The 72,089-nt window shown below is 38.2% G+C and overlaps 4 protein-coding genes across 5 annotated transcripts in view; all 4 read right to left on the minus strand.

Moving 5' to 3' along the window:
- Positions 1–14,174, minus strand: part of LOC118810889 (von Willebrand factor A domain-containing protein 7-like) — a 25,544-nt gene extending 11,370 nt beyond the window's left edge. The window contains 9 exon segments of the mRNA XM_036575025.1: positions 2,834–2,946; positions 3,887–4,056; positions 7,898–8,084; positions 8,235–8,357; positions 11,665–11,758; positions 11,903–12,181; positions 12,274–12,482; positions 12,985–13,013; positions 14,086–14,174. Of these exon segments, the coding sequence (XP_036430918.1) occupies positions 2,834–2,946; positions 3,887–4,056; positions 7,898–8,084; positions 8,235–8,357; positions 11,665–11,758; positions 11,903–12,181; positions 12,274–12,477 (1,170 nt within the window). The 5' untranslated portion in view covers positions 12,478–12,482; positions 12,985–13,013; positions 14,086–14,174.
- Positions 14,175–27,380: 13,206 nt separating this feature from the next.
- On the minus strand, positions 27,381–30,631 carry LOC118809990 (caspase-6-like). 2 transcript variants are annotated; one of them, XM_036573507.1, is made up of 6 exons: positions 30,539–30,631; positions 30,246–30,401; positions 28,961–29,037; positions 28,677–28,852; positions 28,314–28,458; positions 27,381–27,696 (listed from the first exon to the last, which is right to left on the minus strand). In XM_036573507.1, exons 1-6 carry the CDS (start codon positions 30,562–30,564, stop codon positions 27,407–27,409), a joined length of 870 nt encoding a protein of 289 aa, XP_036429400.1. In that variant the 5' UTR covers positions 30,565–30,631; the 3' UTR covers positions 27,381–27,406. The 2 variants fall into 2 exon arrangements, with proteins under 2 accessions (XP_036429400.1, XP_036429401.1); XM_036573508.1 differs by having other exon boundaries at positions 30,246–30,381; positions 30,540–30,575.
- A 4,227-nt stretch (positions 30,632–34,858) lies between these two features.
- Positions 34,859–41,214, minus strand: LOC118810890 (caspase-6-like). Its single transcript, XM_036575027.1, has 6 exons — positions 41,096–41,214; positions 39,093–39,228; positions 37,927–38,003; positions 37,615–37,790; positions 36,355–36,496; positions 34,859–35,256 (listed from the first exon to the last, which is right to left on the minus strand). Exons 1-6 carry the CDS (start codon positions 41,118–41,120, stop codon positions 35,042–35,044), a joined length of 771 nt encoding a protein of 256 aa, XP_036430920.1. The 5' UTR covers positions 41,121–41,214; the 3' UTR covers positions 34,859–35,041.
- Positions 41,215–43,106: 1,892 nt separating this feature from the next.
- On the minus strand, positions 43,107–52,560 carry LOC118811089 (serine/threonine-protein kinase pim-2-like). The gene is made up of 5 exons (XM_036575297.1): positions 52,516–52,560; positions 45,595–45,819; positions 44,974–45,163; positions 44,144–44,320; positions 43,107–43,198 (listed from the first exon to the last, which is right to left on the minus strand). The coding sequence occupies exons 1-5, from the start codon at positions 52,558–52,560 to the stop codon at positions 43,107–43,109; spliced, it is 729 nt and encodes a 242-aa protein (XP_036431190.1).
- Positions 52,561–72,089: the final 19,529 nt, after the last annotated feature.

Raw genomic sequence — 72,089 nt, forward strand, 5'->3', positions numbered from 1 at the left:
AATGCTATATGTCAAGCAGCCATAGAGACTTGAGTGAATATCTCTTGTACAACAAATAATATAAAGAAAATCTATATTTCTCTTTTCGCCTTTTTTGCAATATTTCGCATTTTTCTTACTTTTAAAGGTGAGTTATGCATATGCATACTGTATTATATACGTAATTTACATCGCAGATATAATATTTACACGTGGTATTGTTGTCTGAGTGTTGTGAGTGCTAGTATGTATGTTCGTGCCTCACCTCTTTTTAGACTAAGGTGTAAAACATGCAGCTGTTATCTGTGGTGAAACAGAACGGATTTGCAGGAACTATTATTTGTAAATTTGTTGTAAAGAAGCTTAAATAATTGGTTTGGTGCTTAGTTATTTGCAATAAACCTTTTGGATTTAATAGTAAGGTTTTTGTGTTTCTCACGAGCGTCGTGTGATTGTAGTAGTAATATGTGGCGTCAGGCGCGTCTATTCTGTCCGGTTAAAATCACATGTTAATTTCATGCTGCTTGGTTCATTTGTTATTCCTCCTTTGACAGGGACTCTTATTGTGAAGGGCTATGTGTGCGGTGGCAGTGCTTCACAGGGCCTAGTAGTAAATAGACTGAGTCGGGACAGCGAGAGGGCGCGCTAACTGCGCTTAGCCAAGCGCTGACCTAGCGCCGTGTTCTCCCCTTTCTTTTCTACTCCGGGAGTTTTTCAGTAAAGCTGAGTCACAGACTCGATCTTCAGCTTGTGTGAGTTATTAAGGATTCTTATGACCCCAGAAGAAAGACACTCCAATAATGAACTCATTTCTGAGTTCAGGGGTAACTGTAGGCTAAACTATTCCCTCATGAGGGACTGTGTATCAATACAGGAGTTAAAACATGTAATATTATTAACATGAAAGATACATTAAAACTATGGTAACTGTCACAAATGAGGACTAGTTGCAAAACAATGTCAGTGTAAGCTTTTCATTTTACTAAACAGTCACTAGGTGGGTAGAAACAGACGAGGTAACATAAGAAATCAAAAACAATAAACTCGAGACCTGACAGATAGAAACAGGCAAATACAAGGGCTGCTTACACAACATGATGAAGAAGAAGGACAAGATGATGAGAGGATGGAGCTATAAAAAAAACAGTTGACTTTGATAGGCATAATATTCCTGAGCACTGTGTCTCAGGGGGTTTTGTGACAACATTAATTAACACATGAATTCCTAATTAATTCAGGCACTGAATAAAGCCTTCATTACCTTCATCTTCATTCATTAGTATATGCATTAGTAATTTAGTCTTGTGGTTGTTAATATATGACTTATTCATTTGTTCCTGATTAATGACTCATTACTTTCTGATTAGTTATTCATTAGTAAATGCTTTAATTGCTGCCAGTTCATGTACCCATATTATATAATGTTACCAAAAAAACTGTTTAAGATAAGATGTTTCAGCTTTCATTTGCTGCTAGTTGAGTTGTACTAATGCATGGTGTGCCTGGGATATACGGCAGAAAGTAAGAACTGTGCAAATCAACCTGCTCTCCCTACTCCTCATTATTTCATGAACTTCTCTTGTGAATTAGCTATGGCCATTAACAACATGACTGGCAACCAATCAAATGCTGTCCAGTTAAAGTGTCATATTAGATGATATGAGTACCAGAATTTGGACTTGTGAGGTTGTTATATGTATTATGTTTGTAGTGTTTCTAAACTGGTACCTTCCTTCACTATCTGCCCTCTCATTCTGAGCATGGTCTTTAGCTATGATTTTTTTTTTCATCATAAACCTCAAGATAAGATCAAATATTCCAGGATAATTATTTTGGGATAATTATTCTGAGAAATGCAGATAAACTTAAAAGTATTCCCTACTCTGCCCTGTAGGCTGGAAGTTGTGTATCTGTGATTGGAACTATTCTAATGGAAACTGACCACTATATGGCATTTTATTTTGAATGTGGTCTTAAATACAAAGATGTTATTTCAGTGCTCACTAAGGCCTCGTTCAGACTGCCAGCCCAAATCTGATTTCTGGCAAATACAGAATGTATCCAGATGTATTTTTGATAGTCTGGACAGCAAAAAAACGGCATGGAATTTAGATTTTTCTAATCAAATCCAAAGCACATTTGGAGATGCGATTCCAATTGGATAGTTTCATGTGTGTCTCACTCTGGACACTCTGGCTGCTTAATTTGGGTTTCAAAGTGTCTTTTGCAACACGACGAACAGCGGCAATGTCAAACTTGCATCATCAGCATAGCTAAATTCTTACTGATGCCTACATTGTTACCACAGCACCCCATGCAGATAGGATGGTGAGTCTGGACACGCAAATCTAGTCTGATCAAATGCAAGTAACAATGCGGACATCAGAGCGCTATTTCAAATGTGTTTTAAAAACACAACAGACTGTTTTGTTTGCTGAACCACAAACTTTAAGCCCAGTTTTAACCAGAATGCACTCCAAAATGCAACAAGTGTGCATGAAGTGAACAGTGCTCCTTCAACTGTCTGGAGTGGGTGTAACTTTAAATACATAAATAACCTGAGACATTTGTATTGAGGAAATTATATTGAGAAAATATGTTGAAAATATCTTAAGATAATTTAAGAAACAAAAATGCTTGTCATGAGGCTGTTTTTTATCCATTATAGAAAACCTTCTCCTTTAAACCTAATCCTTTATCCCTTATGTCCTTTCGTGGCCTCTGTATTAATGCCTTTATATTTAGAAAAGGATAATATTTTGTAAATAATATAAAAGAATGTATCATCAAAGGAATGAGAAGGCATTATCCAAAAACATGGCACTGAAACACCACTGGACCCTGCTGTGAATACCTGGAGACCTGAGAGGCACATTTCTGGAATATCTCCTCCACCATCAGCTGTAAGTGCATTAATTTTACTCTTAAACACATCAGGATCAGTTGTTCTTGTCAGAGGCCCATAGTCTGAAGGAATGTAAAATGAGATGGAACATATGAACATACATTTTGTAAAGTGTTAGACATGGTACTATATAAATAAATAATAATTATTATTATTAGTAGTAGTAGTAATATTTTACACTGCATGTGGATTCATTTTTATCATGAACTCAATTTGTAAATCAGGCATGTTATTTTATTTCATTTCATAATTTTAATGAGTCCAAAAGCCAGCTTTAAATAAATAGGGGGTCTATGTAGTTTCAACAGTTTGCATCTGCAATACACTTGTATGCAAAAGTTTGGGCACCCTGGTGAAATGACACATTTTGTCAATTTTCTAAGTGAAATAAGTTAATACATCACTCATGCAACAAACTTAACTAGTGACAAATTTCTACAAATGCAAATAACATAACTTCTTTGCTGAATTGAATAAAATTTAAAACTAAATTAAAATGGGGCTTGTGCAGAAGTTTGGACACCCTTTCCGTCAGGCCTCTCTGATCTTATGTGACTAGGCCTCAATCCAAGTCAGGTGAAAGCAGAGAAAGACTGTTGGCTGGGTACAAGAAATGTTGAAGGCTATAATTTCAGGGGGTCTTACTAAGTGCTGACTGAAAGGGTACCAAAACTTGTGCAGATACCACCTTTTTATTTTTTTCCAGGGTGTTAAGTTCATCAATAAATATTAATTGTGCAAAACAATTTGCAGAAGTGTGTCATATTCAAATTGGTAACATGCAGAAGTAGAGAAAACCTATTTTCACTTACAAAATCAACAGAATGTGTAAACTGACAAGGGTGTCAAACATGTTCCATACAACTGTATGCTTTTGATATTTTGCTTTAAGTCTTATCAGCCTGTAAGGAAGTAACATGGCACATATTGTAGCTATATACATGTGACAAGACATACATTTTTAATGCACAAATGCCATTCAAGGCATCAGAAGTGTCTTACCAGGGTCATTAAATGGCACCAGGATGTATTCTGAGGGTTGATTTGCACTGCCTGTCTTACTGTTGATGATGGATGAAGTAACTCTCCTGACCTCAGCAATGTCATCAGACATGCTGCCGGTTGTGTCGATAACGAAACACAGAACTGAAGTCTGGGTCAATCCCATCAATCTGAGGGACAAAACAAGCAATATAACATAAAGAGAAAATTCAAAGCACAGTTCAGAGGTAGTAACTAGATGAACAGACACTTTCTGCATTTGTACACATACCTGCATATGTGCGTTTGTGTCTATGTTTCAAGCATGACACACTTTCATTTTTTCACTTTGTTACAGTTCCAGCCTGATTCCAGCACAAAACCTTGATTGCAGGCTAAACTAAGTCAAAATTATACATTCAGAAGTTCATAAATAGGCCACTTTAACATCCAGTAGTTGAAAATTACACTGTACAGTTTACACCCTTAAAAGCAGCATTCTGGACTGTTTTGATGGAAATAAACCTGAACACAAAACAGTAACATTCCTAACAGTGATGCTTTAGATTAAGACAGTCTTTGGGAGGTACAGTCATTCTGAGGTTGTGCCACCCTTGGCAGTAATGACTGCACTCAATTGTTTGTGATAACTTGTGATGAGTCTTTTGTATCGAGGTGGAAGAATTTTGACCCACTCTTCTTTGCAGAATTGTTCTAATTCGGCTATGGTGGAGGGTTTTTTAAGCATGAACTGCCTGTTTAAGGTCTTGCCACAGCATCACAATGGAATTCAAGTCAGGACTTTAACTTGGCCACTCCAAAACCTTAATTTTATTTCTGTTGATCCATTCAGAGATGGACTTGCTTGTGTGCTTTGGATCATTCAGTGTGTCCCATTTCAGGGGCTGCGGCCTTCGGAGGCTGCATTTGAAGGCTGATTGCGTCACAGGGCCTTACGAGACTGTCCCATTTCGAAGACTTCTTCATATGCTGCCGAGAAATATGTCCTTCTTTTCCATGGCAACGAAGGATCCATCGCGTGCATCCTTCGTCAGGCAACATATCCAGAGATTCATTGCATGTTGGCAAGGATTCGAGAACATGGCGGCATCAACAGAGAAGCGAACGGCGGCTGAAGACTTCAATACCAAATGTAAGTATTCGGGTTTAAACTGAGGTGAATGGCTAACGATACAAATGTGAAAAAAATAAATAAAATACAATCTCATCACTAGCCAGCGGAAAAGGATCTCCAGCTCTAATAAATGAAAAAATAAACAACTAAAATCAAAGTTTCTGGCTCCATCTTTAAAGAACTTGAAAATAACATGAGCGGTGTTTCGTGATACACCGGTAAGAGTGGGAACAGCGGACGCAAACAGAAAATCAGACCATCTAATTTTGGTTCAGCCTTTGCGGTTCTAAACAGCCTTCGAAGGACTCGCCTTCGTAGACCACATCCTTTGAAGGATCCAACCCCTGAATTGGGACACACTCATAGTCTTGCTGCATAACACAACTACACTTGAGCTTTAGGTTGCGAAGAGATGGGCGGACATTCTCCTTTAGGATTTTTTAAAAGAGGGCAAAATTCATGGTTTCGCCAATTATGACAAGTCGTCCAGGTCCTGCAAAGCAAAGCAGCCCCACAGCATCACACTACCACCATGTTTAACTGCTGGTATGATCTTCTTATGATGGAATGCAGTGTTAGCTTTACGCCAGATGTAATGGGATACATGTCTTCCAAAAAATTCCACCTTTGACTCATCAGTCCACAGAATATTATCCCTGAAGTCTTGGGGGTCATTTAAATTTTTTTGGCAGAAGCGAGATGAGACTTCGTGTTGTTTTTGGTTAGCAGTGGTTTGCACCTTTTGCAACATTCCCATGCATGACATGTTTGTGGAATCATTTACACTGACCATAACAGAGGCAAGTGAGGCCTGCAGTTCTTTCGATGTTCATCCTAATCCTTTTGTGACCTCCTAGATGAGTCGTCAGTGCGTTCTTGGTGAAATTTTGGTAGGCCAGCCACTCCTGGGAAGTTTCACCATTGTTATGATTTGTTGTCCATTTGTGGCTCTCACCATGGTTTGCTGGAATCCCAGAGCCTTAACAATGGCTTTGTAACCCTTTTCAGACTTTTATTTCACATCTGTATTTGAATCTCTTTAAAGTGTGGCATTTTGTTGGTTTTTTAGACCTCCTAGAGACCTCCTGCTTCACATCACAGGCAGGTTCTATTAAAGTGATACTTGGATTCAACAGGTCTGGCAGTAATCACGCCAGGGTGTCAACTGAATTTGGTTAACTGGTTTAGTAGCTAAGGGGGCAGTTACATTTTCACATATGGCCAGGTGGGGCTGAACGGCATTTTCCCTTCAATAAATGTAATCCTCATTAAAAAACAGCATTTTGTGTTTACTTGGGTTATCTTTGTCTAACCTTAAAAGCAATTTGATGATCTAAAATATTAAAGTGTAACAAATATGCAAAAATAAGAGAAATTGGGAAGGGGCAAATACTTTTTCACAGCACTGTTACTGTCCCATAGTAGAGCAACATCTACATGTTGGTAAAACATCTGACATTAGTGAAAGACTTTAGATCCATGTCCACTTTAGATCCATGTGAAAAGCAGAATATGAGTCTCCTCACATTCCACAACACTAATGGAGGTAGAGATCCTCAGAGAAGTAACATCATATCACTGCAAGACTGTAATATGCAGACCCAATGTCAGGGGGTCATTTGTGGGGCAACACCCCACCAACCAATCGTAATTCCCTAATAAACATTACTCATTCAATTAATTTTTCTTCTTTTTTTCCTTTTTGCTTCTTATTATTATTATTGTTATTCTTGGTAGAACTTAATTTAATATAAACATGTGTAGTCAGCAAAATATCAGCTGTAAACATTTTTGGATGTGGTGTAGGAAGTAGTTTGTTGTTGACACCACCAGTTTCCCTTCACCCTGGGTTGTTCTGCTTCAGTGCAGGCAGATTCAGTCTCTCTGTCCCTTTCGGCTCTCTCTTCTTCAAGCTACTGCAGCTCCTTTGTGTATTCTGGTTCAAATTGATATGGCTCTATGACATTGTGGAAACAGACCTCCTCGAGGTCCTGCACATACTCTGCCGTTTTCCAAAAGAGGTATGAAAACTGTAAAACGAACTGTAAACAAAAGTTGCTGCTTTTTGAACGGCTGTAGCCACAGGCTTGTAGCAACAAAAGCAGATTAGCTTGCGCACACTGATCTCAGTTGAGCATGCAGTTTTGAGAGGAAACACGGAAGTAAGGAGTAATAGTTTATACTAAAAATATGTTGTATAACAAAACTATCACAAATCAGTGCCTCAGGTATCAAGAAACACATTCATAACCATTTTGTGTAACATGATGTAACTTTTAGAACCATTCAATGTTTCGGACATCTGGTTCCTAGGACTACAATGTGAAAAATTCTGATTGGTAAATTTCTTTAGAAAGGCCCATTTACACCAAACCACTCTGAATGATTTTGTTTACGTCTAAACCATTGAGTGATTAAGTAATGTTGCAAAGTTGGGAATTCCCCTTTAATTTTCTCAAACAGACCTCATTTAACTTCTGTGTTAATTGTCAGTTTTGGTGGGTATGTTTGACTAGAGGAAGTACCAATTATTCAAAACTTTTCTCTGAAGCAAATGAGATCATTTTGCATGTTTGCCGACAAGTATACAGCCTGTTCTCTGCAGGTCTGTTTTGGTTGTGGTTCATTTTGAGAATCACTTCCCTCTTCATGTCACTAAAAACACTACTGTGTTTTTTGGTTATTTTGTGGTTGGTTATTTTGCATGTCACTCAAAGAACCCCTTACTGTGAGCAGTGCGTGGTTCCTTGCCACTTTGGGCAGCAGGGGAAAATCTTAAGTGACTGTGTGTGTGTGTGTATGTGTGTGTGTGTGAATGTGTGTGCATGCAGATGCAAGAGAGAGTAAAAAGATTTATTCATTTCATAAATCTTTTTAGCAGTATGTTGCCCTGATACCTAAGAAACTGTGAATCTCCAACCGCTGCCCTGATGTCCTCCAGAAGCTCTCTGGTAGCAGCAATGGCTACCTTCACCGCATCCATATGTTGGTCACCATGGCTGGAGCTTAATGTGTCCTTATTGATACCACCTTTAGGCTCTGTATAACTCGTCAAATCGAGGAGTCCTCCATGGCTGCACTTTCCTTAAAATGAAATAAAGAAAAAAAAAACATTACATATAAATCTGTTTTATCAATCGAGAACTAGAACATAACTGAAAATCATCCACAGATCTACAAATGTTTCTACATTTTCAGTGTCCAGTTACAAAGGTTGTGTGTTCAATTAAGCACCTTTAGGTTTCTTAAAACTGAAGGTGTTGAAGTATCCTGAGGTCAGTTTCTTCTGCCTAAGGACTTCCTCCAAAATGTTTCCTTTGCAGTTACTACCATCACAACTCCTGCATGTTTCTGAATCTGTTGAATAAAAAGAGGATTGTGTTAACCAGTGTTAAGCAGTCATATCAGTTTACATTTGTTAGTTATGAAAAAATCATCTAACCACCACTGATTCTTAGTCTGCCTGAACGTCTGTCAGTCTGTCTGTGTAACTCTGTGGTCATCTTGTACGATATCTGTATAATTCATATGCATTATTCTGCCTGTATTTATGGCTGAAGCAGGATTAGAGGGTTTTTATTTTAGTGTAATGATTCGGTTTTTATTTATTTCAGCAAATAAACAATAAGTGTGCATGAATGTGCGGAAGTGTGTTCTCTGTATAGGATGTGTTCACTTATTTTTACTTAGAACATCAACAAAACATGTCATTTGACCAGAGGTGCTCAAATATTTGCATACAACAGTATATCTAGGGCCTGGCAGATCATATCATGGATTTCCACGAAAAGTATTCAAGCAAAAAACGTCATTTAATCCACATAATATTTCAAAGATGTTTAAATTAATTTATACATTCTTATAAAATCTATACATTTTCCTAACTATGTGCTAATTGACATCTTAAATACCTAGTTCAACATAATACAAAATCATGTTTTATAGAATCCTATTTCACTTTAAATCAGCTTGTTTTCATGTTAATAAATCCCCACAATAAGTTAATTAATTGGCATGTGATTAAGTTGTCAGTCAAATGTCATCTTTGAGGTTCGATCATTTTTGAAAATTAGTTTTTGCAAAATTTAGGTTTTATGTAATATTCTCATAATTAAATCAAACATACAGATTATTCTTTTCTGTATGCAATATTTGATGCTATGCCATGACTTTGAAAGAGTTTCCGGAAGAACTTTTTGGACTTTTTTTTCGACCCAGTTCATCATCAAAAGGTGCTAATCTTTCAAAACTGTTACTGAATATGGACAATTATATCTCATTAACAAGTGAAGAAATAAAGATGTGCTATCACTCCTTCATGATCTGTGTCCATCCTTTTTGAGCGGTAAAACACCACCAGTTCATTTCTTGTTATTATGCACAGAATTTCTTGTAGAGGCACCCAGTAAGTGTCCTGCTTTAACTGAACTATTTCATGAAAATTCTTGAAGTAACTTGCCAGACAATAGATGAGTCAGTGTGAAATGATTAAAGTATTTGAAGAGAAATTCCACAGATATTTCTATTTTCTATTTGTGTCATAGACATTGTGACACCTGGTTTCTGCAAAACCTCCACTGCTTACAACTTACAATTCCAAAAAAGCTGGGACACAATGTGAAATGCAAATAAAGAAAGCCGTGATTGGTAAACTCTGTTTATATTATATTGAAAACGGTAAAAACACAATATTTGATGTTTTACCTTATGAACTTCATATGTTTTTGTAAATATACACGCAACCAAATTTGTTGTTGCAGATACAAACTGAATCAGTTTTGAAAGCAGGATTTCTTCCCATTCTTCAGTTAAACAACTCTTCAGCTATGCAACCGTACACACTGTGTTGTCATATTGTGAGCTTAATAAGACACACTTTCAACTGGTGACCACAGCAAAGTCAGTCTAGCACCTGCACTCTCTGATTCAGACGCCGTGCTGTTGGAACACGTACATAATGTGGTTTAGTGTCGGCAGGTTGAAATAAGTGTTCCAATCATTTCCATGGCCACAGGTGTATAAAACCAAGCACCTAGGCCTGCAGACTGCTTCTACAAACATTTGTGAAAGAATGGGTCACTCTCAGGAGCTCAGTGAATTCCAGTGTGATACCCTGATAGGATGCCACCTGTGCGACCAGTCCAGTCGTGAAATTTCCTCACTACTAAATATTCCACAGTCAACTGTCAGTGGTATTATAACAAAGTGGAAGCGATTGGGAATCGTAGTAACTCAGCCACGAAGTGGTCGGCCACGTAAAATGACAGAACGGGGTCAGCGAATGCTGAGGCACATAGTGCGCAGAGGTCGCCAACTTTCTGCAGAGTCAATTGCTACAGACCTCCAAACTTAATGTGGCCTTCAGATTAGCTCAAGAACAGCATAGAGAGCTTATGGAATGGGATTAAATGACCGAGCAGCTGCATCCAAGCCTTACGTCACCAAGTGCAATGCAAAGCGTCAAATGCAGTGGTGTAAAGCCTTGCAGCCTAAAGTTTGCAGCCTTTTCCTTTATGCACAGAGTCTTTTGATGATATTATGTACTATAGAGGGTGATATGCCTAAATCCCAGTCAGTGATCGAGGTTCCTGGAATTGCGTGTCACCCAGCAGTTTAGGAATCAGGGCAGTAATGAATTCAGGTGGCTTTCCTTTTTCCTCCCCTTCTGGAATGCTGACAGTTTTAATGTGACCGGTCCTCTAAATCGTCGACTTTTGCCTTAAGCACTTTGTTCGCCTTCTGGGTGTCGGCGAGGGCCGCCTCAAGGGAGCTAATACAGGCCTTGTGGTCTTGCACCTGCCCCTCAATGGCCTCTGTCCTCTTCAAATGCCTGCATTGTTGTTTGCAAGGACTGTTCGAATTTGTCGAACCCCACATTGATAGTTTGCAAAATCTTACTCAATATTTTCTGCCATATTAGTGGTAGCTCTTCTTTAGATTGTTGGTAGCTAGCATCCTAAGAAAATCGTCACTGGCCGCTGCTGGGGTTCCTTTGAATGCTTGGACATTTTGGGCGGCATTACAAACCCATCAATTGCGGTTGAGGGCCGGTGATTGTCAGTAATAGACTGAACTAAGTGAGCATGTAAAATTAAATGAGAGGTGGTGAGAAAATTAAGTTTTAAAAACTTAGCACACAGGAGCTTGGAAAAAAACGCATTTACTCCATGCACTGCTCAAAATGGCAAGCCTTGACCCATTCTTACTCATAAAGGATTCTGTCTTTCCTGGATGCTGCTTTTATATCCAAGCATGACTGCATCACCTCTTATATATATTTTTTATGTTTCTCAATGTTCCTAGACTTAAACTTCTCCTGCCCCGCCTTTTTTGGAAAGTGTTGCAGAATGAACATATTTATAGTATATTTATAAAAAAATATGTATCTTGTTTTTTTTTTGTGCTATTTTCATTCAAACACTGGTCAGAGTAGATTATAGAATCACTGTTTTCTGTTTTATTTGCATTTTACCTACTGTCTCAGTGTCTTTGGAATAGGGTGTGTATAAGTGCAAAGTGAAACAGACGTAACCTGACCGCAAATTCAAAACTGAAAGCACCATGTATACAAAATGAAGGAACAGTGCAAATGAAAAAAACACTGACATAAACACACCCATATACTCTATACCATATACATAACAACAACAGACTCGTGTTTTACCGGCAATGTTCTCAATTGAGCTGCTGGGTTTGATCAGGTTGGGATAAGGAGTGTCGTTTCCCAGCTCTATCCAATTGCTGTGACTGTAGAAATCCTTTTTTGACAGACATGTAGCAACGTCAGAAATGTTGGAACATGACAGAATTGAAAGTTACATTAATTGTAGTATTTAATATAAAGCTTTTTATCTATTTATCTCTAAATGTAAAATGTGATGTGATGTAATCTGCTCCCATACCTGTAAAGTGTGCAGGACTTCACCCAGCTTCGCTCTGGCAGCTTCATAGCTCTGTTCCTTCACACTAGCCTTGACAATACTCACTCCTGAAGTGATGAGCTCCCGTCCATGCAAAAAGGTCTCGTCATCAAAGTGGTAAATAGGATTAAAGAAGTGATACCATGGTAAGTCCACCGCAGCATTATTATCAGTAATTTTGTCAACGCTCCCTTTGAAAGCTTTGGCTGAAGCAGATGAGGAGCAAGCTGCTGCCACTGACTCTTCTGTCAGGGTTTTTGGCTGCAGGGAAGGAAGACATAGACACAATAAAAATACATTTTACATTAAATAACTTGAAATACTAATAGATGAGGCTGATTTTTTTTTCTCACCATCACAAAATCTCTTCCCTGACTGAGTGCTTGTGATCTGCAGAGCTGTACTGTTGTATTTAAAATTGCGACTCGAGTTATTTCTTTATGAGTCATGGAGGATGAGAAAAAAGGCATGAAAGCCCAAGTCTGACTTTGCATGAGGAAGACCACCAGCAAGAAGCTGATAGATGTTCTGATCGGCAAACACGTGGTCACCATCATCAAATCTGTGAGGAAAGAAGAACATATAAGAAACATATAACAATGATTTTCCAGTGTGTTTGCATATATATATATATATATATATATATATATATATATATCACGGTTGGCAGAGCAAAACCTCATATCTCAAAAATGGTAACTTTACAGGAGAAGGAAAAAACAAATTTTACTTTGAATGTAAGTCAGTGGAACTACAGTCATTTGGATATTTCTTTTAGTCCATTCATCATGAAATTTACACACAATGTTTATATATATATATATATATATATATATATATATATATATATATATATATATATATATATATATAAAATCTTTGCTGTCCAAAGAAAATTTCAATTTTTGTCAATTTTTTTTCTACATCATTTCATGATGAGGGGACCAGTAGAAATGCTCCAAAATCACTTAGAATAAAAACTCTTTACATTAACTTACAGTAAAGCGTGAGTGTTTTTGCCTTCTCCTGTGAAGTATATATATACTAGAATGTGGAAAGCATACCTTGAAGCTTGAGTCTTCAGATCACAGACCTGGAAGGAAAATGCCTGTTTAACCTTGTGCACCCTTATATAAACGAAGTCGAGGAGTGGCCGATGGGACAATGAAGGCCAGCCCCATCAAACATTCGGTTGTATGAGGAAGTAAGTTGACTTCTATGATCGCCTGGTATATATTGCAATGCCTGTTTCCAAAGAATCAGCTTCATGTAGGAATGTCCCTTAACAATTCATGTGAAATAAAATGGAATGCTTCATTGACTTGATAAAAAAAGATAACATTTGGTGCATACAAAAATTTCAGTAGAACAAAAACAAAAGCATTTTACGAGTAATATAAGTGATCATTGGCGCACTAGTTACACCATAATAATGAAGCAATAGACAGAAGAAAAGCGAAAAACAAAAAAGTCACTCTCCATTAATTTTTTAATAAATTAAACTATTAAAATTAAATTCAAATGGAAAGTTTGAATAATGTATGTTTATCTAAAGTGAAAAATTTGTACAATATAAATTTTTAACAGACTCTTATTTTGTTAGAAGTATGATTCAAAATTTACTTGTGAAACTTGTCATTCTCACAAATCGGACAATCATACCTTTGTCAATCATTTTGGGAAAAATCATACCTTTCCCTGTTTAACCTTTTTTAACCTCATAAACGAAGAGTGTGGTGGATATAGATACACAAACAGAGACAGATATAGACTGATAGGTAGACAAACAAACAGGCACACAACAGAAATTTTAAAAATATGGGCTCATGAAACAGTTAAAACCAATTCACTTTTAGCTTACAGTTACGAAGTACGCAGTCAAAAAGAAGTGCCCTGTCAATCTAGCTCAACTGGAAATGCCTTCTTGTGTTCTGCAATTAGTTTTTTTTTTCCAAATAACCTTAACTGCTACAATAGCACCATACATTTAAAACTGAAAGTACATCCAAAGTGATGGAGCAGAAAAAACACACCTACGATCACACCCTCACACTCCTACCACGGCAACAGACATGTTATGTTATCAGTTGGGCTGCTTAGTTTGATCAGGTTGGAATAAGATCTTGATGATGATGATGATGATGATGATGATGACAGATACATACCAGTCCTGGAAATCTTGCTTAAACCCTTAAAATGCCAGACTTATTACATACTAACGCATTCAGACATAAGGTGTTCAGCAACTGCAGGGACTTCAGTGCAAACTGGCTGAGTTATTCGTAGGTTATAGAAGTGTGTAATAAAACTTTGGGCCCGCCTGTTGGCCCTGTTCATTTACAGGGTTTAACAACCATTCAGCCTGTCAGAAGGAGTGTCGAGCAGTGATCAGATCTTCCTACAGATATAAAGTTCATGTTTTCAGTATAGCATAACAGTCCATTGTGTCTGTCACGTCAATTTCTCAGGGACAATACTCTTTTAAACCTGAAGTGCATTGGAAATCTAGCAGAGTTGTCCCATTAAAACAAGGTTAAAGGTATCGGTTGTTCCTGGCAACTCGACACCAACATTCCTCACTTATTATCATGACAGCCCACCTCATGTCCTTTTAGGCCAACTGAAAACAGTTATGACCATTTTGGAAATGGCTTGGTGGTCCTTTGTTAGAAAAGACATATGGGCATAAAGCATGTCTCTGTATTTGTTTTTCAAGTGGTTATGGTCCATACTAGAGATATTTTTATATATCGTCAATTCATGAAACTGAAACACAATATTGTTTATCTGTTCAGAACATGTAACAACACCATTAAGCATTTCAGGTTTAAATGTCTGATATAAAGAATCTGAGATTTTCTGCCCAATGTAATTTGGTATGATCAGTTTCCTTTATACTAAGAACTCCTTAAGCTCCCAGCAATTTGTAAGTTATAGGTTCATGAAAATATCTATAATAAATAACACACTGAAAGTAACAGTTGTGACCACCTCTTTCTGGCACAGTTACACTCTTAAAACACATTGTGGTAAAAACTAGAGCTTCTGTAATTAACTAACATATTGGTGTGTTCAATTAAGGAAAACACATTTTTCTCACACACAAAATGTGTGAACATTTTCTCTGTGCTTAGTTCCAGATTTTTTGTGTTTCTTTTAACAACAGAAAAACAATACGACACAAATTAAACAGGTAACTTAAGTATGGGTGTAATTATTTAACATATCTTATTTCAGAGTGTATGATGGGAGCAACAAGAAGTGACCTGACGATCTTGCTCAACCAGACATTGTCTTACCACATACTGTGCTTTGTTTTTTTTTCCAAATGACTAACTACTATAATTGCACTAGTTAAAAACTGAAAGTAAAACCAAAGTAATGTAACAGACCGTTTTCAGTCAGTACCAATTAGTGTTTAATCATGCTTATATCTATTCATCATCTCAGAAGGCATGTCTAACAGTCGTTTGGACAGAGAAACAGAGATACTACCTAACATGTTTAAAGGTTGACGTTATTACAGACTACAATGCACTTTTGTAGGCAACATCCAAAAAAGCTGTGGTCAGATCTTAGTACATACTAACAATCAGCGTAGCATAAGTCTGTTGTTTGTTATTCCAATCAATAAAGGACACCAAATTTACCTTAACTTACTTCAATCAACTTAAAGTGCATGAAAATGTGAAAAAATCCAGCAGAATGTTTTGTACCTTGTCTAACTGTCACATTAAAAGCAGGTTGAAGATGTCAGTTAGTTGTTCCTGAGTACTTAACATCAGCCTCCTCACTTATTATTATGATAGCCCACCCCATGTTTATCTAGGCCAAAAAGAGTTACATAAGAAGACTTCTTTGGAATATGGCTTACTTGTCCTCTGTTAGAAAAGAAAAAGTTCCAAGGACATCCAGGAGGGGGATCCTGTTACAAACCAAAGAGAATAATACTGGATTTTCATCTGCACCGTCATGACCTAATGAACATGGGAATACTCACAAAGAATTACACGCATGATTCTACCCACTGTGTGAACCTTGTGATTCAACAGGGCTGTGTGTAAATGAACTGCTACAATAGTCCCTTCAAACATTTTACTAAGGTTTTCTAACTGCTGCTGATGGTCAAAGTTATCATAGATCACAGAGAGTTCTCCTTTTAACCCCTTAAACGGCCATGAACCACTAGCAGACCCAAAGTTTTACAGACTTCTAGAACCTAAGAACAGCTCAGCCAGTTTGTCTGTGTAGTAACTGAATAATAAGCCTTAATATGTAATAAGCCTGGGAGTTTATGGGCTTAAAGCCTTCATATGTTTTTTACAGTTGAGATTCTAATAGTGGGAGCTGCAGAGGTAACAAGAGAAAAAAAGGACTCACAGTAGAAACTGCTGTCAGTAAACCACCAAGAAAGTGAATTTCTGAAGAATTTCTGTAACTAATTAAGCATATGAATTGTGTCTAACTGTGAATGCCAGACTGCATCTTTACACCACTGACTATCATGCCAAGATATTTGGTTATCAATGTTTACGGTAAATATCAGCTGGAACTATGCAAATATAAAACTCTTTCTGTGTGCAAACGGCAGTCAGAAGCCCATTCGGGAGAATGACACCTGCTGGAGATCTCTTTTTAACCACAGCCACAGCCAACTCATTCTGAAAGAGTACATAAAGAGTGCATAAACAACGGCACATTAATTTGTCAACCAGAATAGGCTGTTAATTACTTTCTAAGGCTGTGTGAGTGAGAACAGAAGCGTGTTTAAATTAACCAACTGGACAGCACTGTCACTTCCCAGGGGGGTGTGATGTATCATAGTCTGCTTGAAATGTATCCATTTATACCCCGGTGCCAACAAGTAAGTCATTTGCATCTATCATAGACTGTTGGTTTTACTCAGAATTTATTGCAACCACACTCTTGACCTTCATATGAAACCTGCTTTAGTCATACTCAAATTTAAACTTAAAGGAAATAGGAACTTGTCATAGACAACAGTGAAGTTCCCGGCAACTAGGAGGAAAATTCCTTCATACAACATGGCAATTCACTGTGTATTACAAAAATAAAAGTAAAAATAGCACCAAAGGAACACTAAAGACAATATGCATAAGAGTGAGAAACAATAAAATAAAAATGTAAAAGAAGCTATGTGGCATGTCTGAAATGATCCCCTACTCACTAATAATCACTATACCCTATATTTAAGCACATTTAAACCATTTCAGAAATGTCAACATCTTTGGTAACATGTATACTCAGCTTTTTCACACTATCCTTAATTTGTACACCATGGAGATTTTTAAACCTGAGTGTCAAACAAGCACAAACACTCGCAACTGTTTAGGTTTAAATGCAAACCAGAGGCAAGAGATAAAGTTTTAATAGTCTCAAGAGTGATTGGTCTTTGATTATCTGCCAGCTGAGAGTTTCTAATTTCCTTTTCAAAAACTGAAATACCTTTCAATAGAGGATGCTTACCAATACTAATAGCAAGTAATTTGACAGCTAAAATGAAGAGAAAACATGAAATTGGGCATCCTTGTCGAACACCACGACTTGGTTTACATCTTTTAGAAGTATGCTTATTGATATGAGAAATGACACCCACCCCACCACTTACCTGCTGTAAAAACTGTCACAATGCGAAGGGCTAACCTTGGTAACCTAATACAATGATTCATAGAGTGCCCATACAAAAAATCTGGATATGTATTCAGTATCTTAATATAGTTTCTCATTGATTTTCAAACTGGACATTGACTTGCTTTTAAAATTTCTTTTTTCCAAAGCAAAAAAAGTAACTAGTATTCTTTTCACTTTTTTAAGCCGCTTAACTCTAGAATGTATGAATGCACCTTTTGCAATATTCATATACAGATGATCAATCTCAGCTGCAGAGATTTTAATTGTTTAATTCGTTCTTTTTCAAAAGGGCCTCTGACTTAATTGAAATTTCATTTTCTTTAAACGCCTGTCTTTGTTCAGCTCTTTACTTTGCTCAATAGCAAAGTTCCTAACTTTGTACTTTAAAAAGTCCAATTATTACAAAATGAATTGTTCAATTTCCAATATCCTCTTGTATCTTCAGGATTATCCGAAATTCTGAGATTCAGTAGCACCATCTTGTGGTCAGTCAGTGGAGTGCTATTATGTCTCCTTAACTGGAGGTGTTAAGGAGACATAAAAAAGATCAATCCGGGCCTTTCTATTCATGGAATTGTTATTCCAAGTGTAGTCTGCTGTGAATGGATTGAAAAATTTTTCAAGTATCAACAAGCTCAAGATCACGAAGGCTGGATATTACGCAGCTCTCAACACTGTGTGACAGTCTAGGAGGACACTCATCAGTTCATCTGAATATTGAATATTATATATCAATATTACCATTTTTTTGAGCTTATATCCACATATCCAGTCACCCTGTGTTTGGTTTTACAATAATTTACACACATAAACTACAATCTATATACAGTTTAGATTGTAGTTTGGGCATCCCTAATAAACCTCTATGTATTTGTTGTTTTACTAAATGTAAGTCACTTCCTCTACAGACACATAATTCTACACATTCTAAAGCATAATTATGGTTTATATCCTTAATTTAACATGTTGCAAAAAAGTGATGTGCAAAAGTAATGGCACTTTCAATACATTATATGTGTGTGTGTCTAAATGTGAAGACAAATGTCATTTTTAACTTTATACCTGTAAAGGATTTGTTCTCATATTCATGCTTAGAGCATCAACAATGTGTTATTTGACAAAGGATGTCCTTACTCTACATAAGACTGTGCACTGTGCCACAGTCATTGGCCAAGATGAGTTTTGCTGCCATGATGAAACAAATCCTAATATATGGATCATGTATTAATTTAGGGGGACTCATGAGCTCCATCTTCAAAACAATCTTAATATTATTTTATCCCCAAAACTGAAATGAAATGTTTGCCTTTGAACATTAAAGTCCTAAGATCCCACAACGGCAAAAGCATGACAGCAGGAACGTGCCTTTTGTACAAGTTTGTAAATGTGTAAAGGTGTATTAGCAGTCTGTCTTAGCCCATAATTATTATGGCCATGTTGATCCACAAACTGTAGTTCATTATTGATCCAGTGTCTTTCAACCTAAACATTAGCTTAATTTCTTCAGTCAACATTCAACACTGATTTAATGTTTTTTCATCTTTAACCAAATGCAACAAAACTAACCAACATTCAATGTTGAATCAATGTTCCTTTGCCATCTGGGTTACCTTCTTAATGCTCTCCTCCATTTATCTTCTCTTCAAACCTGGGTGCTGGCTTGTCCATTTAAAAAAGATGAACTTGGGCAGAAAATTTATTAAATGGTGAGTGTCGGCTGTGTTCTGTAACTTCAGTAATGGGCCACATATGACATGCCAGACTTGGGCCAAAAGTACTGAGGCGTAAATCAACCCAGCACTGATCTGCCACAGGATAAACGTGTGGCGCTCTTCCTTCATCCACACTGTTGGGTCACAGCATTCATGCCATAATTGACCCCTAAATATAAGTATGAGTCAAAACCATTTTCTGTTCCACCTTAAATAGTGCAGCAGTCACTTTCTGGTGCCTGAAGCTGCACCATTTAAGGTGGAACGGGCAAGCTAGAACAAGAAGCTGGCTGATGCACCATTTGAAGTGGAACGGTAAAATTCAAGGAAGAAGCTGGCAAATAAGAAGCTTTGTGTAAGAAGGTGTAACGTTAATCTATTATGATTACACGGATTAAGGAATGCTGTAACTTACCTAGCAATAAAGCATTAACCATCATTGTAAATAAATAACTACTACATTAAGATCCCCTGAATAAACTATTAAATGAAATAACTTTCATATAAAACCAGAGGAAAACAATCACATCAACAGGTTCTTTGTGCATCAACCTCACGGCCGTATCTACTCATAAATATCACACAGACATGAGTTCCCTCCGTTATATAATCATATCCCGCTTTCTGAGTGCAATATTCTGGAAATAGTATAATTTTGGACAGTACCTTTATTAAACTGCCGCTCTGTAATGGTACTGGACAGAGCCGGTTGATGAGGTGCCTGGCCACTTCCTATTTCCCCCGTTACTTCAAAAACAGGACTGCCAAACAGCAGAGGGCGCCCGTGAACGAGTCCTCAATGAATGGGAATAAATGGAGCTCAATGGCTAAAAACAAAAAGTTAAAATAGTTTCTAATCACTCGCCCAGAGCTTAAGAAAGCAGAAAGATGTCTTTCACTAAAAAATCGAAAGAAAACTTACCTATATATTTCCTTTTTTCTACAGCAGATGGGTTTTGGGCAGCAGAACGCTGACATTACTGCTATTGATTGCTGATTGGTTCGTGAGTGGAGCAGCTTATCGGCTGTTTGCTCTCACCGATGTCATGAACGAACATGAGGCGCTGTTTTAAACTCCTATAACTAAAAAATATAACAGCAGTGTTAAAATGTTTTATGATATTCAGTGTTCAGGAAATGATTGCATTCTTTTACATTAAAAATATTTAGGCATTTATAAACTATGATTTTGCTCAAATGCTCCATCTTTATCCATTCATTTAGGACTCACTCGGCAGCGCCCTCTAGTGTTTGAGAAATCCAGAGGACAAGAAGACATTACGGAGTGGTAATTCTCCTCTCTACAAGTTCTCTGGTACTGAATGCAGTCCAGCAGTGCAGTTGACCTCCCCTGGTTTCATTCAGAACCTGAAAATCCGACAATGTCTTTCCCTTTCAGAACTTCTACTTGCAAAACACACTGGCTTCACTCAAACCTTGAAAACGTGCTCAGTGGTGCTCTTCACCTTTAAGACTCGTACGTGCGCACAAATCATTTTTGCTCTCAACTCCAGCTAGGCCATTTAATTTGTTTCCTACCAGAGGCTCAACCACCAATATAACATTAGCTATCTTCAAATAAGTAGCTTAACATGAATCAACTAAGCTGACGTTAGGGAATGTTATTTGAATGTAGCTAACAATGTCTAACAGTGTTTTATTGAAAAATTCTTAACTGTCTTACCATATCACTCCTCTTCTTAATGCTCCAGTATGTTTACCTTGTATAATGGCATTGTCAAAAACTGATGCTGTGTGCAGTTTTATTGTGTCCTGAGAGACAAAAAACCTCTTCTCAATAAGTACAAGCACAGGAGTAACACAGTTCATCTTGACATAACACTGTACTTCTTTTCTGAGGACCATTCATAATGTGTTTTCCTCTGTATGATTTTCACACACTGGTTACTGTAAAAAAAAAAAATCAGATTAAAAACATTATCAAGCACACAGACTATAAATGTAAGGGACATTTCTTCTCAGACTCAGCTCTTTGCTACCATTTCTGGATTTCCAGCAATCCCTTTGAATAAGCAGTAAACTCTAAAACCCTACCATAAAAACCAGACGATTCTGAGACTTCATTAGCTGACTTATTATCTGTTATCTGCATTTCAGTGGATCAGTACAGTTAATATCCTGGACAATAAGTTTAGGGTATCAAAACACTGACTTTGGTGCTAAATAACAATGCAGACAATTTGCATTATGACTTTTTAAAAGAACGAAGAGTGTTTTAATAATGTTGAAAGGAACTCTAGCACATCCCAGTAGATGTTGCAACATCATGTGTCAGAATCAGCAACGGCATTAATGATACTCTGCAGTACAACAGGTTGGTCCAGAGGGCAGGGAAAGCTGGGAACTCCTTTCTCCACATTTGTTGGGCCCTCTGGTAGCATCTCTTCTTGCTGAAGCTGAAAAGATAAATGAAGAAAAGGATATAAAACATAATAAATTTCAAAGCATGTGATATTTAGAAATGACTCTGATTACATGTCTTGTGGTTTCCCAACAACAGTGCAGAATTAAATGTACAAGTAAACAGATTTTGTTTAACAGAATAATGATTTTCACATTTAGGCTGAGTTTAAAGGTCACATTTCGACCAACACATTTAATATATAGCTAAGAACTAGGGATAGCATAGACTAGTCAATTAGTTGTCACATGGAGGAGCAGCAATAAAGCAGGCAGAGAGTTAAAACAAAGGAATCATTTTTGCAAAACACTACTCTCGTACTTCATTCTACAGCAGTACTCCAGGGCCTGTATTCACAAAGCTATTCAGATTTAGAGTGTTGATCTAGGATCTATTCCAGGCAGTGGAGTCAAATGCCATGTCTGAAACATCCCCTAATCACTGTACCCTACATCTGAAAATCTGGATCACTATATAGAAAACTGTTATACTTAGCAGAATTTGTGATTGTAGTTAATGGTTTTAGACATTATGTCATGCGGGTTTGCTCATTAATTTGCGACAGCAGACAAATTAAATGGCCTAGCTACCAATATTAGATTAAAAATGTATTATTTATGACAGAGTCGTACTGTTCAATCATTTATATTAATTTGATACTAGAAAGCTAGAAACCAGACTACAAGCACACTAGCCGACTCAATAGACCACTGTAGTTGTGTGTCATTCTGTAGCCCTCGTTATGCCCATATTAGGAACTCCGTGTCTAAGCTTCATTTCTCTATGGCCAGAATGAATAGGGCTTTCAAAAATCGCTTCTATCGCAACCTTTGTTAAATAAAAATGTTCAGAACCCGATACGTTTTATCCTGCGTACACTAATATTGCTACATGTGAGCAAAAGCTACTGCGCATCAATTTGATGTCACTCATATCATGCCTTTCAACCCTCCATGAAGCTGAAGTCCGCTCACATTTTCTTGTTCCACCTTAAATGGCACAGCAGTTCAGAATGTAACTCCCGCACCATTTAAGGTGGAACGGAAAAAGTTGAACAAAAAGCTGGCAAATGTCCTGAGAAAGTGTGCTCAGAAAATGTTACCAGCATTAAAACAATAATTAGGATATTTGGGAGCCTACACCATCTTATCACAGGGTCAGCAGTGATATTAAGCTGAGTCTATACTGAATTAGCCTGAGTGCAGGTAAGTTTGTACAGCTTTTCAAATCAATCTATAAACAGAAAGGAAAGATCTAGTATGTTTCAGTGAGTATCAGACAAAGAACAGAGAACTGTAGGGAAACCTACTTCTTTTGTTCTGACTTCTTTTCATCTGCCCTCAGTCTGTACATGGAAATGTTCACTGCCACAACCTGCTTAGGGAGGCTGCCAGTCTAATGATGTGAATTCAGTGCACAGTAGCTTTAGCTTAAATGTAGCAATATTCATATTTTAACTCTTTCATGCCTCGTAATTCGGAGGTGGTATTCGAGAGAAAAATGTTCACAGGACAAAACATATCGGGTTCTGAACATTTTTATTTAACACAGGGGGCGATAGAAGTGATTTTTTGAAAATCCTATTCATTCTGGCCATAGAGAAATGACGCTTAGACCCGGAGTTCCTAATACGAACATAAGAGCATGGCGCCGACTACAAAATGATGACACGACTACAGTGGTCTATCCCATGGCAACAAACATACCTTGACCAACTGGCATAAAGCTGCTTAAGAAAAGCTGTCATGATTAGACAGTTGGTACTGCTCACCAGATGTTCAAATGTGAGGTTGAGTTTCTTTCAGAAGGCTTTCAGTTTGTAAAGTGTAAAAAAATGGGACCTTAACAGTTAAATCATTAAAATGTAGCTGATTTAAAATGTGCATTAGCTAACTATGTTACATTATTTACCTTGAATCAAGCAGCGCTGCAGTGGAGAAGCTCGTCAGAAAAGCACATCTGTACAGCTGTGAGTGAAGAAAGTTTCATAGTTTTGATCCTCATCTGTATTTCAACATCAGTCTCTGCAGCACAGTCACAGCAGGAATCACATCCGAAGCTAATTCGAAGAGTTCACTTGTGGAGTTTTATGTCTTCTCTGAATATTGTGTGTGGCTGGTTGAGCTGTAGTTAAATGTCCTCTAAAGCCTGAAATGCACTGTGTGATTTTAGAAATCTTGTTCTTTGGTGACTCACACTATACGTTTTAATAGACCATCATGTACAGACAAGGCCTATGATGTAAAGACTGTGAAAGATTAATACATTCACTCTGTATGGTCCATGCTACGTGAAATGCTCTGTCTGTGAACAATTTCGAATAAAGCTTTCATTCAAAATAACAGGCTGTGTACCGAGTACTGAGCAAACATGTTGAGGAACTGAGCAGCACTGTTAACACTTCGCACTGAAGCTAAAAGCCAGGCAGTGATGTACATGATAGGACACATAATTGGATAGGTCTATACAGCCTATTTTACAAAAGAAAATCACCATATTAATGTTTATACCTCACAATTAGGCATATATGGACTTTAGTAGAAAATTTTGTCTTTTTTGCCTCCGTTTTGCTAGCCTACGTTTGTCCACCTGTATTGGGGAAGCAGTTGTGATTGTGTTTGTGTGAGTTAAAAACAGGCTAAATCATACAGTGAATTCTTGGAGGGAATATGCTTAGGCAGAATGGTTAAAGTGACTTGCGACTTTGTGTCCGACCTCCACTGAGTCAGTAACACTTTGCTGTGAGAGCAGACTCTGATTCACTGCCAGCTTGAGTCTTTTGTTCATTAGTATGACAACATACATACACTCAACTTATGTCATATGGTATCAGCTGGTATCAGGTGTTAGTATCTGTGTACTTTTTATGAGTGTAAGTAAAAGAGCATGGTATCAGTATATACCCAAAACTAGTATCTGTGTTGAAGCATCCCTAGTGAAACCCATTAATATTTTGAGCTTTGCACATATTTTTTGCACAGAAGTGTAGCTCTAGCTCTGTCATTCTGCTTATGATCTGTGTTACAAAGATCTGTTTATGTGAGCAGGATGAAGGACTGCAGGAAGGTGTTTTAATATGCAGACTATATAATAATGTTCAGTACATATAATAATAGAAATGTAAAGGTTAGAATGTTTTGCATCTTGATTTATCATTTAACAGACTTCAGAAGAATATTGAGCTGCTTGAGCCAGGCAGTAGCAGTGGTGGATCTACAGTGTGGTAAAAGTGCTCGCCTCCCCAATTCTGCAACCCCTTAAATATAATGCAATATGGTATTAAACACAATGTGTCTATATTCCCTTCATAAAAAAATCTTAAAATGGATAATAATACTGTGTAAAAAAAAATGAAATCTGTTATTTAAGTGTCGTGCAAATCATTCACACGGTCAGTCATAAGCAAGAAATCGAGACATTTCCATGTGTACAAGCCACTTTCCAGCTCTTAATGGTGCTGGTGTAATAGTGATTGCACTTTTTTTTTTGATGTTTGCTCTGTGGTCACGGGGTTTAAGGTTAGGGTTAGGATTATGGATAGTTCACTATGTAGTACTAATAGATGTGGGTGAACATGTACATGCCACCCTACCAAAATTCTCTGTCACCCCTTTGCCATCCCTGGTAAAACTTTCTAGATCCACCACTGGGCAGTAGGTGGAAAAGACAGGGTCTGGAATGGGACATCACGGAAAACTGTAAACTTGGAGGATGAGGGATTCTAATGCAAATTCTGTCAGCCCTCATTCTTTCAGTGATGGGTATGCTGCCAAGAGAACCTGTGCCACTAGACAGGAAGCAGCCCAAACAAGGTCAATTAATACATATTTTTAGGCTTGATTTTGAACTTCAATTCACTTCACGTTTATGGAAGTGAATACAGATTTAGGATCATTGACATTTAGACCTCTACAAACACAGTTTGTTTAGTACCTGCTGTTGATTGAATTACACTTTGTAATCTGGTATTCTAATCTGCTGTAATTCCAACCCTGTGAAACTCAGTTTTGGTTTGAAGCGAAAAGACATTTTACATCATAAATCATATGACTTACCACTTATCTTACGTGAACTTTCATTTTGTTCTAACAGCAGAACGATAAGCTGGCGGAGTTATGAATTCTGAAGGATTTTAGTGGGATATTATGATTAAGTTAAATACGACATCTTGCAGCTTGGTCTAAAGTATCTGCTGTTTGTTAAGGCACGTGATGAGCTGCTCTGACATCATTTTGCCAAAATGCAAAGTGCAAGTCTCTGGCTCGCCTTTCAGTTCCTTCAGTCTCTAAGAATTATTAATGCCACGCCTGCCTCACAACTACTGAGCATTCACTGCGTTCAGTATGTCAGTGAAAATGAAAGTAATCACACAAAGGTACAAAGGTAAAATACAAGTGCACCGTGTATTGCACAATCCTGACCTGGTGAAAACGGATATTGGTTTCAAACACATTTGTAAATCATTTATTACAGTAAGACAATATGTGGCTGACAGTAAAAATGGAAGAAGCTACAAATTGTATTGACACTATGCATAGTGGCTGAATGTAATGGAGTAATGTGTCTGTGTTTTAGGCCTCAGGAATTATATTAAGTAGTATTCCTGAATATGTAATATTACACTGATGATACCTGAACTGAAAGTAGTGAAATGTAAACACAAGTAATTACATCCTTACTTTATGTACACTATCTGGTATGTGGACACCCCTCTTAATTAATTGAGTTCAGGTGTTTTACCCACACCCACTCCTAACAGGTGACTAAAATCAAACACATACAATTTCCATAATCAAACTTTGACAGTAGAACCGGTCGTAGTGAAGAGCTCAATGATTTTCAACATGGCTCTGTCATAGACTGCTACTTAAAAGCATCCTATGCTCCGCCCCCTAACTGTCAGGAGCTTCATGAAATGGGTTTCCGTGATCGAGCAGCTGCATACAAGCCTAAGGTCATTACGTGCAATACCAAGCGTCGGCTAGAGTGATGTAAAGCATGCTGCCACTGGACTGTGGAGCAGTACAAACATGTTCTCTTTGCTGTTTTGCAGGGTGTGGGCTCACCCCTTCAGTTCCACTTGAAGGGCAATATTAATGCTTCAACATACAAAAACATTTTAGACAATTAAATGTTTCCAACCTTAGGAACCCTTGTGCACAAAGAGAGGACCTTAAAGACATGGTTTGGTGTTTGATGTGGCCTGCACAGAGCCCTGACCTGACCTTGGGGATGAATTGGAATATCGATTGTGAGCCAGGACTTCCCATCCAACATAAGGCTGACCTGAAAAATGCTCTTTTGACTGAACGGGCACAAATTTCCACAGACACACTCTGGAATCTTGTGGAAAACCGTAAAGATGGGCCAACTCCATATTAATACACATGTGCATGTAATACACACTGTAATGGGATGTCCAAAAAGCTCATACAGATGTGTTGGTCAGGAGTCAACATTCTTTTGGTCATGAGTTTAGTGTTTGCCTTTCAGAGATATAATATTCCAAAAAAGTCTTTTATTATATAAAACATCAGATACAGTTAATATTACCAGCTTACTCAAGCCAACAAATATTGCAACAGTGACACTTCAAAAACAAAACCTCTTTGAGAGTGAAAAGAATATTTATCAAAGCGTAAATATGCAGAAATATACAATAAATTAAAAAAGATTTCAACACTTAAATGCACCGATTGTCTATTGATTCCAGCACCTTTTGGGTAACAAACAAAATGAATTGTTGCTCCAAGTCGTGCTGCTCCAAGTCGTGTTGCATTCCTTCTTGGGTCTGAAGTAGAGTTTCTTGGTGAGCATGGAGGTGAAGCAGGGCATTTGTTTATCATTTGCAGCACAGCGTCTGGACACTTTTAGGTTGATGAGGGTCAGGAGCTCAGTGAACTCCAGAGTTGAGCCATGCTCTTGCAGTGTTTCACACAGGTCCTGAATGTAGAATGAGCCAGTGTATATGTTGCGAAAGGACACAAATCCTGTTCATTAAAGAGACAACATTAAAATTAATTTTAGCACTAGGCTAATTTACATATCTCTTACCAAATAATGATATTACCCAATGAAATGCAAATAAAACTACTCATAGAACAAAATGTCTTTATTATTATTATTATTATTATTATTATTATTTACAATTTTGATTTCATTAAATTCTTATGTGAAAACTGCATTAAATGTTTAGAATTACACTATTGATTTTGGACATAAATTCATGTAGGAATCAATTTGAATTTAATTATATTTTGTCTTGAAACTTTTGTGTTGCTTTTGTTGCAAATGATATAATTTCCAACCACTAATTTCACCAAATCAATGGATAAGAAAATAAAACAGAAGATGTTTTTAGGCAGGTGAAACTCCTCTTGATCAACTTCAGTGCAAGATTCCTACTTTACTGCTTAGTCTTAGGGGTTTTTGTGTTGCTCTTTATGTAAAGTGACCTTGGGATTTTGAAAGGCGCTATATAAATGTAACTTAAAAATACAAATATCAAAATACATTATTTACAAATGAGAAAATCAGAATCTGATGTGTCCAAACTTCTGACTGGTAGTGTAGCTGGTGTTTGTATGCTGAGACAGATCTCACTCACCCTCAGATACACAGTAGCACATGAGGAAATCTGCCCCTGCTGGGAGTGTACATAGGATGGCAGCTTTCTCCACCACCTCACTGGACATCTCGCTGTCCCCTCCCATGGGGGTCACTGCATTTTCATGAACTGTACCACGGCATGCCTACATTTACAAACCCAGTATAAGATTTTTTTTTATTTATTTAATTTTGAATAGTCTTGTGCTGTTTCATACAAAATAGTGTAAATGAATTGGAAACATTCCTATCTGGAGCTGCTTAGAATAAAAAGAAAGAATAAAAAGCGACTTTAATTAAAGCTAAGTTTAAGTTAAGTTAAGTTAAAGCTGTCTGAGGAAATTTTTTACATGATGTTAGTCACCTGGAAGATGAAGATCTTGGGCTTTCCTACAAGGCTTCTGCATCTGTCTCCTCTGAAGAGTGCTGTAATTTTCTTAATGTCAACCTTCTTATCATGGGCAAAGACATGGCCATCTTCCCCATGACTCAGGAAAACACACACAAAGCAGTCAGCATCTGTATGGTCGGCCTCAGCGGCTGTGATTAACGTGACATTTCACTCAGTTTACAGTAAACAGAAAGCATTTCTCAGAAAAACATTGATATTTTTAAATGAGATGGTGATGAAGAGATGGGAGTGTGTACCTTTTCTTATTATTCGCAGCATTTTCTTCTTTTTTATATCATCATATGCTTTGACTTTAAACCCTAACTCTTGAAATCTGAAATAAAAGATGTAATTTGGAAAGGAAACATTAAAAAAAATGGTTATTCTCTTGCATGCCCTTTAAATTAATGTCGTTTGCAGATCTAATTTAATGTTTTCGATATGTTTTTCCTCTGTATTTTCTCCCCAATTTAGTCAGGCCCAATTCCACTCACTAGCTAGGTCTCCTCTAATCACATGGTACTGCCAGCTCTGGGAGGGTGAAGGCTAGCACATGCTTACTCAGAGTCATGTGAAGCACCACCACATCTTTTTCGAACTGCCATTATTCATTGGACAGCTCAACTCGCCAACTGTCAGTTCTGCTACGTCAGCTATCAGATGCCAATGCTAGCTAGCATCCCACTGAGTGAGGGAGAAAAGGGAAGGTCATCCTCCACCCAGAGATCACCATCGGGGATTGAACTCACCACCTCCTGATCATCATGACCTGCCAAATAAACTTCCAAATTCAGAAATGGCAAAGCTAAGACTAGTTAAACAACAAGATCGGTGGATTTCTTCAAAAAGAAAACAAAAACACACGTAGCCTATGTTAACAGCATTAAGCAGTAAAACGTGTCTGGATGTAGTGAAACATTAAATTTAAGCGCCTTCCAGAGTCCTGGAAGATTTGTTTAATATTTAATTACTATTACATTAATAGACATTACTAGTGCTACCTTGGCAACACACACACACACACAAACAAACACATATAATAATATATATATATATATATATGTATATATATATATATATATATAGATATAGATATAGATATAGATATAGATATACCTTCCCAGTTATTTAAATAACCCGCTGCCTTGATTTTTTGAATACTGCCTGTACTTATAGATAGTAACAGGCTTGATTGTGTAGCTTAACCTCAGTAAAAACATTATGTCAAAATAACAAAGTTACAGATAGTAGACACTTCTCCTTTTTTAAACAGCAGATGGTTGGCAATATCTTATCCATCTATCTGTCTTTTTTAACTAAAAGTCAAGCTAGTGTAGTTGGGGACATGAAAAAATACAGTTGGTTGAGATTTAGTGAGACCTTAATGAGACTGTCCTCATGGTCTAACCCAATATTACCTCCTCTGAAAGATCATGTTACTCTTTTATTTTCTGTGTAAAATAAAGCAGATAAATAAAAAGGCAAATAGTTTTTTTCCAAGTTTTCCTGAGGACAGAATAAAACTCTTGTTTGAATGTGTACCTTTCAGTGAGGTTAGCTTTGTCTGTAGCCGTACCACGACGTTGCTTCAGTTTCAACTTCCAGTCAAAATGTTCCTGGTTGAAGATGAGGGCCAGCCCTCGCTGCTTGTTGTCCATCTCGTACTCCAGAGGCAAATCTGTAACGACCACAGTCATACTGCACTTACTTAGACTTTATAGAAGTAAAGATAAACATACAAAATGAAGGCAAAACAATAAGAGAAGATAAGAGGAGAGATTGCTGAAGAACAGGACACAGCAGAAACAAGAAAAAGCAGATCAACAGCAAAATACCCTCCGGCTTTCTCTTCACTCGCCATTGTAGTCAGACTCTGAGCTTTGGTGACAAAGAAGAAGGAATGAATAAACACCACAGTGTGTGCAGTGGGTGGGGTTTTCATGGCATACTTCACAACTCAAGCACATGCAGAGAAACCACATAGTCATCTATTCCAGACACGTGGTACAATGTACTGAAAGAATGTTGCTCATAAAAGACAGATGCATTCAGAAATGAAAGTTCAGTTCGCCGGGGGTGAGAGTTCAACTATTTCATGACATAAGTGTTTCAAATAGTTTTGTGGTTGTTCAAAATTTTACATACAACTGCAACATATATATTTCACTGTTGTCAGAAGAAAACCTCGTATCTCCGTTTTTGTCGTTTTTCGTTTTTTGACATAATTAGAAAATTCCTGTTACCCTTTATGTTGTATGTAAATGTCATGAAGAATGGACCAAAAGAAATGGCCCTAAATGACTTGGAAAAAAGTATATATACACACACACACATACGTATATATATATATATATACAGTGGAGGAAATAAGTATTTGATCCCCCACTGACTTTAAAAGTTTTAATACAAAAAAATAAATGAAACGTCTCATAATTTTATGCCAGCTTTATTTTAACAGTGACACATAGAATATCAAAAGAAAAACTGAGAAAATTACATGAAATGAGAAATAAAAATTAATTTGAATTTCATTGAAGGAAATAAGTATTTGACCCCCTAGTAAAACATGATTTAATACTTGGTGGCAAAACCCTTGTTGGCAAGCACAGCAGTCAGACGTTTCTTGTAGTTTTTTATAAGGTTTGCACACACTTCAGGAGCAATTTTGGCCCACTTCTCTCTGCAGATCATCTCCAAATCCTTAAGGTTTTTAGGCATGCATTTGGAAACGCGAAGCTTCAGCTCTCTCCATAGATTTTCTATGGGATTGAGGTCAGGAGACTGGCTAGGCCATTCCATGACCTTGATATGCTTCTTATGGAGCCACTCCTTTGTTTCCTTGGCTGTATGTTTTGGGTCGTTGTCGTGCTGGAAGACCCATCCACGACCCATTTTCAGTGCCCTGGCAGAGGCAAGGAGGTTGTCACCCAGGATTTTGCAATACATGGCCCTGTTCATCTTCCTGTCGATGCGGTGAAGTTGGCCTGTGCCCTTAGAAGAAAAACACCCCCAAAACATAATACTTCCACCACCATGCTTGACGGTGGGGATGGTGTTCTTAGTGTCATATTCTGTATTTTTCTTCCTCCAAACACGTCGAGACCACAGCACCTTCTCCCAGTCTCTCTCGGAGTCATTAATATGTTCATTGGCAAACTTGAGGCAGGCCTGGGCATGAGCCTTCTTGAGCAGAGGAACCTGGTGTGCACTGCAGGATTTTAAACCATTACGTCTCAGTGTATTACCAATGTTTTTTTTGGAAACTGTGGTCCCAGCTGCCTTGAGATCATTGACCAGCTCCTCCTGTGTAGTTCTTGGCTGATTTTTAGCCTTTCTCATGATCAGTGAGACTCCACGAGGTGATATCTTGCATGGAGCTCCAGGCCTAGGTCGATTGACAGTAATGTTGTACTTCTTCCACTTCCGAATAATTGCATCAACAGTTGTCACCTTCTCATCCAGCTTCTTACTTATGGCTTTGTAGCCCATTCCAGCCTTGTATAGGTCAACAATTTTGTCCCTGACATCTTTAGACAGCTCTTTAGTCTTGCCCATGGTGGAGATGTTGGAGTGTCACTGAGTCTGTTGGCAGGTGGCCTTTTATACAGGTGACCATTTGGGACAGGTGTCCCTCATGCAGGTAACGACTTCACTGAGATTAGGGTGTGTCAGTGGTCTGTGGGAGCCAACATTAGTCATGGTTTTTAGGGGATCAAATACTTATTTCCCTCAATGAAATGCAAATTATTGTTTATTTAAATATTATTTAATTTTCTAGATTTTCTTTTTGATATTCCATCTCTCACTGTTAAAATGAAGCTACCATAAAAATCATAGACTGTTTAATTATTTGTCAGAGTACAAACTTTCAAAATCAGTGGGGGATCAAATACTTATTTCCTCCACTGTATATATATATGAAATATCTGTTTTTAATTTATTTTATGGGTGACGTGACTGTCGGTGGTAGAAATTTCACTTTCTGTTCCAGTTCTGCTGCTCTGTGCCATTGTTTGTGGTGTGACACGAGTGAAAATGAAAGTGTTCTCTGTGTGTGCAAAGGGGAAACTTTACCATCAGTGTTTTTTAACAATGACCTTACCAAACCTGACCATGACAAGGAGTTCTTTAGCAGTTCTTCAGACCAAAGTTTCTTAACCTTGCCCCTGCTGACTCACAGCACTGCACAGTTTCAACGGTTTCCAGCTCACAAAAGGCTCCATAATCAGTTTATGTACTGGATCAGGAGTGTTGAAACCGTGCTGTGCTGTGGGTCACTAGGAAAATAACTAAGAAACACTGCTTTCCTTTAAATGCATTCCATTCATTACTGACATTTTGGCCCGATCCCATTTCACCCCTTGCCTCTACCACCCCTTAGCCCTCTGTTTTGTGTGTTCACGTCTAGGGTTAGGGTGTCCAGTTTGTGTTGAGATAGAGGGGTAGGGTGAAGTGTTAGGGCTACATGGCCCTCCAAACTGAGGTTTTTCAGAGGCACACTCCAAACGGAGTGTTATCAGAAAATAGAAAAACTGGCAAGATGGCTGCACAAATGTGAGAATTGTCTCTGTTAAAAAATGACCATAATCATTGTATTATCTTAGTTTAATGTCGTTTCAGTGTATTATGGTCGTTTTCTTCATAACAAGCATAATAAATCGCTAATAGCATGCCAATGTTTTGGTAGCTATCTACCTAACTTCCCGTTCCACCTTAAATAGTCCAGCAGTTCTGATGCCTGAAGCGCCAGAATGTAACTGCTGCACAATTTAAGGTGGAATGGGAAAATTCAAACAAGAAGCTGGCGAATAGCTGACATCACCTTCATATCACTGAATAATTAGCGGTGGGTGATAATAAATAATTGTCTTATTTCCCCTCTTTGAAGGCATTTGGTGCCCTAAATGTAACTAAAGCCCAGCAGTGAGGTTGCTGAACTTTTCCCTTCTTTGTTATCACTGAAGATGGGCCGGGTCGCCTACAGAGCACCGCTAGTAGCCTGTTAATGAAGCAATTTATTATTATTATTTTTTTTTTTTTAATTTGAGTGTCCCATTTTGTAGGGATTTCAACCACTACCCCTTGTAACTCAGTTCAAAGGGGTTAGGGTGACACTCGAAAACAAGGGGTAGGGGTGAAAAAAGAGATGGGATTGGGCCTTTATTTAACTTTTCACAAGATCTGTCCTTTACTTGAACAGTTACATTGCTTCTTTCCTACTGCTTTCCCAAATTACTATAATTTAGAATACAATTTAAGTTTTAGTATGTGTTATTTTTGTGGATTTTGTTCAGACAGTACTACACCCCTATGAATCTTATGAATATTTAGCTTGGGGGTTAGCTTCATAACCCTCATCATGTAGTCTGCTCAGTTAGTTCAAACTTCAGTCCTCAGATATTCATGATTTTTATAAGAATTTAAGATGTATTAAGAATTATGTTATCATCTATTTAAACACAAGACATGAATTGAGATAGTAATCAACTAAATATATATGAAATCATAATTTATAGGGTACTTTCTATTCAGAGATGGCTTGTTTAAAGTGAAGTTGAAAATGTAAAAAATTAAATGTATCATTAGTTTAATTTTTAATTAAAACAAATGCTGTCCAATGTTTTAATGTCACTACTGAAACACAAAGTTTTATTCTGTGGGCGGAGACTTATTTGAGCAACACTCCTGCATTTTAGAGCAGGAAGTGAGACTGCATCCCTGTCTCTCATGGCCACATGGTGAACAGTAAGATCTCATTGTTTTGAAGTAAATGTGTCCCAAAATCTGAAAGTCAGTGTGGAACATTAGGAACTGTCACTACCGAAACACACATTTTGTGCAATTAAGTAAGCTTTTTTGTGTTTCAGTGAAAAAGATGTGTGTAGAACTGTTGAATGCTGTGTTTTCTAGTCATGTGCTCAAAATCAGAGTAAATTGTAACTTCTGAAACAGTCACTACCGAAACATTTGGTAAAGTGATTTTTTGTTTGGTAGTAACAAAGGTCATAACAAAGCAGGGCTAACCAGGGTGTAATGATATCAGTCTACATATGCTAAGAGAGCTAAACACCAAACAGCTTATGAGGGAAAAAGAGGAAAAAAAAAGTGACAAAAACAAACAAGAGGGGGAGAAAACAAACACACAGTCACTGACATATAACAGTACCAAACGTGAAAATTTATTGCATCACATGCTGTATTTATAATACAAATCTTGAAACATTGCTGATTGTTTAATGCTCTTTGGGAGAGTTGGGTCTGAGTAAAGGAGACTCAGTACTACCACATTTCTCCAGCACTGAGTCAATGAAGAATCAGATAGTTTTGAATCTGACTCTTCACTCCTTTTTGGGCTTGAAGTAGAGTTTCCTGGTGAGCATGGAGGTGAAGCAGGGCATCTGTTTCTTGATTCTATGGGTGCGTCGGGACACCTTCAAGTTCACAAGGGTCAAGAGCTCAGTGAACTCTAGAGTTGAGCCTTGCTGTTGCAGGGTTTTACATAAGTCCTGAATGTAGAATGAGCCAAGCGTTGTGTGGCGAAAGGCAGCGAATCCTGTTCATTTAAGAAAGGACAGTAGAACATTCATATAGGATCAGTTAAAGATGCATCTTTTCAGAACATGTTTCAGTCTAGATTCACATGTATTAGATAGGGTTAGTTACACTGAGTTGTCAGTTTATTAGCTACACTCAACTTTTATCTACACTCAGTGACCATTTTATGAGGTACGTCTATCACATAGGTGCACTGTTTAGGTATGCAATTTCATGTGTTGCTGCACAATTTATCAGCTGCATTTGCAACCAAACATAAAGATCCACAGCTGACCAGATATTTGGGTGGTGGACCATTTTCAACACAGCAGTAGCATGTGTGGCGCTGCTATAAGTGTGTCAGGTGCGGCAGTACATTTATTTGATAAAGGCTAAATTAGTTTTCTTCCCAATCACTACAGTCAATTATAGAGACAACACATGCATTACATGCTTCTGTACCAAGAGTAAAATCAGTGGCCAACTCCAGTCATGAAGGGCCAGAGTCCAGCAGTTTGATGAGTTTCCTAGCCACACACCTTATTCATCTGAGCAGCTTGTTGCCAGGATTTGTGGGTGTGTTTAGAGCAGGATAATAACCAAACTGTGAGGGGCACCAGCACTCTAGAACCAGAGTTTGCCACCTCAATATATATATATATATATATATATATATATATATATTGTTTCTGTTTTTTATGTTCGTATTGGTTATGTCCTCCTTCTTTGTCCTCTACTAAGTTTATATCCTTGGTGGTGAACTGTGTTCTTACTTAGTTCTTATATATTCTGGATTGTAGATAACAATCATCTTCATCATCTGATATCTGTACCATATTCTGTTTATTCACTGTCTTTAAGTTCAATAGGAGCAACTATCTGTATCTCTCTGTGTGTTAATTGACTCTCTTGTATTTTAACTCACCATCTCAATAGCTTGTTTCCAACTTGCACGCTGCTCTCCCACAACTATTTCACAACCACTGAACTCTCATATGTGTGTTAATCTTTCATCTTTGTATTGTATAATACCATTGGTATTCTTATTATGTATTTGTGACCTCGTTTATTCAGCTTGTTCCTTTAAATTGTCAACTGCACACCGTTTTTCACTCACCCTCAGCTACACAGTAACACATGAGGAAATCTGCCCCTGCTGGGAGTGTGTAGACACCAGCAGCGTCCTCCTCCACCTCACTGGGCATTTCATCTAGGGCCATGCCAGTCACAGCATTGTCAGTGATGTCACCACGGCATGCCTACGTTTACAAATGAAGAATATGCTTGGTTTTATGATTTGAATAGTGCTGTTAGTGTTCAATCATACTCAGTGTTGTAATCTATTACAAATGACTATTACATTTCTCAAACTGTAATGGAACTACTTTCTGGGAAAAGTGATCTCATAACGCATTAACTTATTCTCTGTTAGTCTGTAAAATGCACACACATCTGTACCTGACAACTCCCTCAACTGAGGGAAAACCTGATAATTCTTTTTAGTCATTTATTAAGAAATACTCAATCACAGTAATCTTCATTTAAAATGGCTGACATAAACAAGGCCTGTTATGGTCAGGGGTGGAAATGAGCCATTCTGGAAGTAAAAGTGTACAGAATAGCGCAGTATATTGTTTCATATCAAATAAAATCTCAGGCTTATTAAGTACTAAGGCTTATTATTCAGTAACTACAGAGACTTCAACACAAACTGGCTGAGCTATTCTTAGGTTATAGGAACGTTTAATAAAACTTCAGGGCCCTGGCCATTTAAGGGGTTAACTGGCACGCAACATAACTAATTAGCAAAAGCAAATGCACCAGTGCAGCTCTACGTGTGTTATCCACCCAGAAGTAAGTTTTTTGGTATTGTGTTGTAAAACTGATTTGTTCTATAAGGTAGCGTAATGACTGATACCCAGCAAGCTAGCCGGCTAGTGTCAGCCATTCATTGTGAACTAGGAATCTAATGTAAACATAACTGGACAGTGGATGTTTCTGACAGTCTGCGTTAATTGGTACACCACCTTCCTCCTGGAGATCTACTTTCCTGCAGAGTTTAGTCCCAACCTGCATCAAACAAACTGTCCTGCCCCTCCTAAGGGATCTGATCCAGCCAATCAAGGACTTCTGAAGAAGTTAATTTGCTGGAGCAGGTGTGGTGACCACAGGTTTAGATAACAATGGTTTACATCACAAAGGAGTTTCGCTGGTAAAACCTGGTCATTTCCACCCCTAGTTATGTTGATTAAAAACATGAACAGCTAATGCCATCTGAAAATTGTTTCTCTGTAGTGACCTCAGTGATGTGATGAGAAGAATTTAAATGTGTTAACATACTTTTATATCTTTTCTTGTTACATGATGTGAGAGTCACCTGGAAGATGAAGATCTTGGGCTTTCCTACAAGGCTTTCGCACTGGTCTCCTCTGAAAAGTGCTGTTATTTCCTTAATGTCAACCTTATCATCATGGGCAAAGACATGGCCATCTTCCCCATGACTCAGGAAAATACACACAAAGCTGTCGGCATCTCTATGGTCAGCTTTAGCGGCTGTGAGGAGACACGTCTCAGAGAATTTACAGTAAATCGAAATCAGTAACAGTAAACAGAAATCATTTCTCAGAAGAGCTTGAACAAAACAGAAATAATTACAATTTTAAAATGATTCATTGTTGAAAGGTTGTACCTTTTCGTAATTTGTCCATCATGTCATTCTTGGTTAAATCATCAAAAGCTTGCACATTAAACCCAAGCTGTTGAAATCTGAAATAAAAGTTGTGTATTAAAAAAGAGAGACTGTCCTCTGTTCTGTAAAGTGGTCTTTAAAATCACAATCAGGAATCTCAGGAAATCAGGAAACTCACAGGCTGATCTACACTCTTAGAATTAAAGGTACTAAATTGTCACTGGGGTAGTACGCCCTCCATGGGGGTGGTACCCTCAAGGGTACATCTCAGTATCTCTAGTCAGGGAACATAACTGTAATTATGATACATAAATGTATCATAATCCATTGAAATTATATTTTCTAAGCTGTATTGACTCCACACACCCCGTCTTGTCTCCAGGCTTTGTATTTTATTGTTCTGTTTTAAAACATTAGATTATGAAAAGGTACAAATATGTACTTTTCACCTGGAAAAAACCTAAAACCTTAAAACCACTGTTGCACATTTGAGGGTGCATATACACGGTTTGTACTTTGATGAGCAAAAAATGTACCTGCACAGCACCTTTATTTCATCAGTTAGTTTTTAACTGAGCATTAAAAAAGACAAAATGAGCGACCTCACTGACTAGACATGTTCAAGCTTCTCCGAAATGGCTGTCGTCCAGGGCTGTCAATTGTTATTCTTTTTTGTTCAGATATGCCACGCTAACCTCGCGCGGCATATCTGAACAAGTTTAAACACAAGCACATCCATCATCTTCTAGAATTCATGCTGTACTGTTCCGTAAATAATGCTTTTTTTCAGGTAAGATGATTTTGATTTCTTATAAGGTGAACTTGAAAGATTTCAACACAGTACTGTTATGATTTCAAAATAAACACAATCAAGTTATATATCTAGTCATACAGAAATGTCTGGTCAAATTAAAAATTACATTTTAACATGAATAAATTACATTTTATTGTTTTGAAGTGAAAATAAGTCACAAATCCTCTACACAAATGCACAATTACTGTTTATTTACTGAATTTAACATATAGGAAAAACATGAAATGTTCATGAAAAGTCATAGCACATACTTTTATGTTATGTGTGTACTTTATGTAATGAAGAAAAAAGTCAAATTTAAGCCTTTTCTCTGTAGAGCATGTGTTAACTTATTTTTACTTAGAAAACCAACAAAACATAGAGCTGAATTTTGTCTGTAGCTGTGCCACGGCGTTCCCTCAGATTTAACTGCCAGAAAAAGCGTTCCTGGTTGAAGATGAGGGCGGTTCCTCGTCGCTTGTAGTCCATTTTGTACTCCGGGAGCAAATCTGTATTGACCACACAAATATATGAAACGTTAAAGGGGTGCATAAGAATGCATTCATACTGAACTTACTGTTAAACTATACTAGACTTATTGCAGAGAGCTAAAACGTCTAAAACGGTGTTTCTATATCTGAAGATTAGACTACTTCTACTGTCTGGTGTAAGCTATGTAAGATGCTCTGGGAAAGCAAAGTCTTTCTTGTGTTGATATAGCCTGTACAAAAACTTCAGGATTACAGTACAAAAGCCCATTTAGAGGATCCATTTTCCCTATTTAGAAAAAGTGTTTCTGGAGCTCGTAACAACTGCCAACTACATTCTCTTGTGTATTGTATGGGAGAAGTGGATCCCAGTGTCTCTGTCTGTAAATCAGTGGTGGATGTAGTACACAAATCATGTATTTGAGTTAAAGTAGAGATACCCAGGGTAAAATATTACTCCAGTAAAAGTAGAAGTCCTCCCTTTAGACCTCCACTTGAGTAAAAGTACAAAGGTATTTGCCTTCAAATGTACTTAAGTATCGAAAATAAAAGTAGCAAAAGATTAATTATGACTCTAATGTCCTATTACCTTTTTAGTAACAAGACTTTTGCTTCATTAACTCATTTTAGGTGAAAATACTCCAGTGTCACTCTTGGTAAACCAATCTTTTAACAGAATGTCATTAATTAGTCTGACGCTGATGTCTGTTAAAATTATCTTAAGCACAAAACACTGAAGAAAACAATTTCCATTAGGTACAACCGAGTGGCTCTGAAAAAACTGTTTGCAAACAAGCAAAGTTTCAGGTTAAGATTTATTTGCAACTTAGTTACAAGTTTAAGTTTAATAAAACCTTGCTTTAAACTCAGGTTCACAAATGAGTTTTCCTTTACTTTCCTTTACTTGTATTGCATCTGTAGGTCTCTGTTCATAAACATAAACTAGCAAAAACAAATTTACTCTAAAATGAAATAATGTTTGTTTAAATTCAGAAAAAAAGACACGCCAGTCACAACTGCATATGTGTGCATATTTCTATATTGTGGTCTATTTACACAAAGTTAGGTTAGGGACTCCCAAAATTTTACACTGCTGCACCGACATTGAACTGTATGGTGGCACTGGGTCGGTATGACCAACAGGTCAAAACAAGCCCAAAACAAAGTGCGTGCTGTGCCCTGATTGGTATGCTTCCTTCATGCTTTTCTCATTTTAACATGTTCCTTTTTTTATACACACATAAGCTGAAAGGAACGACAGATTTCGCATAATGTAGTGGAGTAAAAAGTAAGATATTTGACTTTGAAATGTAGTGGAGTGAAAGTAAAAAGTTGCCCAAAATGGAAATACTTCAGTAAAGTACAGATACATGAAAAAATGACTTAAGTACAGTAACGAATTACATTTACTTCATTACTGTCCACCACTGCTGTAAATACGCTGTACATGATTCACAGCTGGAATCTTTTGAACTGGAAAGTTTTTTAAAACTGTGTAACTGACCTTTACTCGTTTAGTCCTGTAACTGTTTGTACTCTGATAAATGACCACATGAATGTATAGAAGACAAAAACACTATCCTGTTTTTTCAGTGGCCTAATCATGGCACCCACCATCATTGGCTAAAACCACAGCTAATAATATCATTTTCAGTGTATAGCCTGTGTGCATACATAAGTAAGAAGTAGTCCTTCAAGTTCCAAATCTCTTTATTCATCCAGTAGCTAACACTCTTGTGTTACGGGGGGAAAGCACAATGCTAAGTTAACTTCCCTGTTACCTTTTAAAGATCACCTACCACTTAAACTGAACACACATATAGAGAATACAAACAAGATAATGTAAGTTAAGAGCTACATGAGAGAAGAAAACAGAATTGTAAATTACCTGAGGCTTTCTCTTTGCTTGCCATTGTGGCTGAATGTGTATCTGAACTCCAGTGACAGAGAAGAAGGACTGAACAGACTAACTACAGGAAGGAGTTTCCACATACAAAACTCAACACTTACCTCACCTCATACCAGGGTACAGAGAAGCCATGTAGGCACTTACTCCAGATATATGGCGCCACCTTCTGTGAATTAAAAGAATTTTCTTTTCAACTACCTATAGACTGCTGGATGAACTGCTTTAATATGAATTCACAGTAATAAAATCAAGGTATGGATTGTACTTGATGGAAAACTGACTGTACTCAATATAAGCTGTTGCTATACAAATATACTCTGTCTTACACTGATCTCCTGGGCCCTTAAAAACAGAGGGAGTGGGTTCAGCTCAATTTTATATTATAATGGTATGTATATGAAATAATGTATATGATGAAAGACACACACACACATTTGTTAGCCCACTTTTACCCTGTTCTTCAGTGGTCAGGACCCCCATGGACCCTCACAGAGCAGGTACTATTTGGGTGGTGGATCGTTCTCAGCACTGCAGTAACACTGACGTGGTGGTGGTGTATTAGTGTGTGTTGCGATGGTCTGAGTGGATCAGACACAGCAGTGCTGTTTTTGAACACCTCAGTGTCGCTGCTGGACTGAGAATAGTCCACCAACCAAAAATATCCAGCCAACAGCGTCCTGTGACCACTGATGAAGGACTAGAGGATGACCAACACAAACTGTGCAGCAGCAGATGTCGCTGACTTTACACCTACAAGGTGGACTGACAAGGTAAGAGTGTCTAATAGAGTGGATACACACACACATACACACATATATAGTAAAGTATAAAGTAAAAATAAAAAGAGCTAGGCCCAAGTATTAACAAATGTGTAGAAATTTTGGAAAAGTGTGAAAAAATATAATAAGAGACGACATTTCAACCTTAAATTTAGTTGCTAGTGTTTTAAACAATAAAAGTGACATAAAAAGCTCCAAACTGATGTGTGGCTATGTGTCACATCCCTTGCACTTCCTATAGCACTTCTGCTTTCACTACTTTGTCATCCTTTAGCAACTTGCTATTGCATAAATAATATCAGAATTGTAACACACTGATCAGTTTAGAAATCAAGTTTAATTTGACTGTGACTAGTAATTCAGTGAAAATGGTTCTATATAGCACCAAAAAGGGTTCTGCTACTGTTAAGCTTATAACAACAGAAGAACCTTTCAGTGCTATACAGAACCATTTTCAAAAAGATGCTATATAGAACCAAATACAACACAACATGACCTGAGATTACTTGGATCGAGAAAAAAACAGAAAATGCAACCAACTTGTAAGACTGAACTTTGGAGGTGTTAAAAAAGTAATGGGTCGCACCCACTCATGATTTTCTCATGTGGCCAAAGCATCGCTAAAGTTAAAATGCGTTACATTGCAGTCAATTTGGCACTAATGTAGCTTAGTGTTTAAGGTAGGCGTGTACTTTTAAGCTATCATAGTAAACCATCAGTCATGAGCGTAAAATATGTAAACTGTACTACTATGCTACAGGCCTCAGTGCGACTGTCCCACCTGCACTGCCAGTACTTACACCACTGCTCATTACAAAGACAAACTGAGTCATGATGTAAAATCATATGTATACGTATCGTATGTGTTTTATTTGTGTATAAGTTGTAGTAGGAAAGTAGGAAAATACAATTGGATTACTAGATTGAGTGTACTAAATTTAAGGGTATTACATTAAGAATTTTAAATTAAAAGTGATAAATTAAGGGTTATAAAAAAGGTACTAAATTAAGGGTACTAACAGAAGGGTACTTAATTAAGGGTACTAACAGAAGGGTACTAAATTAAGCAAGATAAAATAAAGGTACTACATTAATGATGCTAAAATAAAAGCACTTAATAAAGGGGACTAAATGAACAGCACAAAATTAAGAATAATAAATAAAGTAATAAAGATGTTTCTCCCAAAAAAAAATCAGCAGGTTGGTGGGAGTCACTGTAGCCAGGGATGCTGCAGCATGTCGTGGAGAGATGGTCTGCTTCGAGACTCCTTGTCCAGACAGCTCCTCAACAGATCCTCACACTCTGTAGAGACACAGAGAGACCATTAGTCAGAACTGTGTTTTTGTGTGAGAGAGAGACAGAGAGACGAGAGAGAGAGAGAGAGAGAGAACTTCTGAACACAAAGTTATTTGGTTCTTTGTGGGTGAAGGTGCTTCTATTTATGTTACTTATCATTTCAAAAACTTCTAGCTGGCAGAATTTTTAAAATATACAATTAAAAATATGTAAAAATAAAATTGGTAAATAGTTTCTAATGTGTATATCCACACTATGTAAGTTATTATTATATATAAAATAACCAAAATATTCATATTGCAAGTAGCAGTGTACAAGGTACTCTAAAACTTGATTCGCTTGTTTCTCCTAGGGTTTTTGAAATTTTACTTTCTAATTATTTTAGTTCTGTTTGTAACCTTTTTAGCTAAATATTTTATGTATCTATTTATTTTATCTTTATTTTTCCATTTTATGTACTATCATTATTATTATAAGTATTATCATTATTATTTATATATTTTTACTAATATTTTGTTTTTAATATTGTTTTACTGTTTCTTAATTATTATCATATACCATTTTTTATTGTTGTGTATTTCTTTAATATTTTTAAATGTTTTCTTTTATTATTTTATCTTTACTTTAGAATCTTTATTTTAACAATCAATCGGAGGTGTTAAAAAAAGTTCTGGGTCACACCTGTTCACGATTTTCTCATGTGGTCAAGGAATTGCTAGAGTTAAAATGTGTGGCATCTCAATCAAGTTGGCACAAATTTTTTATTTGAACAATCCTAATTTGTTATGTGTTTTTTTACTCTTCCTGTGGCTCTCAGCTACATTGTAAATGAGGACCCCCCCCCCTCAAGAGCTGTGTGTCTTTGTAGATGTACGTGAACACACACACAGATGTCTGGACAATAACTGCACAGAGAAGACTCTCTGCAGACTACTGTGTGTCCACACTCACCTTGCGACAGGTAGTATGGTATGTCGGGCTCCTCCCTAATGATTTCTCTGCGGTTGTGGAAGGGGAGCGCTCCAGTCAGCATGTAGAACAGCACAACTCCAATCTGCCACACAGTGCACGGCTCACCCTGGTAGAGCCTCTGCAGGTACCACTCAGGAGGAGTGTATTCAGTCTTTCCTTTAAAATACAACAGTGACGGTGAGTGGACACTTGTAGACTTTACTATAAACACTACTGTGTAAAAATCCACAATCAACCTTTTCAATAATACAGGAGCCAAAAAGGTTTCTTTGGAATATATAAAAGATCTTTGTACAATATAAAATCAGTTTTACATGGTAAATCTGATGATAACCCAGTGCAGTTTCATGTTTCACATTATTAGTAGCTGTAAAAACTTTCAAATTTCTAAAAATATCCTAAAAGTGGTGATCAAAGCTCAAGGCAGATAAAGTGACAGAACATTGTTGTAAACAGATAATGACAGCATATTATTATAATTTCATAACTTTCGATCACAATATACTTCAAATAATGAATACATCGAAAAATTCCTGTTGAAGACTAATATGTAATGGTTAAATATTTATTGTAATTATATAAGTTATTATTGTTTATAAAATAACAAATTATTAATATAGAAAATGGAATTTTAAAAACTCGTGCATCTTGAAATTCATCAGCACTAATCAACATTCAAACCTTTCATGTGTTCAAACACAATTCAAAATGTAGACAAAACCTGCTCTTCAAACCAAAGAAGGCAGTTTGATGAACGTGAAGCTGAGTGTTGAAGAATATTCCTAAAATAAAGTTTTGTCAGTGTTCACTGTAAACCCATACCACAATAGCTGGTGTAGGGGTCTTCCGCAAGAAGTCGCCACAGCCAAAGTCCAGAACGCGCACATGCGGACCCTCAGGGTCCGTCTGTATCAGAATGTTGTCTGGCTTAATGTCTCGGTGCAGGACCTCTTTAGAGTGGATGTCGATCATACCCTCCACTAGCTGCTTCAGGATTACCTACAGTATGAAAGAGGATGGAGTTAATACAATAAAAGGAGGACATTCTTGTTAGAAGGCCATCATAAAATTCATAGCTTGGTTCAGTACGATATGCTTGTATGCCAGACTTGCTTGAGGTTTCTGACACTTTATAACTTACTGCTATCCATAAAAATGGACAAAAGCTGCTTTCTTCACTAAAACACTAGTAGGAGCCATCCTGACCACTGAGCCAGAGTAAATATCATATCCTTTTTCTGTACATTTGTGTGCTGATGAATGATGATAAAGAATCTTGAATCTTGCATTCACTTATTAGCTACATTAGCCTCATAGCTGCAGTGTAGAGCTATGACTCTGTTTGGGGTTAAAGGGGAAAATTGTGTACATGTAGCTTAAATCAAAGCCAGGCTCAGTAGGGAGTGTCTTTCAGGAACAATGTCTCTCACCTTAGCTTCCTCTTCCAGTAGGTAACCAATGTCATTGATGTAGTCTGTCAGGTCCTTGCAGGGCACCGGCCGCTCCATCACCATCACCAGCTTGTCCTGCAGCTCACACCAGTCCAGAGGCGCTACGGAAACTCCTTGTGTCCGTCCGGTAACGGTCTTGCCTTCCCCCACCATCGACAACAGCACCACTTCCAATGGGTAGTCTTTCTGTTCTCCATCCAAAACCTATAACAGAGCACATTATTACACAAAGTCCTCCTCCAGACTTCACCACACCTTTGTCTTGTAGATCCACCTTGCAGGTGTTCAGTTTGAGACTTTCGCATTTTAAGGTGGAATTTGTTATCATTATTGTTATGTGATATTCTGCAGTTCAGCATTGAATCCCTCTTCGGTTTAACAGATTCACAATTTTATATCCTTCGTGTTTTTATCTATTGATGTTATATCACTACAATACCTTCAAGATATGTCATCAGAAGGGAGTTTTCCTAGTCTTTAAACCAAAACATCTCACTCCCAAGACTATTGTGGGGCTCCTGTAGTAGGTTAGCAGGCATGTTTACAACCAGTGTTTTGTTGTCTGGCTACTCCAGCGCTAGACGGCTCCCAACTCACTCGCCATAGTGGCAGTGGTGCTTCAACGCCAACAAAATGTTTGGTGTAACAATTCTTCTTTTGGAAATGCTTTTGTAATTTGGTAATTCGCTCTTCTATACATTAAATGAGAAAGATCAAGTTTCAATTGATCATGTTAATCTTTTTGAGTGACTCTATAACTTAATTATGTTTATTTTAAAAAACAAAACATTGATCTTTCCATTTTGTCACTAACAATCATAACAATACCAAAACTTTACCAAATGTTTCAGCAGTGACTGTTTCAGTAGTGACAATTTTGGCTAATTTTGAGCAGAACTCAAAAACACTAGCATTAAATGCCCAGAAAACACAGCCTTGAACAGCTGTACACACACAAAATCAACATATTTATATTACAACACAAGAAAGCTGAAAAAAATGCAGAATATATATGTTTTGGTAGTGACAAATCTTAATGTTCCACACTGATTTTCAGACTTTGAGACACATTTACTTCAAAACAATGGGGTTGAACAGCTCACCATGAGGCCACGAGGGACAGGGATGCAGTCTGACTTCCTGCTCTAAAATGCAGGGGTGAGGCTAAAATTAGGCTCTGCCTATAGATTAAAACTCTTTTTCTTTTGGTATCAATCTGAAAAATGTGGGACAGAATTTTCTGAATAAAGTTTTTTTTGCTTTAAATTTAAGCTTAAATCTTTCAACTTCACTTTTTACTAAATCAAATGGATCTTTTTAAAAACAAAAGATTAAACAAAAAAATGCAAAATATGTAAGTATTTTTTTTTTACAAGTGTAACAGGTTTTGCAGTTTTTAATATTATTATTGCTAGAACCTTATGTGAGGGTGTGAGGTCTCTGTTGAAGTCTACAGACCAGGGCAAGAGAGAGAAACGCTCACACCAAGGATGCTTCAGAAAAGGGAATTTATTGGCTAAATATCAAACTACTTTTGGACTACATTCAATGATAAACAATAGAAAATAAAACCAGAAAACAAAACAAAACAAAGTGATAGTAATGAAAGACAAAATAGCTCGAGTAAGTTAGAGTGCTTCACGGCTAAATGGTATGAGGCAGTGTGGTTTGGGAAGTCGCTTAGGAGAGCCTCTAGAGAATTAACCTAAGTATGGACGGGAATAACTATATGGCTGGATGTAACTATAACAGTTCTCTTATTAAATAAATTGGCGTCAGGGCCCTGACTGCAAATTGATGGAACCAGCTTACGTTGGAGTCGGGGGCTGACTTCAGGCGGGGTCGTCTCAGGACAGACTCGATCGAAGGCTGGAGCTCACGCAATGGTTCCTCTCCTTGCTGCCCGTGGATGCTGCATCTCCGTGCGGACACGCGCCTTCCCGTCAGTGATTGGGCGGAGGCGTCTCGTGGCCGTCTGACGGTGGAGCTTGGGCAGCCTTTCGATGGTCGATCTGTTCACAGATCAGTGCGTGGCTCTGGGTGCGATGCTGGGTCTCCGTGGCGTCAGAACCGCTCCCACTCCGCTGGTGAGGTTCAGGTTGCAATCAGGGTTCTGAGGCTGGTGATACTAATTTAACTAACTACTTCTCTTTAGCAGAATCGAAAGTGATGGATATATCCTCCCTGGCCAGACAAGAAATATCCAACTTCCTTCTCTGAGGGTGGTTTAAACTTAAGGTGTGTAGACAAACAGGTGAGTTACAAAACAAACAAAGGTTTCAGATCTGAAAATTTAGCGTTCTAATATTTCTGACCTGTTTTTCTGAACAAGGCCGGCACAAACTTAGAAACTTTGCTATCCCTTTGTTGCGAACGCAGGAATCTGAACTCAATTTTGCGGTGCACTCTGGTTTTGCTCGGCTGGAGGCCCTACCCTTTGGAGGTGGAGCCAGAGTGCTGATAGGTTCTCCTCACCTAAGGTTACTAGCTACTTGTTGTTTCCAACTCTGATTGGTTGTGCATAATTTTAGGAATGCCTTCCCCAGAATCACTGCCTCCTTTGTGTCAGCTAGTTTAAACAAAGAAAAAGAAACATTTCTATATCATCAAATTGGTTTAATTTTCAAAATCAAGGAATGAACAACTAGGATATTCAAGCATGTTTCAAAGAGAGAGTTTAACCCTTGTTACCTGATACACAACACATGTCAAAGAACACAGGTACTATTTGCCTATCATATCTAAACATGACCCAATGCATGAAAAATAAAATCGACAATAAAAGAAAAGGAACAAAGGAAGAAAAGAAAAGAAAACCACATTCAGGATACATATTGGTCAATGGTCTAAACTCATAGCAGTTAAATGGTTGGGTCTGACTGTTATCAAAGTTATACTCTACGTATTTCTAGCACTTAATAGTAGAAAAAGATACAGGTAATATTTAGGTACTACCCAACAACAAGATTAATACAACAAGTAGTATTGCTACAATACTACTTTTATAAATGTTAATAATCAAGCAGACAAGCAAGAAGTTTCTTGGGTTCCTTATACACCCTTGGGGGTGCTCTGGGTCCATGCTTGAGATCCCTAGGGACTTTAGGAAGTTATAACTTTGCCGTCCACAGTCATAAGATTTCCGCTTTTGGTATGTCTAGTTTAGTTAAAAAGAGTTCTAACAAATGGTTGCAGTTTGGAGTGGACATATACCTTAGAAATGTACTTTCTGTTACTTAAAGATAAGGTTGTCCACAGGACTTTGGAGGGCCATGTAGCCAATAATCCAGGGAGGCGTTGTCCTGTTGCCCTCTAGGTCAAGGGAGAGGGGTGCTGGTTCTTGATTCAGCTGTAAATCTGACTGAGTCTGGGGTTGGGGGGTATTAAGCCGACAGATTTACACCTCAATTCCAGACTTCCTGGAGCCAAAAGGCCCTTAACTTTGGGTTGTTGATACGTTAGAAACACTAACCTAGGCCAAACCTAGTTTCAGCCAGTGTTCGCTACACAAGTCAGGGGTAGGGATTTGAGACAGCCACCTCCCAACAAAAAGCAACCTTTAAATGATGATTTTATGTACAACCCCTCCAAAAAAGTTGGGACACTGTGCAAAATGTGATGATATGCAAATCATTTAAACTCTATATTTAATTGAAAATAGTACAAAAAACAACATATCAGATTTTGAAACTAAGAAAATGTATTGTTATTTTTTTCTGTTTTTTTTAAATATATGCCTATTTTGAATTTGATGCCAGCAACATGTTTAAAAAAAAGTTTGGATAGGAGTATGTTTACCACTGTGTTACATCACCTCTTCTTTTAAGGACACTCTGTAAGTGTTTGGAAACTGAGGAGACCAATCGCTGTAGTTTTATAAGCAAAATGTTTTCCTATTCTTGGTTAATAGAGAATTTCAGCTGCTCAACAGTCTCCGGTGTCATATTTTTCATTTCATAATGCGCCAAATGTTTCAGGGGTGATAGCTTTGGATAGTTTAGCACCCAGATTCTTTTACTGATGAGCCCTGCTCTTATAATACATGCAGAATGTTTGTCATTGTCGTGCTCAAATAAACAAGGCCTTCCCTGAAAGCCTCCAGCTTTTCTGTATCCTGTTTATATGTGATTCATTATTATAACTTTTGTTAAGACATTTGTAAAAACATTTGTGGATGCAGTGATGAACTGTGTTCACAGACATTGGTTTTCAGAAGTGTTCTTGAGCCCATGTAATGATTTCCACTACAGAATGTGTCTGTTTTCAATGCAGCACTGTCTGAGGGCCTGAAGATCACAGCCACTGAATATTGGTTTTTGGACTTGTCCTTTGAGTACAGATTTCTCTCGATTCTCTGAATCTTTTAATGATATTATGTGCCATAGATTATGTAATTCCAAAGTTCTTTGTTATTTTTGTTGAGAAAAGTTATTCTTGAATTTTTGCATTATTTGACAGCACAGTCTTTCACACAGTGGTGAACCGCTGCCCATCTTTCCTTCTGAAAGACTCAAGCCTTATTGGTGAATGAGGCCCATTATTAGTAAGTGCAAGTCACCATATAACTTACTGCTGAGTGTAATTCTACGAAGAGTATTGTTGCTCAATTGAGCATCTTAAAAGCTACTTAAGCCAGTTGTGTGGGACCCCTTCACTTCACATTTTAAAGAAAATCCAACAATACATTTTGAGTGAAGGTTTCTTTTTCTTAAGGAGGTGTGGAATAAAACTGTTAATTCCACATGTGACAACTTTAGAAGTGTGTAATAAATCTCAGGGCCCTGTCACTAGAGGTTCATGGACTGGGGGCCTAAGCCTGTACTAAGGGGGTCTGGGGTTATGGTCCCCATAAAGAATTTTTTAATGGTTCCAAAATGTTTATAATGCACTTTTAGAGTTGCAACATCCAGGAAATGTCAAGTACATCAGCCATGTTAAGTAAAAATGCTTATTTGATCAAACAGGCACACAGTAGATCTGTTTGTATTAAGCACAGAGCCAGTATGACCAACATTATATCCATCCACTTACAACAGGCACAGATCAAGCAAAGGTACTGAAGTCAATCAATGCTCTCTCCTCTCTCTTAGAAAAGCTGTGAGGTCCGAAACACATTATTCAAACAAACAGATTTTAGGTAAGTTCAGTCTCAGTTGGTGCAATTAGAAAGAACATGATGGTCTCAAATATTTTCTCAGTGAAGTTCAATTAAATTCAGTATTAATTTTAACCGAAAGCTTATACGACTCTCTCTCTCTCTCTCTTGCTTTCTTCTTGATCACTAACCTCCATCAGATCTGTTCCTTCAGTCCTGTCAGTCTCCTTCAGCTTCTTTCTCCCCATCTTCCTGTGATTAGTAATACAATAATCTCATTAAACTCAGATTTACAAGAACTAAAGGAACCGCCCAGAAAAAAACACAACTTACCAAGAGTAGCAAATGCTGGCGCTTAGCCCAAACAGCAAGTGTTCTAGAAACATGATCCTACAACACAAACACACTCTTATATCACTTTATTTACAAATGAGACAATAAAAATCATCTCTACTATTTTCGCTCTGCTTCAGGTCAAACTCCATATTTGAGGACAACCATCGACTCTTGAGTCTGTTTTCCTTTTCTTAGTTTCTGTTTTGTTTCCATGAAGAAACAAAAAGAGAAGCGCGTCACTGAAGGAACATGAAACTCCATCACTGTGAGTGAATGAGATTCTCAACTGCAATGGCAGGTAAAATCCAACCTCTTCAGATGTTTCAGTGTGTCTAAATACTTCAAGTACTTAACTCTAATAGTGTCCAGACTTTGCTGTAAACTTTATTTATTTACTTATTTATTTATTTTTCAGAAAACACTTCCAACTCCCCCTCAGCTTCTAAAAAGCAAGTTGGTACAGGACAGTCAGCACCGTCCAGGACCTGGCTGACTTTTTCTAAACTGCTGGTATCCTCTGTTCTAACTGTAGTGATTGGATTACAGATATGTGTCAGGAAATGTAGCTGTTCATGTATTTGGTTTGTATTTCTGTATATTGACATTGTAGATATTTTACAAAATGTTCTCTCTAATTCTTAAACCCAGCCTCACAGATAAAACATATACTGTATAGGTTAACTGTAACATTATTTTCTAGATAGAGACATGTTAGTTGTATATAGACTACAAGTTACTGTATAATTAATATTTCATTTTTTACTCTAACAGGCTTTTGTGTGTTATGAGTTGTGTGTTGTGCTGCTAAGAAAACAACCAACTGACAAAGTTCAAAATTTCTCCCCAGACTTTCAAGCAACAGAACAGCTCTGTGAGTGACAAAGGTATGTACTCTAAAATCAGAACAATGCTATAAAAATACAAAAACACAACTAATTTAATGATTCAACAGCGCAAGAATTAACTGATGAGCTTCGGATCCTGCTGACTGGAAAGACGGGTGTGGGCAAGAGTGCAACAGGAAACACCATCCTGCGCAAAAAAAGCCTTCAAATCTGAGATCTCCTCTTCCTCTGTAACCTCACAGTGTGATAAAGTCAGCAGCAATGTGAATCAAAGAAACGTCACTGTTATTGACTCTCCAGGTCTGTTTGACATTTCAAGCAATTTTTGGCAAGGAGTCCTCCAGCTACACCATGGTGCTGTTCACACATGGACATCAACTTGGGAAGCAGAATATTCATCAGTTTGTATGTAACAACTAAAATCTTTTGGATTTCATCAAGAAGTGCAGCGGCCGATACCACGTGTTCAATAACAAAGATCAGGTTCCGGATCAAGTCCTTCAGCTGCTGGACCAGATTGATACACAAAAACTTTAGGAATTTGTGTATAACCATAGTTGATGGAAACCTGCCAGACAGCAGCAGTGAAAAAAGTCTGTGTGAGGGATGGATGGGTTTGTTCACAATGCTGGTGGCTTTGCGGATGCAGCATGTGGTGAAGATGTCCATGATGGAGGGGAGAGAGACCCAGATGATCTTCTCAGCTGTCCTCACTATTCACGGTCAGAGGCACTGCAATTCCCAAACCAATGATGCAGCTGCTCAAGATGCTCTCCACAGTCCCCCTGTAGAACATGGTGAGGATGGGAGGGGGGAGATGAGCATTCTTCAGTCTCTGAGGGAGTAGAGGTGCTGCTGGGCTCTCTTGGCTGTGGACTTGGTGTTGAGGGACCAGCTGAGGTTCTCTGTGATGTGGACACTGAAGAACTTGGTACTCCTGATGATTTCCCCAGCAGAGCCAGTGATGTTCAGTGGGGAGTGGTCACCTCGCACTCTTCGGAAGTCAACAACCATCCCCTTGGTTTTCTCCACATTCAGAGACAGGTTGTTCGTTCTGCACCAGTCTGTTAGCCGCTGCACCTCCTCCCTGTATGCTGACTCATCGTTCTTGCTGATCAGACCCAGCACAGTCATGTCATCAGTGAACTTGATGATGTGGTTTGAGCTGTACTTTGCAGAACAGTCGTGAGTCAGCAGATTGAACAGCAGTGGACTAAGCACACAGCCTTGAGGGGTGCCAGTGCTCAGTATGGTGGTGCTGGAGATGTTGTTACCGATGATTGAGGTCTCTCAGTCAGGAAATCCAGGACTCAGTTACAGAGGGAGGTGTTCAGGCCCAGCAGGCTCAGTCTTCCAATCAGCTGCTGAGGGATGATGGTGTTGAATGCTGAACTGAAGTCTATGAACAGCATTTTGACGTAGGTGTCTTTATTGTCCAGGGGGGTGGGAGCCAGATGGAGTGTGGTGGAGATGGCGTCGTCTGTCGAGCGGTTGAGGCGATATGCAAATTGCAGTGGGTCCAGTGAAGGGGGGTGCTCGTCTTTGATGTGCCTTCAACAAGCCACTTGAAGCACTTCTTGATAATGGGAGTGAGTACAACGGGACAGTAGTCATTGAAGCAGAACACTGGAGACTTCTTTGGCACAGGGAAGATGGTGGTGGACTTGAAGCACACTGGAACGACTGCAGTGCTCAGAGCGATGATGAATATGTCAGTAGTATATATCCTACACTGTTTTTCAAAGTATGATTTATGACCCTGATTTATGGCTCTGATTTATCACTCTGATTTATGACCCATATGATTTGTGGTTCTGTGATGGACAGATTGGACAGACATTTTAACAAGGTGCCCTCTCCCCACATTACCCATCCACCCCTCCCCATCACCTCCCTCATCACCCCCACCCCTCACCACACCTCACCCCAAAGATTTACGACCCCCTGTGCGACAGCCCGATTTATGACACCCCTCTCTGTGACAGGTCAGTTTGAGGGACAGGTCTGTCATGGGGTGGGTGTTTTACGACACCCCCTCACCCCACCCCCTCTACCACCAACATTTGTGTTGGGGGGGGGGGGCATGGCGAGGGGGTTGGTGTGGGGTGTGAATGTTGAACCCTTTCATGTAGGTTTTCACTGTTTGTAGTTTGATTGTGGATTCTTAGCTGTGTGTGTTGTGTATGTCTCCAGCGTGTTAAAAGCGCCAGAATGTCTAGACGGATGAAAAACAAAAGGGGGTTTTAGAGTGGCGTGTGGGGGGGTTAGATCGTTGTTATCAGTGTGTCTCCAAAATGTGTTAAAAGTGCCAGAAAGTCTAGATCTTAAAAACTCAATTCATTTTGAAACATTTATTTAGTTGTATTGAAACTATTTGCTTTGCTAGTTTTTTCTTATTATTTCTTTTTGTTAATGATTGCTCTGGCCGTGTGTACAATAATTCCTAGAAATAAGATTCCGGAGTGCGACCAGGTTGGTGTTTGTCCAAAGATCGTGTTGTCGGTTTTAACTATGAAAAAGAAAGCTGTTACACTATTTATTCTCACACCTGAAGAAATTGACTGGAAATACTGGGTAAAGATAGGAGAGTCACTCTTATGTGTATAGAATAAAATTCTAATTGTGCTTTTAAAGGCTACAATAAGGTTTTCAGTTACATACACAAGCAAACACAACAAACCACGCGCAGAATCAGAGAGATTCTGCAGAGATTCTGAATTTTATTTTCGTTTTGTCAGTGGATGACGCTACAAGGTTCTTCCATAAGATTGATGATCTGTTCAGGGGTTTAGGTATTTTCGGAATTTAGCTTTGGAAACAAATATTAAGTTCCAGCAAGCCTGTGTGTGTGTGTGTGTATGATAGATTTTTTTTTTTTACACTTTTAGACCTAATTGCAACTTTAAACTTTAAAAACCTCTAAGACCATATAGGTTTTTTTTTAAATAGTGTTTAACACACTTTTAGGCCTAATTTCAGCTTTAAAACATGTAAGACTGCATTGTGTTTGTGTGTGTCGGGTGGGCAGATCGGTTTGGGAGGGTGTGTCTCATATGACACCATCATTATGGCTACCCAACCAAACCAATCAAACACAAAGGTATTCAACAGGTCATAGTAAGGGGTGTGCCATGAGTAAATGGTGTATAAAAACAGCTCGCAAAGACCCTGCATTCACCCTATATACCGTCAACGGCATTGTTGTGTGCGTGTGTGTTGTATTTCGGGAACAAGAAATGGACGCCAGCTTTCTTTGTAAGTATGTACCATGCTACAGACCTTTTGCCTAATTTTCCGTTTAAAGTAATAACTAAAAGACTGTTACAATTTGTATTTAACAGGAATGTTCTTGGTCTAGGTAACTCTGAGCTTGAAACAATCGAAGCCATCAGAAGTATTGAAGGTTTATCTCAACTGTTTGACGGTATGTCACTGTTTGTTTATAGCTATATTTACTTATTTATTTATTTACAGCTCTTGATGTTCATTAAAAAATATTTCCTGCATTTCTACAGAACCTGATAGCGCATCGGCTTGTGAAAACCCCCTTGGTGAGATAAAGTTTATGTTTTGATTTTTGGTTTGGTTGAGTCCGTTGGTCTCCTAACACCACCTGGATTCGACGCTGTACCCAGCACCTCTGCGGCTTGCGATTCCCGCGCTTTGTCGACGTTTAAGCCTTGTTTAACAAGCAGTCCTGGGGGTCCGCCACAGAGTGGAAGGAGTCAAACAGCCGATGATAGCTCTGTTTCCCGCGGAAAACGTCCAAGGATATGTTTGAGCACTAACAACGGGTCAATTTCACATGGGAAACGTCTTAGGCTTGATGATAGTTACAAATCCGTGGGTAAGAAAATACTAATTAAAGTGAACTTTTTACAACGTTATTTTTAACATTAACAGTTGTGTGTAAATGTTTTTTCTTAAACTGTTTACAGATTTACACACTGGTAACCATACTGCATGTGGTGATGTGGCGCGGACAGGAGCGGTTTCGGACGTTGACACTGTCGTCTGGACTGAGGAGCTTTTGAATACGTGGGACCAGAACAGTTTCACAGAAAAGCCGGATGAGGCCGAGGATACTGGACCAATTAATACTGGACTAAATTCAATATCGGAAGAAGTGAGAGACATTGATGGATAGGGTTTAAAACCAAATCAGGAGCACGAACGTCGGGTAAGCGGCTCTTACCCTTCTAGTGGTGTTAATGAGTTTAAAACATTGCTGGGTCAGCATTCTCAAGAGATTACCAAAAATACAATTGAACAGCGTAGACAAGGTGCTCTTGTGCGTAGATTAAATAATATTGTTCAAAAACTAGCTGAAAATAATCGGGAATTAGTAAAAGAAAACCGTATACTGTTTGAACAGGTATCAAAGCACATACAGATTGTACAGGTTATGCATGAAGAACAAAATGCACATTTTAAATCTTTAACAGATGTAATATTTAAACTCAACAGGGTTTTACAGTTGAAAAATTCAACAAAATTGTCTGTTGCAGGACCATCCAAGTAGTTATTGTGTGGCAATTGAAAATATTTTTGTTCTTTACACATATTTATACCTATTAAACAAACCACATCATCAGCACGTCATAAATTATTGTTTAAATAATTATTAGTAAAAGAAAGAAACAAACAAAAATAATGGGATCTAAAAGGTGTCGGGAGTCAGACAACAATCCGCGTGTTAGCGACTTAAATGATGTTTGGGAGCAGATGTCTATTAGCGATCGATTGCAATGTTTAAATGATGAGTATGAGTCGGCTACTGGTATTAATCTGCAAAACACATACAATCAACACAACGCAAATGTTAATGATTATATCACACCTGATGGTTTGCAGACCACATTGGATAAATGGTTCTCAAATAAAAACGACGCAATACACAGCCCGCCAACAACACGCCGTAGATGCGACGATAATTATGGACATTCCATAGATTTTATGTGTAATACTGCCATAACCGATGCTTGGGAGCAGACATCTATTAGTGAACGACTGCTATGCTTAAATGATGAGTATGAGTCAGCTTTAATGTTCTTAAAAAACCCGGTACAAAACAATACACTACACCTAAACAGAGAACAGACAGGCACCGGTCTGCAGACACATAGTTTTCCTACATTCGATCCAACAGCTCCTAACTTTGGTTTATCTAGTAATGACGTGGTTCAGTTGGTGAGAAATGGTGGTGAAATAAATGGATACACTGTAGTGCCGAGAAATAGGTTTAATAGTGTTGTGCTACACAGAACGCTGAATTTACGCGATGCTCCATCCACAGACATGGCCTCATATACTGTCTATGTACACAATATGCTATCAGACATTGTGGCGTTCTCCAGGGTGTTGGCTGGTGATGGTAGTGTAATCAACATAACCATAAGAGGTGATAGTTTAACATCTGATGTAAATGCTTTGTTGTCTTCAAGAGATGGTTACAACGTTGACAGGTTTGCAGATGCAATTGAAAGGGTTATGCAGAGTAACAAGTACATTACAACAGACAATAGTTTGGTGTTGACAGTCTCCATAGCTATGAGTAAAAATGGCGGTGTTCGGCGTAAGGTGCATGACCTTGTGCACAATCAGGTGATTGATAGGAACAGAATGAACCTCTTTTGTCCAACAAACATTTCAAATAATCTGTGTTTCGCGATCTGTCTTGCTCATTTTCTGAACACACATGCGCCACATAACACGTTAGAAACTATAGCCGATCAGATACAGGCAAAGGCTGGTTACATGCGTGATCACAAGGTTGGGTTTAATGACATTGGTCGTTTCGAATTCAAGTTTGGTGTTAACATAGTTGTGTTCCACAAGAGCGGTTCGGGTGGTTTAGAGAAGTACCAAACGAAAGACAAACCACATGCCAGGACTGTGTTTCTGTATCTCCATGATGGCCATTATTACTTGGTAAAAAATTTGAAAGCGTTCATGGGTGTACCGTATGTTTGCAAGTTTTGTTATAAGGGGTACACTAACGCGCAGGATCATAGTTGTAAATATCATTGCGATGTGTGTCAGGACACAGAATGCAGCCAGAAACCCATACGTGTCAAATATTGTGATGACTGTTCACGCTATTGTAAATCTGACTATTGTTATGACCAACACAAGAAAAAGAAACAACAACTTATTACCGGGGAGATGGCGTCCTCATGCGATTTGACTAAATACTGTAGATCATGCGGTCGACGTTATCATGTTAGTTTAACTAAACCAAAACCCACAAGTGTATGTCAGGACGTTGTGTTCACTGCCGTGAAGAATTAATATCAGATACAACACATGAATGTTACATACAGCCGATCAAACTAAAAGAACCAAGCGAGTCTTATATCTTCTTTGACTTTGAGACACGGTTTGAAAACGGTAAGCATGAAGCTAACTTTGTCTGCGCAATCACATTTGACGGTAGAGAGTTCACAGCAGAGGGGTCTGACTGTGTAGAACGACTCCTCAGAGAGTTTAGAACCCCCCAAATATCAGGGTTACACATGATTAGCACACAATGCAGCCGGTTTTGACAATTTCCTATTACTGGAATATTTTTCTAAAGCGGGCATTTCTGTCAAAATCACCATGATGGGGTGTAGACTCATCTCCGTGTATGACGAATCGTACAAACAGCGCTACATAGACTCATACTCATTCATTCCAATGCGTTTGGCTAATACAGCATCAGCGTTAAATCTAACATGTTCAGAGAACGGGTATTTTCCACACAAATTTAATTTGACACAAAATGAGAACTATGTGGGCCCATACCCCGACAAGAGTTTTTATGGCTATGACTCGATGAGTGACAAGGACAGAGAGCAGTTTGATGAGTGGTACAGCACAGTCTCTGGTGGTGTGTTTGATTTCAAAAAGGAGTTGTATGTTTATGGCAGGAACGATGTTGTTTTACTTCGTGAAGCATGCATTAAGTATCGTGACGAGTTCATTCAGTGTACAAAGCTAGACCCATTTAATTATACAACATTAGCATCATGTTGCATGGCTGTGTACAAGACACATTTTCTACCCAAAGACACACTAGCATTGACACACAACAACGCGTACATTAACCAACACAAGACATTCTCAAATGTTTCAATTGAATGGCTTGAGTATGTTAAGAGTACCAGAGGTGTTGACGTGCACCACGCCCTAACTCATGGTGAAATGATTGGTGTGTATTATGTGGACGGGTATTATGAAAAGGGAGGTGTACAAAAAGCCTTAGAATTTAACGGGTGTATGCATCATGGTCATGAATGTCGTTACAGTCCAAACCAGCCTCATCCGATGTCAAAGGTGTTGTATGGCGAATTGCGAAAGCAGTTTAACACCAAGGTAGAGATCCTTGTTCGAGCATATGGGCTAGACGTGGAAGTAATGTGGGAATGTGAGTGGGCCAAAGCTAAGAGGGATGATTTGAGTGTAGCTGCGTTCATGTCTAACTACACACCACGTGAAAAATTGAAACCAAGAGATGCGCTCTTTGGTGGCAGAACCAACGCATATAAGCTGTACTACAAAGCAAAGGAGGGTGAGAAAATCAGATATTTGGATTTCACTAGTTTGTACCTGTTCTGTCAGGCTAGAAAGAAATACCCCGTAGGTCATCCTCAAATATTTTTCAAAATTTTTCGACCTCTGGAGGAGTACTATGGTTTAGTCAAGGCCACCGTACATCCGCTAAGAAAACTCCTACACCCTGTATTACCATACCGCTGCAATGGTAAGTTAATGTTCCCACAATGTCGTACTTGTGCCGAGCAGGAAAACCAGCTTCAAACTTGCAAACATAGTGACGAAGATAGATCCATAACAGGGGCTTGGGTCAGTATTGAATTGATGAAGGCTATTGAGAAAGGGTATGTGGTGGCAAAAATCCATGAGGTTTGGCATTTTCCAGACAGTTCAGAGACGTTATTCTGCGAGTATGTAAAGACTTTTTTACAGTACAAGCAGGAGGCTGTCACAGAGGAAGAGAGGGCCGAGTACATCAGGGATTATTTTGAAAAGGAAAAGATTCAGCTGAATCCTGACAAGATAAGTCTTAACCAAGCATGTCGGTCTATTAACAAATTGTTGTTAAACAGCTTGTGGGGGCGTTTTTCAATGAGGGAAAACTTGCCAGTGTCCAAGTTGTTGACCAATCCAGAACAGTTTTCACAGCACATATTTGGCGATGGATATGATGTTAAACACTTTACATTTGTGTCTGATGCCACAGCGTTGATTCAGTAGTGCTATTCTGCCGGGGACAGCTGCCCAACACGTGACAGTAATGTGTTTCTCTGCACTTTTACAACAGCGCACGCTCGTTTAGAACTGTACGATCTAATGGATAAATTAGCTGACAGACTCTTGTACAGCGATACTGACAGTGTTATTTTTGTTTCTCGTGAAGGTGATTGGGAACCCCCTCTGGGACCCTACTTAGGTGATTTGACAGACAAAATTGGTGGTGATGATTTCATTACAGAGTTCTGCTCGGGAGGGCCCAAGACATACGGTTATCGCACAGCAACCTAAAACATGTATGAAAGCTAAAGGTATCACCCTAAACTCTGACAATTCAAAAGTCATTAGACTCCACACACTGATTGGTCTTGACGACCATTATGTGGTAAATCGCGACGGTAGTCGACACATACGGGCTCATGCAGACGGCATCGTAAGAAATAAAAAGAACCTCACGCTGAAAAACAAGTCAGTGGTGAAACGCTTTAAAGTCGTATACAACAAACGGGTCCTGTTGTCTGACTTTTCAACACTCCCTTATGGCTACTAAAGGTGTTCATCACTATCATGGGGTGCGCGTTGTTGAAGGGTTTGATTTCAGATTACAACACCCTTTTTCTTGTGTAATAAGTGGCCCATCAAATTCTGGAAAAACATTTTTTGTAAAACAGTTGATTGAACATGCTGATGTGTTGGTTTCAAAGAAAATAGAAAACATAGTATACATTTATGATTGTTGGCAACCCCTTTATGATGAAATGTTAAAAATAAGAAATATTAATTTTGTTCAAGGGATACCAACAACCCTAAATGATGACACACTTCTGCCACTTAACAGAAATAATTTGTTAATTATTGATGATGTAATGAAAGATGCTAGCAATAATGCTGAAGTGGAAAAGGTATTTACACAGTATGTACACCATCGAAATTTAAGTGCCATTTACCTAATACAGAATTTATTTTTTCAAGGAAAGTCTAGTAGAACTATTAGTTTGAACACAAACTACCTCATATTGTTTAAAAATCCTCGAGACAACAATCAGGTCGGTGTATTAGGTAGACAGATGTACCCTGGTAATACGTAATAAGTTTTTCATGGAGTGCTTTCAAAATGCTGTAAGTAAACCATTCGGTCATCTTATGATTGATTATAAAGCAAAGACTCCTGAAGACTTTCGTCTCAGAACGGATCTACTTTCAAACAGTCCTGTTGTTTACATTCAGAAAAAACACAGATAGATCAATATGTCTGACAGACTATATAGAAACCTGCCACTTCTCAAACTTTTATTTAAAGCTAAGCCTGCACAGAGACGCGTTATTTTACAAGCTGCATCTAATGAACTTATTTTAACTCTGTGTGAAGTGGCTCTTAACGTACTTAACGGTACCATACCTCTCACACCGACACAGTATCATGCGTTAAAGAAGATGGTTTGGTGTTTCATGAAAAAAGAAAGTAATTAATCAGAAAGGGGGCTTTCTTCTACCATTGTTAAGTAATGCTTTACCGTTTATAACAAGTTTGATAACAAAATAAATAAACGGAAGTGATGGAGTACGCTGAAAAAATGTTTTTGGTACTGCAACACCAGCTGGATAAGTTAAAGAGCGAGAACTCGCGGGGGACTATGAAACAAATTGTGGAAAATGACTTGGATGTGTCTATTAGAAATATTTTGGGTAGGAATGATCTTGACGCTCATGAGAAAGCCAAGCTTTATGCAGCTGTTTTGCAGAGATATTTAATCATTGCTAAACAGGGGGATATGGAGACCAACACTTTAACATTGTCATTACCACCCGCAGATAATGTTAATAAGGATGTAAATGTCATTGATCAGACTGATGACAAAAATGATGTAATCACTGATGTTCTTAGAAATGTACCATCACGAAGCAGGAGGAATGTTCAGTATGTTTTAGATAAAATGAATCAGGAGAATTTGTCTTGCATAGAAGTCCAGTCCCAGGGTCGCATATTCTGGACTTGGTAAAAAGTATAACAGCTCCTCACAAGGTTAGCGATGATCGTAGACCACCGGGTTGGGATGAGTTTCTAGAGGCTTTTGCTGTTTTAAATATACCTCTTTCTACCATACCAAACAAACATGTCAGACAAAAAATTGTTTTGTTAAAAAACAAAAAGTCTGCTGGTTATGCTATGCCGACAAAAGACATTTCGCAACCTGTTAAGAGTGTTGAAACCCCAGCATTTATTTCCCCCATTCTAGATAGAAGTAAATGGTTAAGCTTCTAAAACGTTTTTTTGTTTGTTTGTTTGTTTATGTATTTCATTTATTTGTTTAACATATTGTTTTTTATCATGACTATGAAAATACTGTGTTAAATCGATGTTTCACTGATGTGTTACATATTTGTAAATAAATGACTCTGAGTTGAAATTCTTTGTTTTGTTTGTTTTTATTTATTAACCATTACATCACATAGGGACACAATTATACATTAAACATTTGTCCTGATTGAACATGCTGGACACATTTAAACAGCTTGTTCTTACAAATACATGGATAAAATTTCTTTACAAATGTTGAAACCATATTGTCATTTTTTATCAAATCTAAACAGTATTTAGACATCACATCTTCATAACTTAACCCTTTGGTGATGTAGTTTAAAAAAACACACAGTGTTGGCCGCAAGTAGTTGAAGCAAAGTCTTGTATTTGTCTAGTTGAGTACCACTATGTTATGCATGATGTTTTAAGAAAGTCACTAATCATGTCAGGGAACTTCTCTGGTGGGTTTCCAAAACTGTCAAAAAAGCATCCAATACGATCTTCAGTTATGTAGACAGCAAGCCAGTGTTCACCCGGAAGGTCTGATGTATGTGTATTTATAATAACCATTGTTGGTAATTTCCTGATGACGTTTGTTGGCAAATGGTCGCATGCTAACACCCAGAGAAAATGTGTGTTGACAGCTACTTTGTCCATGATGGCGTTTAACTCTAAAGTATTCATTAGTAAAAATCAACCAAAACTTGTCTTCGATTAGACACTTCAATGATACTGTCAAAAACAGCATATACAATCAAATTTATGGTGTGTGGAAGGGGTTGCCTGAAACAAGCTTCCAGTCTTATATTCCCAGATTTGACCAAAGACATATGTTGACTACATTCTTCATCAGGTGTAAGATTAAATGCATACAGAGTGTAGCCCTGTAGGAAAACCGTTCTATCAAAAGACAACGCCTGGTTTTTCAGATGTCTACCAGATGCTAAAGCCAACTGATAAAATTCACGCACAGCAGAACCAGACTGGAAATCGGGTTAATGTGGTTTAGCAGGATACTGTTGCCCATCTACATAGACAGCGAGAAACTCTAAATCATAATGTTTGAATGCAAATGGGTTTTTATTGTATGCACCTGTGAAAGCGTCATTGTCAACCATTGCTATTATCATAGACTTTGGTAGTGTTCCCAAGAACAAATTCTCTTGATTAGAAACTCTCGTCTTTGCTGGTATAGAGAAATTTTTTAGACACACTCTGTCAATCGGGTATTTAGCAGTTGTTGACAGCAACGCCTGTGCATGACCCAGCCTTGCAGCTGGTGATACAGACACTTTTTTGACAAATAAAGATGTTGAGAGAATGTTTACTTTGTAAGCTAACACATCATGTCGCATTAGACAGAATTCATCCTTACTACGCGTCATACGTATTTTTATATCCACACCATTAAGCATCAATTTCTCCTGAAAAAATATGTCACTATGAATCGGTGCCAGCAGCTCCACCACATTACCAGCATTTGTAAATGCAGCCCTCTTTCTCAAGCCTAGATTGTTTCTAATGGGGTTTGTCTCATCCATATGTCCAGCTGTGTCCAGATAAAAGAGTCCAGCAGAAAAAACTGTTTCCAAGGTATCCCGACCATAATTGGCAAGACATTCTATGATACTGCGGTATGGGTAGGTGCTGGAACTCTGTGATATTAGTCGATCACCTAGCGACACATCGACCTTGAAAATATTGTGGCTCCTGGATAGTTTATCAACCCCACAGCAGCTCCGTCATCAATGTCACTTCCGTCAGGTTTTGTGATTTTAACACGAAGGTACAAGAGGATGTTATTCAGATCCGTATAATCTTCACCATGGCCTGCTATAAAAAATTCCAAAGGGGCTGTGTCCGATATTGCTGAAAGCGGTGGAATTTCTACATAAGTGTTTTTCTCGATAGATGTTTGTGTTAAAGGCACTGTGAACAAGTCTAGTTCCGACTTGATACATTCTTCAGACATGCGATGAAGTAGAGCCATGTTCAGAAAATAGTACTGACAGCCTTTCTTCGGGGTGTTCGTTTGGTCTGTTTCCCCTTTCTCTTCCTTTTTGAATCTATGCGTTTTTTCAACTCATACTTGGTTTTCTTAGCAGGGCGACCACGCCTCTTTCCAGGGGGTCGTTTCACAAATTGTCGTGCCATTACTAGCATGCCTGATCCGTCCTGGTTGTTTTGCATTGCATGTGTCAAACCGTTGCTGACTATATCGCTTACAATGTTTTTAGCCGCGGTTTTCAGATGCGGTTTGGCTATACTAAACCCCCTCTTGAACAACGGTATAGCCATTCTGAATAAATTTCTAAAAATACCACCAAAGCCAGCTCCGTACATAGCTGGACTACCTGCATAACCAGGCATGATACCGCCCACTTGATTTTGGTAGTAAGAAACATAGCGTTCAGGGTCCATAGCGTGTGCATTGAATGCATCCATTTTAAAACCCTGTTGGTTGTTTTACAGGTCTAAAATGTAGTTGTGCAACCACTTTCCCGTATGACAAATTGACGTGTTGGTTTTGATCAGTTTTCACCTCTATTGTAATGTCACTAATGTGGGTCTTAGTTGCCGACACGTAGTGTGGCTTGTTGTATCTAACAGTGAATGTCCCCTGATATATGTACACATCTTAACAGAGGCACAAAGGAGTCTCCAACTGTTTGGTATTCGATGATGTCTGTGTAAACATACAGTGTGTAGAAACCCCTTAGATGTCGGCTGGGTGCGGCGCGTACTGTTTCTGAAAACCTTCTTGATCTCGAACCGTTTTAGACGCAGATTCTAGCATCTTCCCCGGTTTTAGACCTAAGATAATAGCTAGTTTTCCATCAAATACTAAACCTACACCAGGTCTTGCCTTGATATAAACCTTGTGTCTTATTTGATCGTAACCAATAAATACTGAATGTGATGATATTTTAAAATTGATCTCATCAATCAACATGGATATGTCTTTATAATATCCGATAGGTAATTTTATTTTTGTTATTTTTGAAGCAATTTTATCGATCACCATAAATGTTGCGTCATCTTCATCAAATGTTTTCCACGTCCATGGGTACTGAAACTCTAAAACACCCACTTCCCAGTTACCTTTTAAATCAATTGGTTTTGCCAGTTTTGTTCTGTAATTAGAAATTTGATTGTCGGGGTATACCGACATCGATGAGTTGCATGGCAAAGTAATGCAAAAACCATTGTCACCCATGTTTGTCATTTGTTGTAATGATTGCATTCACAATGCCACACATCTTTTAAGGCTTTTGTATATCCACCACATCCTTTTCAGGAATCCAACTGTTGAATTTGGGAGGCCATCCCAGCCATTTCACCAAAACCATATTTTTTTACCCTGTTTTTTCTTCTCTAAAATCTTTTCAACTTTGAATGTTTTATCTCGAGGCACATTTATTTTTTGCAACTCTTCTTCATAGAAACAACCTTGTATAACATCACCATCATAATCTTTCAATCTATAAACAGTTGTTTGACGAGGGATACACTCTGAAATTGTGAAAAATTCATGTGTATAGTTCTCCTCGTAACCCTTTGCAAACGGACCCCTGACTTTGGAAATTCTCACATCACCCACCTTGTACTTAAACACAGTTTTCTTGCTTAGCCCGTCTCTCACACCATACAACGTTTTAAACACAATAGTTTCATTGTCTTTGGACACATCAGCTGGTTTCATTTTTATACTTCTGTGGTGACTGTTGTTGTAACCGCACACTATGTCTTGTAAAACATCAATGTACCTTTTGGAATTTATAGCCGTTAGATATCGCCACATACAACCTTTTAGAGTTCTATTAAAACGCTCTACGACACTAGCCTTTAGTTCACTACCTGTAGCAAAATGCGTAATTTTGTTTTTTGACATCAGGTTTTGAAAATGATTGTTAAAAAACTCTTTGCTGTAATTTTTGAGGCACTCTACTCTCGGCTAGTATGGACGCAAACGCGTTAGCGACTTCCAAACCCGACTTATTTTTTAACAACCGGACCCAGGCATATTTGCTAAATACATCAATACACGTCAACATATATTTATAACCATCGTTTTCCTTAGAATATGCGTTCATATCAACAAGATCAGCTTGGAATTGTGTGTCAATACTGTATACCACCACCCTGTTCCTTCTGTAATTATGCCGTATAGGTTTGTGAAGGGTGTATGCATCTTCACCCGCTAACCAATCTGAAACCTGTTCATCAGACAGACGCACACCTTTATCCTCTAAAACAGCCTGTTTCAAACGGTTTTTACCACCTAATGAACCAGAATTTGTGTATAATATGTGTGTATTAAGCTGCTCTCATAAGATCTGACATGTTCACAGACGCCATCACTGAAAATAATGACCCAAAATTTTGTTTGATTTACTGTTTTATTCACAACTCACAATGCATCAATGAATTCAAGAAATTCCACACATACATCAACATTTTTCTCAACCAAGTATTCAACAAGTATTTCAACCACTTTACAAACATTAATTGGTTTATTTGCCGAAAGACTTAAGACACAAACATCTAATACATATGTACACAGACAAAACACATGACTGATTTTCATTGTATTGTTGCTCTCAGGCATCAAAGACAGTAACGTCCTGACAGTTACATGAGGCGGTTTGTCAGAATCTAGACATAACTGTGTTACGTTGCACCAATCATCTGACAATGATTTGACAATACTCATTTGATTCTTGAAATTTTGTAAACGTTTAGCTTCAACTTCATACACACTATTAAAGAGTCTAAAATTGACGACACAATCCTCAATACATTTATACAACAAATTGGTCAATTCGCAGTTCACACGGTGTTTCAACACATGGCCCGCCAGACCCTGGAATCCACAAACATTCCCCATTTGTCTTAAACAGCACTGCAGGTGTTTGAACCAGCTTTCCAACAATCAACAGCGTCAGCGACAAACTCCCCAGATATGTGATCAACCAGATTTTCTCTTATTTCATGCAACTTTTCCACAATGTATGGCTCGCTCTGCAATTCACAGACAACTGTTTCAGCGCATCCTTGAATTTTTTGATGAGGCAGATGTATTCCAAAACACTTTAGAAGCCCCAGCGATAGCATGTTTCAATTCAGGCGTGAACAATGTCTGTGTTATATCGTCATAGTACTTTTCAAAGAAGAAGATATCCGGCTCAAACAGACACGAATGTCGAAGTTGACTGGGGTGGTCCACTTCACAACCAAGACACGTTTCCTTCAGTTTGTTGTTTATGATATGTTGTAAGATTACAACGACAGCAGACTTCATAAGTTTTAATCCTGTAGCACATACTCGGCCATCCACATCTTCGGTTGATGTGGGTATAGGCATGCATTCAGGAGCTTCGACGAGCGTTTCATCATCTTCCATACATGCTGGCATCGGTGAAAAAAAACGGTGTATGTAGAAGAGTCATATTTGCACGTGCAAAATCTTCATACAAATGGTCTAACCAGTTGTTGTTGTCTGATGTGTTGGATAGTGTTGGCTGATTGCCGCCGCACGTTGTATCGCCATCTGTGTTGGTATCGTTGCCGAAATGGCCCGAGATGCTGTGGTCTGCGTGCGGCGGCAATCAGCCAACACTATCCAACACATCAGGCCGCTGCTGGTTCGTCATGGCTGTAGTTTACAGGACCGCTGGCAGCGTCGAGCGGTGCGTAATCAACGTCCGGCCCTTGATAATTTCTATACCACAGAGGCCCGTGGTTGTCGGGGTGGCCTGATGGATGAAAATCCTCAAACATGTTGGCTTGAGTGCTGAGAAACTGAAGCTGTATGCCTCGATATGGATGGGGGGACCCTTTAAACAGACATTGCGGAGGGCGGTGATTCTGTTTGACCATCCCCACAAACGTCATAAGCCAGAGAATCAAAGAGGTTAATCTTAGCATCCCCGAAACGCTTGTGAGACCGGCAACGAAATGCATCGCGATACCGGCTCTTCCTCGGCGCAAACTCCAAATTGGTTTCACTACCACAAGAACTAACAGTTGGCGTTGCTGTAGAAACGCTAAGAACGGTTTGATTTAAACTTGCAGAAGACATTTTGCAGCAATAGTCATGCAACCCGCCTGTGAGAAAAATGCTTAAATACAACATATGTAAGCCACACCCTGCTCTCCCAACACAAATGTTGGTGGTAGAGGGGGTGGGTGAGGGTGGGGGTGTCGTAAAACACCCAACCCCTAGGCAGACCTGTCCCTCAAACGGACCTGTCACAGAGAGGGGGGGTCGTAAATCGACTGTCACAGAGGGGTCATAAAAATGACCTGCCAGTCAAAACTGACATGCCTGTCACACAGTGGTCATAAATCAGAGCCATAAATCAGAGCCATAAATCAGGGTCATAAATCAGGGTCATAAATCATTCTTTGAAAAACAGTGTAGGATATATACTACTGTCATGTTAGGTCACACATTAAATATACATGCATTAGCGATTATTGAGTCATTAATTCATAGTAATTCATGATTGTGGAAATAGAGTAGTACTGTAAACAAATGGTGAGGCGTTCAGCAGCACCAATTGCCTGCCGTAGGCTGGTGTTCATCCTCATAATCCGGGGTCCTACTCGTTCTAACAGGTCATCAGACTGATATTTAGTGAGTCTGAAATACTGTTGGAATAGGACATCATCCAGGCGAAGCTCTTGTACCAAGTGGTGGTACTCCCCATGCTAATGCCGGCCACGCAGTATCTGGTGAACCCAGACAGACCGGCGGCGTTTTCTCCACGGTCCACGTATTTATATTCAACAGCAGTCCCTCCAAAATCCAAGCGTGAAAACATCTGGTTGGATGTAAATATCCTACGAAATAGCCGATGTTGAACATTTACATATATATTTGTACTTAATAACAAACTAAATTTGGTTTTTGATCATTAGAAAATCAGCACATTTATTGATTAAAATCTGACTTAGCAGGACGTGAATTAATTGGATGATGCAGGAAACATTTTTGTTAACGCCCACATGCGGCCAGCTGAAGAGGGGGAGTGCATTCACGTCCGTCGACGCGCCGGAGCAGCGTAAATGCAACGTTAGTGTGTGTATGTGTTTATATATATATATATATACATATATATATATATATATATATATATATATATATATATATATATATATATATACTATGGCAAGCCAAACAGGAAATATTTAATGATCATTGATATAAATGGAATGATCATTGATATATATACAATGAACTTTGATATATATGGAATGATCATTGATATATATTGAATGAACATTGATATATATACAATGAACTTTGATATATATATATGGAATGAACATTGATATATATGGAATGAAAGTCACTGTTGAAGGGTTGAGGGTGGCCAAGAAAAACTGTACATCAATAAATGGGCATTAACAAACTCCAGGTGGAGCTTAAAGGAAGGGAAATCTGATAAAGTGACCAGTATCTATACACAGTGATCCCATGGACAGAGTGACCTGAGAGTGGCTGATATATGATGTGAAGACACAGATGGGTGGAGTTACAATATATACATAATTTGACATGGTGCAGGAGAAGAGTCAGATGAGGCCATAATTTCTGTTTGAAAAATGCTCTTTTATTGAGAGCAAGGGAAAACAGTGCCACTTGAAAAGCAACTGAAAATTGAGGTAGGTCACTCCTAGCCCTACTCTTTCTTCTGAGGGTCACCAAACACAAACAGACTCTCCCTAACTCGGAGCTGGACACAAAATAACAGAGTAAACACAAACACACACTGTAACTGAAGAACAACAACATAGCAACATTAAATAACAATGTAAACAGTCTGTTTGGGGTGGGGTGTGTGCAAGGCTACAACACACACAACCCCAAAAGTCCCTCTCTGTCTAAACAAAACATTTTATGAATTATATTATTAATTTTTTTCATCTCAATGTTCGATCCATGTACATCAAGGTTCATTCGATATATATAAATTTCCATTCAATATATATCAATGTTCACTCCATATATACCAATGTTCATTCTATATATATCAATGTTCATTCCATATATATCAAAGTTCATTCAATATATATACATTTTCATTCAATATATATCAATGTTCATTGTATATATATCAGTGTTCATTAAATATTTCCTGTTTGGCTTGCCATACTATGTGTATATATATATATATATATATATATATATATGTGTGTGTGTGTGTGTGTGTGTGTGTGTCTGTGTGTGTATGTGTGTGTGAGGGTGGACAACATGGACAGGCTGCAGCTGCTAAAGGAGAACCCTATGCTGGCCACTTGTTATATGTTAAACATCTGGTATTTTTACATAAATTGTTATGGCTCTATTGATTTAAAAAAACAAGAATGTGATGGGTCCATCAGACCACTGAGTAACAAAAACGAAACACGACACAAGGGTTAAGCATGCAAAAAGCAAGTTGGTACACATTGACTTAATGCTAGAAGTTCTGTTGGTTTCATTCTGTTCATGCAATTTATACTGTTACCTATGTTATACTGCAATGTCATACAGTTACAAACGTTTTTGAAAACCGGTATTGTATTTAAATAAAACTGTGAATTATTTTAATTTATAAAATGGATAGTTCCGGGCCTGATGGGGTGAGCAGACGTCGTAAAAAATACAGAGTCGGTTTGTGAGGAGTCTGGCCACATCCTATTTTCCCCTATATCAAAACAGGAATGCAAAACACCAGAGGGTGCCCGCGGGCGAGTCCTCAATGAATGAGAGTAAATGGAGCTAAATGGCTAAAAATGAAAAGTCAAAATAGTTCTAATCACTGGCCCAGAACTTTCCTTTAATTTTAGAAAGTAGAAGGACATATTTCACTAAAGGAGAGGAGAAGCTCATTGGCCGTTCACGCTCTCTGACGCTGTTTTAAACTCCTGTAACTCGAGTTTAAAAGCGCTCAAAAATATAACAGCAGAGTTAAAATGTTTTAGGCTGTTCAGTGTTCAGGAAATTACTGTATTATTTTACATTAAAAATGTTTAAGCATTTATAAACTATGATTTTGCTCAAATGCGTCATCTTAACCCATTCATTTTGGACTCGCTCAGGAGCGCCCTCTAGCGTTTGAGAAACCTGGAAGAGATTACAGAGTTTTCTGTCCCGATGTAGTACGTCATACGGGGAATTTTTGCTTACTGTTTCATGAACGCTACCTACGTATTCGGACACACTTATTATTTTCCCGTACTGCTTTCACAAACTGTATTGTATGGCAGTATGCCATTTCGGACGCAGCCTTTGTAAATTACAGGATACAAAGCATACCTATGACTGCCTCACCACAAGTGAACACTATTACTGCCCCACGTCACGACAAATCCTTGTGCTATTAATGGAATAATCTTTGAATCTAATGTTGCTCACATGGACGACCAAGTGTACTGATGATTTTGTTTGTTTAAACTGAGGGTCTTGCAGTTTATTCTCGTAATTAGATTAGACTATGCTGGTCAGCTAGCTAGCTGAATGGCTTACACGCTTCAAAAATCCATCCATGTTTCAGTCAGAAGTGGCTTCAAACCCAGGCTGAATTCCAAACGCCTTACATACTCCTTAAATAGTGTGCTAGTTATGGAGGTTTTGAAATTCTAGTTTTACAGC

Source organism: Colossoma macropomum, unplaced genomic scaffold (assembly GCF_904425465.1).
Source record: "Colossoma macropomum unplaced genomic scaffold, Colossoma_macropomum, whole genome shotgun sequence".
NCBI classification, from domain to species: domain Eukaryota; kingdom Metazoa; phylum Chordata; class Actinopteri; order Characiformes; family Serrasalmidae; genus Colossoma; species Colossoma macropomum.

Excerpts from the sequence above, each read along its gene's own strand:
- LOC118809990 (XM_036573507.1), bottom strand. The coding sequence starts at position 30,564 with ATGGCGAGTGAAGAGAAAGCCGGAGG. Across the intron at positions 29,038-30,245 it reads AAAGCTAACCTCACTGAAAG|ATTTCAAGAGTTAGGGTTTA; the intron begins GTACACATTCAA and ends CTTTTATTTCAG. Across the intron at positions 28,853-28,960 it reads GCTGCGAATAATAAGAAAAG|CCGCTGAGGCCGACCATACA; the intron begins GTACACACTCCC and ends CGTTAATCACAG.
- LOC118810890 (XM_036575027.1), bottom strand. The coding sequence starts at position 41,120 with ATGGCAAGCAAAGAGAAAGCCTCAG. Across the intron at positions 37,791-37,926 it reads GATGGACAAATTACGAAAAG|CCGCTAAAGCTGACCATAGA; the intron begins GTACAACCTTTC and ends GTCTCCTCACAG. Across the intron at positions 35,257-36,354 it reads GTGTTACTGTGTAGCTGAGG|GATTCGCTGCCTTTCGCCAC; the intron begins GTGAGTGAAAAA and ends TTAAATGAACAG.
- LOC118811089 (XM_036575297.1), bottom strand. The coding sequence starts at position 52,560 with ATGGACATCTTCACCACATGCTGCATCCGCAAAGCCACCAGCATT. Across the intron at positions 45,164-45,594 it reads TACTGGAAGAGGAAGCTAAG|GTAATCCTGAAGCAGCTAGT; the intron begins GTGAGAGACATT and ends TTCATACTGTAG. Across the intron at positions 43,199-44,143 it reads ACCATACTACCTGTCGCAAG|AGTGTGAGGATCTGTTGAGG; the intron begins GTGAGTGTGGAC and ends GTGTCTCTACAG.